The sequence below is a fragment of the Helianthus annuus genome, chromosome 2 (assembly GCF_002127325.2).
Source record: "Helianthus annuus cultivar XRQ/B chromosome 2, HanXRQr2.0-SUNRISE, whole genome shotgun sequence".
Lineage (NCBI taxonomy): Eukaryota > Viridiplantae > Streptophyta > Magnoliopsida > Asterales > Asteraceae > Helianthus > Helianthus annuus.
The window spans coordinates 80,134,255-80,206,343 of NC_035434.2; positions in this window are offsets into that span (position 1 = coordinate 80,134,255).

Genomic DNA, 72,089 nt, shown 5'->3' on the forward strand with positions numbered 1-72,089 from the left:
TAAAACCAAGTTCTCTATAACCAATGGCTCTGATACCAATCTGTCACACCCCCAAAATCCACACGCGGAGTATCACCGCTTGGGAGCGTGACTGACCAGGATCAAGCCACCAATCATACAGAACATTGTATAAAGTAAAAGTAAATGCAATATAAACCAAACCAATTCCATATGAAAGGTGTTTCCAAAACATAAGTAAGTTGTCATTGTTTAGCGGAAGCGTATTATTGTAAAACTCATAGCAAATAAATGTCAAATATCAAAAGTGTTCAATAAGATGATCAAGATCCAAGCCCCACAACGACCTGCTCCTTCCTTGTGCAAGCTCCAATATGTACCTAAGGTCCTGCAAGGCATGCAGCAGATAATCAACAAACTAGTTGAGCGAGTTCACAGTTTATAGTTTAGTTTGGGTAATAGTGCGTTCGTTCAGTTAAGTTTCATATCGTATCAGTTCCATCGCGGCCTCCCAGGCATGTGTGCGAAGATTAGGTTCGTTAGTTCGCGACCATAGTCTTTACCGACCAGGGTGTGTGCGAAGGCAATTTATCAGTTCGTTCGCGACCATAGTCTTTACCGACCAGGGTGGGTGCGAAGGCAGTTGAGTAGTTCGTAAGCATCAACAGTTTAATCGTTCGTTACAGTATCAAAGTATGCACAAGTAATCATCCAACCCATTCCCACCCTGGGAACCCATGCCTTGGCTGTGTGAACTCACCTTGGTTTGCTCGGTATGCTAGGTTATGCACTCACAAGTAATTCATTCACGTCCTATCGTATGCACGTATAACAAATCAGTTCATGTTCACAACGATACGCATGCAATTTAATGTTCACATAACAGTCAGTTTGCATATCGGCACAACACGTAGTATTACACGAATATGTTCATCACCAAGCATGGCATAACAATTAATTCAACATATGTTCTACTGTTCAAAGCATTATCAAAACCCTAATATCTTTCGATTCATAATTCATCTTTCGACCAACAGTTTTGTCATGTTTCGAAGCATGCTATCCTTCGATCAAATCTATCCTTCGGTCAAATTATGGTTCGGTCAAACTATCTTTCGGTCACTACTATGTTTCGAACATCTAGTATCTTTCGGTATCTTTCGGTTACTACCATGTTTCGAGTAACTGATATCTTTCGATGGATATCAGTTACGTTACAAGTTTCCAAGTTTTGCTGTGATTATCAATTAACACCAATATCACAAATCAGTTAACATCAACCAGATCAAACAAGCATAATTCCCATGTTTATCAAGAACCCTAATCTGAATAACAAGATTATTTAAACTATCCAACTTACACATAGGTGTCGATTACATGAACATGTCCGATTACCATATTTAGCCGATTATCAACCTGATTAACATACATATCCAATTCGTATACAAACAATCCGGCCGATTAATCAAACAAGTTTGACCGATTTGCTAACCGATCAACAACAACATCCTAGTAATCATGACTATTCAATCCAATTATATTTGCTAAACCTAGCTTATCCGATTCATGACAACATATAAACAACATATTGCAAGACCATTGATCAATCATGAAATCATACATCATAAACAACATCACACACTAACCGGAAATCGGGGTTGCGGAAATAAAATCCTTCGAACAGGGACTAAGTCTGCTTTGCCGTCGCACACACACAAAGGAACTAGGGTTTTTCTTAGAAAATAACCATCAGTTTACATGCATCCTTATATATACGTATCACAGTAATGGGCCAAGCCCATTGGAAAGACTGGGCCGAAACATATCGAAGGATATGTTTCGTGCTCGAAGGATATGTTTCGTGCTCGAAGGATATGTTTCGTGCTCGAAGGATATGTTTCGAGGTCTTCGAATCGAAGGTCATCCTTCGTGGTCCTTCGAATCCTTCGAACTGTATGACATGTTCCGATCTAGACTAAGTGTTTTAATAATAATCCTAACATTATTTTCTACCACAGCAAGTAATCACGTATAGGCCAAATGACAATCGTTTCATTAAAACACAACACGTACAACTTCCAATTCACAATACAAACAACTAAACAGTCAAAGTCAACACGCATCAAGTGCGAAAGTGAAAATCAGAAACTCGAGTTGTCACATTATCCCCAACTTAAAAGAAATTTCGTCCCGAAATTTGGTACGCACTCACTGAGGAAGCTGGGTAAGTTACGTTGTTCACTGGTTTTCCTGGGGTGTCACAGTTGGTTTAGGAGTGTAGGACCTAAAGATCCTAGTGTGAGTTATAACTACATGATATACCTCTTGCTTGTGCGGCTGCAAGTGCCGCAGCAACTTGTTCATTAATGAGAACCGTCAACTGGGCTTGAGTCATGTTAACGCGTCCAGGTTCCTCTGATTCCAGCTTGCACTCGGTCTCAGATTCCTTTGAGTCTGTGACGTCTTCAGCTTTACAGGCGGTCGGATTACAGCGTTATGCTACTGATTCGGACGATGACACGGCTATGTCTGCTGCACCATCTCCTCCACACGACCCCGAGCCTGGTCCTGAGCCAGATCTTGATCCTCTTGGTCAGCCTGATGTTGCACCTGCTGATCCTGAGCCGATACCTGACCCTGACCATGTTCCTTTTGGTTTACCAGACATTGCACCTCTTATTCCTCACCCAGCTCCTGCACTCGTTGATCCTCCAGTTGTTGAGCCATTTATTCCTCCACCCGCACCCGCTGATGTTGCTCCTCTCCCTCATGTAGTGTCTGATGTCCATCGCACCGACTTACTGATTGTTTTCTTACAAGACATCTCTGCACCCCGTCAAGGGGAGGGTACTTCAGGCCAGCATCTGCATGACGATCCTTTTGTTTCAGCAGCATTTCCTCCGACCTCACAGGCTGCACCATTTGCTCCCTTCACTTCTTCACCGCTTGATAAGCCATTTTGATGGTTCCCACCATACTCCATGTCGATCTCAGACCCCTATCATCCCTCCCATTTTGTCGGCTACACACGGGATGAGTTTCTTTTATCACTTCAGCTTCAGTTTGAGATTATGAGCCGTAGAGTTTTAGAGCTTGAGCTGACTTCGCATCCCCTACCGTGTCCATGTCAGCCTGCTTTTGTTCCCCCACATTCATCACCGTCTCTTTTTGCTCATCCACCTGCTCCTCTTACTCCTTTTCTAGAGTTTGATGCTCGATCCCTTACTGTTGAGCAGCAGATCAGTTACTTACTTTGTCGTATATACGAGCTCGAGGAGGAGCTTGCGCATGTTCGTAGCTTGCTTTTCTTCCCTCCTCCTCCACCTCCACCATCAGCATAGTTGGTTTTTGGTTTTATGCAGATTGCATTACTTTTGGTGAGAGCACCACTATTGAGCCGAGATTATGAAGACTTTTGAAGACCACTTTTTGACTTGTGATTTTTTTATATTGACAGACTTATTGACAAGGGTAGTGTGACCCTGTGTCCCTTTTGATGTGATACACCTTGTAAACAATGTAACTGTGGTCGATGATTAATGAAAGCTCAATCGTCATGTTCTCACTAAACACATTGTTGGATTACTTGCTTATGTTGTGATTGTGTTGTTGCATGATTACTTGATATGATGATTGTTATTATGTACATACATACGACCTCTAGACAACTATATATTTATTTAACAAATAAGACCTCACCTATCCGATCTTCTTCTTAGAAGAAAGATGTCGCCGCGAAGAAACGTCGGTAACAACAACCCTTTGCCGATGACCGAGGCAGAATTACATGAACACATCTCACAGGCAATCGCACAACATGAGGCCCTTCGCTCCGAACACAGCGGAGGCACCTCAGGGAATAACCCACCTAACGGTAATGTTTAAGTTACCTAAGACACATTACAATACGTTTGGACATTTCCAAGTGCGTTTTGCTAATGCTTTCTGTGAATGATGTTGCTTGTGTACAGGCTGTACTTACAAGCAGTTTTTGGACTGCAAGCCTCTGAACTTCGACAGCATTGGAGGTGCCGTAGCTTTTGTGAGATGTGTTGAGAAGACGGATTCTGTTCTACGAATCAGTAAATGTGCGCCAGAGCATCAAGTCACGTACATTTCTGGACTGTTTCTAGATGGGGCTCTGTCATGGTGGAACCTTCAGGTTCAAACTTTGGGTGAGGCTGCGGCGTATGCGTTGTCATGGGATGAATTGAAAGAGCTGATGCGAAAGAAGTGTTGTTCAAGGGCAGAAATTCAGAAGTTGGAAACTGAATTTTGGAATTTGAAAATGAATAGTCCTAAGATAGATGAGTATGTGCAGAGGTTTCACGACCTGTCAAGGGTGGTTCCTTACTTGGTGGAGCCAGAATTTAAGAGGATCGAACGTTTCAATTGGGGATTGGCGCCTCAAATACTGAGCATGGTAACTACTTCTAAGCCTCCGATAATTACTGAAGCCATCGACTTGAGCATGGCACTGACTGAAGAAGCGATTCGTCTGGGAAAGTTCTCAATTTCTGAGACCGAGAAGAAAGAGACTCATGTAGAGTCGTCTGGAGAAAACAAAAGGAAGTCTTCGAATTTCAAGAAGGGTACCCAAGGGAACAACAACAGTGCTAACAAACGGAGAGATGCTAACCCACCAGCCGAGGTCAGGACTGGTGCTGCAAATGCTGAAAACAAAGGGAAAGGATACATAGGCACTCTGTCCAAGTGTGACGTATGTCAGTTTCATCATTCCGGTCAGTGCAGGTTTAGAAAGTGTGTTAACTGTGGAAGGAATGGTCATTCTAAGGAAACGTGCTGGGTTGGAACTGGTCGTGGAAATGGTGGTCAAGGAGGAAATGGAAATGGAAATGGTAATGGCAATGGCAACCGTGGTGGAAACAGTTATGGGAATAGAAATCAGTTGAATTGGGAAGCTTCGACGTCGTGGTTGGGATGGATTGGTTGTCGAGTAATCGTGCAGAGATTGTATGCCATGAGAAGACTATTCACATCACGTTAGCGAATGAAGAGACGATCATGATTCATGGGGAGAAGCAGGATACGCCTCTACGGATTATTAGTTGTTTGAAGGCATGGAAGTTTTTACGTAAAGGATGTGTTGCCTTCTTAGCTCATGTCATGGACAAAGAGGCCGAAGAACCGAAGCTCGAAGATATCCCTGTGGTAAGGGAATATGTTAGTGCATGCATCTGTCGACTTCGTCTTGTATCGAGTCTTAGTTTACATTGTATAGATCAGGGCTCGTTTTACGAGAAAATAGGAAGAGTTAGTGAGTTAAGAAGCTGATTTCGCTCCTATGTGCATATGTATGTGATTTCGCCCGAAATCACAAGAGCTGATTTCGCTCCAAATGGTCTTGTACCATTTCAGGCGAAATCAGAACACTATATATAGGTTTCTTTGGAGCGAAATCAGTATCTATAGCCTTGTATTCCATGCCGAAGTGCTGCCGGTGTGAGGATTGATTGTAATCAACGTCAAATCAATACAATCAGTGAATTAAGTGAAGATCAAGCTGTTACTGTGACATCTGTGCCACCACGGCCATCAAAAAAATACCAAATCAATGAAATATTGTATTTCTTACTTGGGATTTGTATAAATATGTGTATCATTTGCACATATCAATTCTCGTTCGATTTCAAGCTCTAAATCGCTTTCTTGAAAGTTATACGCGAACTGATGCGCAAACGCAATCAGTTTAGCGCAACAAACACTCTGGAATAGTGACATAGGCTTAACATACCTTAAATAATCTTTACATAACTTAGAAATAAGTTTTGGATGGTTTGGTATGCCGAAATCAAGTCTATTCGCTTACAGGGACTAAATTCGACAAACTACGAAAGTATGTCAATTTGAACTGTAACGAACATTCCAGAACTTGATCATAAGTTAAACATACCCTAAATAACCTTTACATAGCTTAGAAATCGGCTTTGAAGGGTTCGGTATGCTAAAATAAACTTTATTGATCAATTGGGTCTAAAAGCGTCAAAAAGTGCACAAGTTTGCATTTTCGCGCATATCTTACGTTCTGAATACATCCAGACATCCAAAAATTTATGTAAGCATTAAAATATTATGTTTTAGTGTTTGGCATAATAAAAATCCATTCGTCGCGCAATTTGGATCGTTTTTGCGTTTGTTACGACTTCCGTCGTAATTAACCGAGCAACGCAACCGTACGACCAAACGAACCGACATCCGAGATATTTTTCAGCATGTTTTGAGTTCCCTATACTTTAACTTCATTTTAGAGCCTTGAAATGAGGTTAACGGGGCATAAACGTGTCAAAAATGAGCTGAAATGCAAGTTTTACAAGTTCAGGGGCTAAACTGTCATTTTATGAAAGTGCTGGTCTGCAGGTCCCTTACGGACCGTATGGGCATGTGCTTACGGTCCCTAAGCAGTCCCCAGATCAGTAGAAATGCAGAAACATTGAATCTGGTCCATTCCACCTGTTCCAATGGTTTTTACCCCTTGAATTGCACACTATGGGCTGGTATTTGATGTCCCCATGGTATTCAAAACCTTGTGCCCAAGTGTATGGTCTAGATCATTCCTTCTTTTCCAAGAAACGATCCTAACGGTTGTGGATTTCCTATAAATACCCAACCCCCACTTCATTCATTCCCACATTTGATCTGAGTTTTTCTCTAAGTGGTTGTGTTTGTGCACTTCCTACCTGAGATTACTTGGAATCAAACCTTGCGGGGACCTTCTGTAAGTATTCTTTCGCGTTTATCGTTCGTTTTAGCGTTAAAGTCAAACTGTGTTTGACTTTCTGCTTTGACCAGTTTATGGTCAACGCGAAGTTCGTTTGAACTTCATAACGTGAGCGTAATCACGATGGTTATAGTTTCTAGTAACTATACCTACTGATTACCGCGTTATCTAGGCTCAGTGACGAGTCGTAGCTTCGGCCAGAATGCGTTTTCTCGCGTATTTTGTAACCAAGCTACTTTTAGGTATCAAAACCATTTGTTTTGATACCAAACCTTTTTTCTAACTTAACTAAACATGTTTTGACATGTTTAGCTCGTCACTTTTTAGTTTAGTGCTTGTGTAGAGTCGTAAGTCAAGCGGACTAAACACCCGCTTAGACTTTCGAACACGACCCGTTTGGTCGATCATTAGGATCCGACCAAACATGTTTTGTGACCACAGTAGAGTAGGGAATAACCTTCCGAGGTTATACCTTATGGTCACTTAGGTTTAATAAGTCGCATGATAGGTAGTTATATGCCTTTAGTAAATTACCAAAATACCCTTTTCATACATAATTGGTAATTAAGCATATGTAACCTAAACTTTTGACACATAACTAATTATGTAACATAATTAAACATGTATAGGCATATAATACTTGTCACAGGACTAGTTAGACATCTCGAACGCGCTTTTGCGTGCACGACACGTTAAAGTAGCGTAAGCTACCTTAATGGGTCGCGATGGGTCGAAACAACTTAGGTTAGGTTTCAATTTAGTATGTAGGCATTGTTAAATCATGTCATATGAGTTCCAATAACTCATTTGGTTTACAAGACCTCATCCTATTCGATCCTCCGACTTAGGTCCGGTTTATTTATATAGTTATTAGGTTGCCGATTGACTCCGTGCTCCTTCTAGCTTTGCTTGGTTGTTGTTCAAAGACCACTAAGCATTCTCAGGCGAGTACATAGTTCCCCTATTTTACTGTTTTCGATTGTTTTGGGGTGATCCATATGTGTGAAATGATTTCAACGTTTAAACGATGTTTTTAAAAACGATTAAGATGGTTTATATTAAAACTAATAACAATTTTGATAATATGAACAAGCTTGTTGGTTGTAATTACATAACGAATAATATCCATTAATTTTGGCCAAACCGACCAGTATTAGGTTATGGTACCATAGGATCTGACAAATCCCACTATCAAACTGCACCCATGGTTATGTGTGGGTTAGGTGGGTAGCGACCGAATCTGTAATTGTTAACTTACCCTTTGGTGGTTAGTTAATGCGAGATGATTGTTAACTTACCCGTTGGTGGTTAGTTAATGCGAGATTGGCGATAGGCGAGTCACGAAGGTTTGGATATTATTAGCGAGGCGACCAAAAGTAGTTTTCACAAATTAAAACGAGGATGATTTAAACGATTTTAAACTAGTTAACGATTTTGAAACGATCTTAACGAGTTAAACGATTTGGGTAAACGATTGGTTTTTGGTTAGTGTTTAGATAACGAGACAGGTGTAATATGTTGAAAGCATGGTGGATACGCCGCTGGTACTTCCTATATATAAGTGTTTTCAACATATTACATACCGTGGCGTTATTTAGTTCACTTGGGTAGACGATTTTGAGACGATGTCACACAAACGAGGTTTTTGAAATGATATAAACCATACGAGTTTTGTTAATGAGTTTTTACGAGATTTTTTACAAATTGATTTAACTAAATGTTTTGGGTTCAGAATCATGGCTATGAGATTTTATAACAAACTATAACCAATTTGATTTGAGTTGGTTATTTATGTTGTAATACACTTTTCAAAACAAGGTATGTATTTTGACTCTTGGGGTCTAACGAGGTACTACAACATATAAACTAGCCATGAATCCGACACTATCATAAAACCTATATACTCGCCAGCATTTCTTTGCTGACTTTGTTTTCACATATGTTTCAGGTAATGTTGATTGATAGGATGCACTCACATAGGACTGGACAAGGCCTTAGTGACTTAATAACAATGATAGACTATGTTTAACTTATTTGTTAGATTTCAAGACGATGTAAATGTTTAATGTTTAATAAAACGAAACTTCAAATTTCCGTGTGTTTGAAACAATGATTATGTTACAACACTCCCCGATGTTTCCGCCACGTTTTGTTGTTTTAACGTGGTCGGGGTGTGACAGAAAAGTTGGTATCAGAGCTCATGGTTATAGGGAATTAGGTTATTAGTAATGCTTTGACCTAGTCTATAACCTTCCTAGGACCCTAACACAAGATTCTTGTGTTTAGATTTTAAAACAATACCGTCACCTATCCTTAGGTGACAACCACAATAAGAACATAACTTTCGAATCCGCTTCAAAAATTAATCATCTGTTCTAGGATGATCGATTGCTAGGTTTTGAACCCTCTGTTATATGGTTTTGAACCCTTCCGGTTTGATTCATCTTTGGCTTTATGCCTTTTAAGTTTTCAAAATCTCGTCAAAGTTCGGGTCTAAATAATGTGAACACATGCAAACTGGAAGAGTGAATGCCTGTACCCTGAGTTTTCTCTCTAAGGCTAGAGTGTTCGTACAAATCCGCAGTATCGGACCAGTCACTCTTACCTGGGAACTCTTGGGGCGAGTGTTCACTTATAGGCGAGCATGTCTTCAGTGATACATTAATATGAGCCATTTACTTTGATTAGTCATTGTCTCATTTGTTTGCCTTAGGTAACAAACAAATGATCACAATTTTTATGCATTGCCATTCTATTTTGATTACCCGGTAGCCTTTCATTCATTTTCCCCCTTTGTCTTTCCTTTCCTTCAGAATGTCACTTCATCGCAACGACGCTCAGATGTCCGAACATGCTACTAAAGTCGCCTAACGAATAGGCGAAGTAATTTTGAAGACTGCTGAATTAGCTATTGCCATGTCCCGTCTCCAGGATGAAACCACCCAAGAAGCATCAAAGGAAGCAAAATCCAAGCCTTCAAAAAGGTCAAAGAAGTGTAAGACCTTAAAGAATCCTCCAGCCATTGCACCAAATCAAGCAGGACCTGGTCAGGTGGTAACACCACCAGCCAAGAAGCGGTACTTGGGAACTGCTCCTTTCTGCAATCAATGCGATGGCCATCATCCAAATCAAGCACCTTGTTTCAAATGTACCCACTGCGGGCGATGGGGACATTTGGTTAACTTGTGCCGTTTTGTCATCCAAAACAAAGCTGTTGCAGGTCCTACTGTTACTCGAGCATCATACGAAGGAATAGCCCCTTTGTGCCATCAGTGTAACCTCCATCACCATGCTAGTGTCAAATGCCAAGTATGCTTCAAGTGTGGACTTGTTGGTCATTTGGCAAGAGACTGTCGTTCAGTTGCTACGTTAAACCAAACTATTCAGAACCCTATTCAACTTCAAGCAAATCCAGCACAAGCTCGTTTTCCTCCTGGAACTTGCTACTTCTATGACGAGACGAGTCATTTCAGGGACGAATACCCAAAGTTTGTCAATGCAAATCTGACTCACGGATGAGCATTGGGCTGATTAGAAGAAGCTGCTGCTTGAAATTATTGGAAACTTATGCTTTTGTTGAACTCTGAAACAACCTGTTTGGTTTATAAATAAATCGTTATTTACAATTATGATGTACAAGTGTAGTTACATGTGTGTATGGCATACCCCTATAATATCTACACCAAAGAACTATGTTCTTTACAAACTACTCTTGTAAGTTCTCCCATTCATGTGATCGCCCATGATTTCCTCAAAAAATTCTAAGTACTCGTTTCAAGAAACGAAATACCGAATATAAGTGACATTTTGAGTAATCACTTTAAATCCTTGGTTAGATAACTAAGAGTATTTTTTTCGATCTTATACCCAACCTCCAAATTCTGCTTCAAATGTCGCCTTGGCATATCTAGCACCTCAACTTCATGAGGATTCTACCTCGTGCGTTAACTTAAGCATGTCTAGTGCAAGGTTTCGAAGCGTCTCCTGCTATTCGAATTTCGAAATCCATGTGGGATCTTATTATCTTTGCAATTAGATCCTTGTGGATGATTATCGCTCAAATCACAACCCTTGATTGGATTCTTTGTACGCCTTAATACGTACATTACAATTCAATAAGGACAAGCCGAATTCCTATCAAGATCTCTCTATCTTCATAGTTAGATTTTTGAAGATGTTTAAAGTGCCAAATAAAATCCACGAATTGGATTCCTTGTATGCTTTAAAATACCCGTGTCCAAAGATAACAAATTAAAAGTCAAGACTATGTGATTATGTGTTTCTTTTATGTTTTTGTGTAATCCGAGTTATTTGTTATCCAAATCCTCGTAGAACCTTCCATATCTTCATATGAGGGATTCATAGTAGGATATCCAAAGGTACTACCTTAAATCCTTAATGGGCTTCTACATGGTAGTTAAGACCCTTGGATTTTATAGTACCATTCCTTAATTCGAAAAGAGACCCTTTGGGTGGTCTAGTAAAAAGATTGATTCAAATCTGGTTAGGAATGACATGTGATGATATAGTTGGAAAGACTCCTTGGGGGTCTGTTTTAAAAGATCATTAATTGATCTAGAGGACTCTATGGTGGTCTAGTCACACTCATCACAGGTTTGTTTATCGGGTTTTCCCCTACACATTATAGAATACACTGTGTGGACTATGCAAGGAATTACGTAATTATGGACGCGTACACAATTATGAATTCAGTGCACAAAAAAAAACCACAGTAAGATTTATCATGTGTAAGAACCGATAGTGACAACAATAACGGAATGTGAACAATGTAATGGAGGTACGGTGGACGCACCAATGACGCTTCATATACTTGTATATAAGTGTCCCTCTTACATTGCAAGCATAATGATATTAAAGTTACTAGAAGTTCATAACCCTAACCGGTGCTGTCTTATCTTTTCGACTTCATGTTTCGAAATGCCTAACTTGTCTCAAAGTCAAAGGCTGAACGTCAACGACCTTCTGGTTTGTTTGTACAACCAAAGATACCGGTTTGGAAGTGGGAGAACGTTGCTATGTATCTCATCACTAAATTACCGCGTACGTCTAAAGGTCACGATGCTATATGAGTTGTTATCGACCGATTAACGAAGACAGTTCATTTTGTTCCGACTCACAAAGATCTATCTGCTGATAATCTTGCAAAGATTTATGTTGATGAGATTGTATCTCGACATGGTGTTCCTTTGGACATCATATCTAATCGTGATGCTCAATCGTTCTCACAAATTTCCTCTAGTTAAAATTTCGGGACGAAATTTCCTGAAGTAGGGGAGACTGTGACATTTGTGCCTCCACGGCCATCAAACAAATACCAAATCAATGAAATATTGTATTTCTTACTTGGGATTTATATAAATATGTGTATCATTTGCACATATCAATTTTCGTTCGATTTCAAGCTCTAAATCGCTTTCTGGAAAGTTATACGCGAACTGATGCGCAAACGCAATCAGTTTAGCGCAACAAACACTCTGGAATAGTGACATAGGCTTAACATACCTTAAATAACCTTTACATAACTTAGAAATAAGTTTTGGATGGTTTGGTAAGCCGAAATCAAGTCTATTCGCTTACAGGGACTAAATTCGACAAACTACGAAAGTTTGTCAATTTGAACTGTAACGAACATTCCAGAACTTGATCATAAGTTAAACATACCCTAAATAACCTTTACATAGCTTAGAAATAGGCTTTGAAAGGTTCGGTATGCTAAAATAAACTTTATTGATCAATAGGGACTAAAAGCGTCAAAAAGTGCACAAGTTTGCATTTTCGCGCATATCTTACGTTCTGAATACATCCGGACATCCAAAAATTTATGTAAGCATTAAAATATTATGTTTTAGTGTTTGGCATAATAAAAATCCATTCGTCGCGCAATTTGGATCGTTTTTGCGTTCGTTACGACTTCCGTCGTAATTAACCGAACAACGCAACCGTACGACCAAACGAACCGACATCCGAGATATTTTTGAGCATGTTTTGAGTTCCCTATACTTTAAATTTATTTTAGATCCTTGAATTGAGGTTAACGGGGCTTAAACGTGTCAAAAATGAGCCGAAATGCAAGTTTTATAAGTTCAGGGGCTAAACTGTCATTTTATGAAAGTGCTGGTCTGCAGGTCCCTTACGGACCGTATGGGCATGTGCTTACGTTCCGTAAGCAGTCCCCAGATCAGCAGAAATGCAGAAACATTGAATCTGGTCCATTCCACCTGTTCCAATGGTTTTTACCCCTTGAATTGCACACTATGGGCTGGTATTTGATGTCCCCATGGTATTCAAAACCTTGTGCCCAAGTGTATGGTCTAGATCATTCCTTCTTTTCCAAGAAACGATCCTAACGGTTGTGGATTTCCTATAAATACCCAACCCCCACTTCATTCATTCCCACATTTGATCTGAGTTTTTCTCTAAGTGGTTGTGTTTGTGCACTTCCTACCTGAGATTACTTGGAATCAAACCTTGCGGGGACCTTCTGTAAGTATTCTTTCGCGTTTATCGTTCGTTTTAGCGTTAAAGTCAAACTGTGTTTGACTTTCTGGTTTGACCAGTTTATGGTCAACGCGAAGTTCGTTTGAACTTCATAACGTGAGCGTAATCACGATGGTTATAGTCTCTAGTAACTATACCTACTGATTACCTCGTTATCTAGGCTCAGTGACGAGTCGTAGCTTCGGCCAGAATGCGTTTTCTCGCGTATTTTGTAACCAAGCTACTTTTAGGTATCAAAACCGTTTGTTTTGATACCAAACCTGTTTTCTAACTTAACTAAACATGTTTTGACATGTTTAGCTCGTCATTTTTTAGTTTAGTGCTTGTGTAGAGTCATAAGTCAAGCGGACTAAACACCCGCTTAGACTTTCGAACACGACCCGTTTGGTCGATCATTAGGATCCGACCAAACATGTTTTGTGACCATAGTAGAGTAGGGAATAACCTTCCGAGGTTATACCTTATGGTCACTTAGGTTTAATAAGTCGCATGATAGGTAGTTATATGCCTTTAGTAAATTACCAAAATACCCTTTTCATACATAATTGGTAACTAAGCATATGTAACCTAAACTTTTGACACATAACTAATTATGTGACATAATTAAACATGTATGGGCATATAATACTTGTCACAGGACTAGTTAGACATCTCGAACGCGCTTTTGCGTGCACGACACGTTAAAGTAGCGTAAGCTACCTTAATGGGTCGCGATGGGTCGAAAGCACTTAGGTTAGGTTTCAATTTAGTATGTAGGCATTGTTAAATCATGTCATATGAGTTCCATTAACTCATTTGGTTTACAAGACCTCATCCTATCCGATCCTCCGACTTAGGTCCGGTTTATTTATATAGTTATTAGGTTGCCGATTGACTCCGTGCTCCTTCTAGCTTTGCTTGGTTGTTGTTCAAAGACCACTAAGCATTCTCAGGCGAGTACATAGTTCCCCTATTTTACTGTTTTCGATTGTTTTGGGGTGATCCATATGTGTTAAATGATTTCAACGTTTAAACGATGTTTTTAAAAACGATTAAGATGGTTTATATTAAAACTAATAACGATTTTGATAATATGAACAAGCTTGTTGGTTGTAATTACATAACGAATAATATCCATTAATTTTGGCCAAACCGACCAGTATTAGGTTATGGTACCATAGGATCTGACAAATCCCGCTATCAAACTGCACCCATGGTTATGTGTGGGTTAGGTGGGTAGCGACCGAATCTGTAATTGTTAACTTACCCTTTGGTGGTTAGTTAATGCGAGATGATTGTTAACTTACCCGTTGGTGGTTAGTTAATGCGAGATTGGCGATAGGCGAGTCACGAAGGTTTGGATATTATTAGCGAGGCGACCAAAAGTAGTTTTCACAAATTAAAACGAGGATGATTTAAACGATTTTAAACGAGTTAACGATTTTGAAATGATCTTAACGAGTTAAATGATTTGGGTAAACGATTGGTTTTTGATTAGTGTTTAGATAACGAGACAGGTGTAATATGTTGAAAGCATGGTGGATACGCCGCTGGTACTTCCTATATAAAAGTGTTTTCAACATATTACATACCGTGGCGTTATTTAGTTCACTTGGGTAGACGATTTTGAGACGATGTCACACAAACGAGGTTTTTGAAATGATATAAACCATACGAGTTTTGTTAACGAGTTTTTACGAGATTTTTTACAAATTGATTTAACTAAATGTTTTGGGTTAAGAATCATGGCTATGAGGTTTTATAACAAACTATAACCAATTTGATTTGAGTTGGTTATTTATGTTGTAATACACTTTTCAAAACAAGGTATGTATTTTGACTCTTGGGGTCTAAGGAGGTACTACAACATATAAACTAGCCATGAATCCGACACTCTCATAAAACCTATATACTCGCCAGTATTTCTTTGCTGACTTAGTTTTCACATATGTTTCAAGTAATGTTGATTGATAGGATGCACTCACATAGGACTGGACAAGGCCTTAGTGACTTAATAACAATGATAGACTATGTTTAACTTATTTGTTAGATTTCAAGACGATGTAAATGTTTAATGTTTAATAAAACGAAACTTCAAATTTCCGTGTGTTTGAAACAATGATTATGTTACAACACTCCCCGATGTTTCTGCCACGTTTTGTTGTTTTAACGTGGTCGGGGTGTGACAGTTACTAAGTCTATTTCTTGTTTTCCGCACCTGAAATAGATCAGAACCTCTCTGAACGACTCATTTGGGTCAGCCGAACGATCCTACAAGTGGTATCAGAGCCAGTTGGAGGAGTTCTGCAGTTTACAGCCATATTTGATTGATAATTCTTGCTTCTACACCTTCTTTCATCATTTCAGGAAGTTTTATCGGACAAAATCAGTTCAAAATTTCACAGATTATAGATAATTGGACATTAACAAATCCCTGAAAGTTTGACTCGAAAATACAGCCTAAAAATGGACCAAAATGGACTCCGAGCTGATTTCGCTCGAAAGGACAATCTTTGATTTCCTCGAAACTATCTGATTTCGCTCCTGCAATCATTGTTTTTCGCTCCAGTTGAACAATTCAGAGGTTTCACTCCAAAGTACAAGGGGTTTCACTCCAAATTGTTGTATTGATTTCGATCTAAAGCTACAAATTCTGATTTCGCTCCAGTGTATAGTGTGGTGATTTCGCTTCAAATTTAAGATAGTGATTTCACTCCAAGTGAATTTTGCTATTTCGCTCCAAAGCTATTGTTTTTGAAATACGTGCATTGAAAAATGGACAACGAGTTCTACAACGCGTTTGCAACTTCTTCTACTCCAGCTCTTATTGCTCAAGCCATGAATTTGGAAAATGAGACAGGAACTACACAAAAGCCCCCGAAACTGATGAGTATTGAGGAATACCATGGGTGGAAAGACAGATTCGAAAACTGGGTTCAGGCAAACCATCTAAGGTCTTGGGAATGTATTCTGAAGAAATATGTTTTGCCACGCACTGAGTTACAAGTTGTGAAAACAATTTCTGAGTTTAGTAATGAAGAACGAGATATGTATAGAGCCGAGAAAATGATGATCAGTCTATTACAGCAGGCAATTAAAGAAGACATCTTCATACTGCTTCAGCATGACAAAACATCAAAGTCAATCTGGGATGCTCTTCGGGTTAAGTTTGAGGGTAGTGAGAATATGATTAAGAGCAAGAAGGCGTTGCTCAAGAAAGAGTTTGATCTGTTCAGTAGTCTACCGGGAGAAGATACAAAAAAGCTGATCCATGTCAATGCTCAGTATTACAAAAGATCGGGAAGAGTGGGTAGACAAATTAGCCGATGCTTTACCACAGAAAGAGTGGGGAACGTACTTGATGATTTTGAAAAATACCGGGGTTTATGATGGATTAACGATTTCTCAGTTTATCGAGAAGATTGAAAGTCAGGATTTGGAACCGCAGAAGATCGCGAGGATGAACAGTCCAAGTGGTTAACAGGATGTAAAAATGTATTACAAAGGTAGTGTTCCAGTTCCGGAAACTAAGAGAAGTCCAAAAATCCAGACTGTATTTAGTGCTGAGGATTCAACAGAAAAGGTTGATGAGGGTTTAAACAAAAGCAGCAGTGGGTTTTCTTCATTTCCGAGTGTCAATCCGAAAGAGTCAACTACAAGTTTCCACTCTCAAAGCACAAAGACAGGAAATGGTTATGTGATTCAGTGTAACATCACATTGAATCTTCCAGAGGGTCAAAGTTTTTCGGAAGAAATCGCAAAAGACCACATGGCTCTACTTGGTTCTGTGCTTCTCTCATATGAAGGTCTTGTTGCTGGTCGGATCGGAAATCCTATGCTCACAAAGGAGGATTATGATCAGATAGACGCTGAAGAGATGGAATTAATGGATATCAAATGGTGTCTAGCCAGTGTTCTTAGACGTGCTGAAAAGTTCAAGCTGATTACCGGAAGAAATGACTTTCTTGATGCACATGTTTCTACTTTAGGTTTTGATAAATCTAAAGTTACTTGTTTTCGTTTCAGGGAGAAAGGTCATTTCAAGCGAGAATGCAAGAACAGAGAAGCTAGTGGAGCTCAGAATCCGTTTGGAAAAGACGACTACTACCGGAAAGCCATTTATCAGCAAGTTGGTCAACAACAGCAGCAAGAACCACAGGTGGCTCATGGTAGAAGAATCGAGGATTCAAAGAGAGCGTGTTTGGTTAATTTTAACTGGAACAATTACATATCTCCTGATAGCAAAGCCTGTTTAGTAGATCAAGATGATGAAAAGTTACCAGAAGGCTTCAGCTGGGATATGTTTGTTGATGAAAAAGGAGAATTCAAAGCGTTCATTGTTAAGATTGTTAGAGAACCAGATATGTTTGCCACATGGATGAAGTCTATTGGTGAGACTGTGAAGAATGTGGAGGAAGAATCTGTTGTTTCTGATGAAAGCTCAGAAAGTGTTGATGAAAACTCACAGAATCTAGATGAGAGTGTACAAAGTGATGCTAGTTCTGAAAAGGAAGCTGTTTTCGATAAAACACCTTCTGATTCTGGTTTATCGGATGACAATTCTGAAAAATCTGTACAGTTTGATCGGTCACCAATTGATGATAGCAGTAGTGATGATGAGGAAGAAAAACATATTAACATTGCTAAATCTCATCTGTCTCCTGAAAGTTTTCATTTCTATTTTGCAGATCGCCTGGAAAAATTGAAGGAGAAACGAGCTGAAAAAGAACAACAACAAATGAAATCTGAAGATGTTGTTTAAAATGAGAATATTGAGAGAGTTGCTAAGAAGATAGTTGAGACTAAGCAAGTAAAAGAAGAAGAAAAGGTGATTGAAGCAGAGAAAGTGATCGAAGTTGAAAAGATCATAGAAGTTGAAAAGATTGTAGAGGTTCTCAAGCCTTGTGAAAAGTGTCTTGAAGGATGCAAAGAATGCAAAGCTAAAGATGAAAAGCTGGCTGAGCATGAAAAGAAGAAAGAGCAGTTGTTGTTCAATCTCAATTATGTGAAAGAATCTTATGATGTCTTGAACAGAACAGTGACTGGTCTTCAAAAGATAAACTCTGAAAGAGAACAAAGCATTAACAATGATGAATGCTGTAATGATGACGAAACAAAAAGCTATCAATTTCTACATTGAAGAGAGTGCAAAATGGAAGCAAGAGTTGGAAACCGAAAGGATCAAGAATGAGAGAATCAGAAGATTATTGCAAAGCTATTCTAGTTCTGATTATCTTATTGATAGAATTTATCCGACTGTTGCAGGTATGGAAGCTTTCCAAGATGAGAAGCCGAAGAAGAAAGATACTGGTAAGAAACCGACTGTTAGCTATAACAAGTGTCCGCCTCCGATATGGGAAGGTTATTCTCCTAGAAAACCAAACGAGGAACAACTTGAAAAAGCTGTCAATATACAGTTAAAAACCAACACAACTGATGAATTACCAGAAAACATTGATGTCGCGTTCACCTCATTTGACACTGATCATGAGTCTGAGTTAATCAAAAAGGTGGTCGATCAGGTGTTGGATACTGATGAGGAGTCTGAGTCAAAGTCTGAATCTAGAGGGTCAAGTTCGTCAGTCAATGGTTCAAAGTCGTCGGTCAAAAAGGCTTATAGTAAAGAGTTTTTGATATCCAAATCGAATTTGAATGATGAAACATTCGAAGTAGTTTATACTTTGAATGATTCTGACAAAATATATTACAACAAAGAGTTTCCTATAATGAGTGTTAAAATGGAATTGATTAACAAGACTTTCAAATTAATAGAAATTAATATTCCAGAATTGAAAGTTTTGAAAAATCTTGAAAAACCTAAACCTTACACCTCAAGAGTGCAACAACGATTAAACAAGAAAAAAGGTTACATTTCTGGTCCTGGTTTTCGAAAGAAACCAAACTAGAATCGTAGCTACAAAAAGAAAAGTCATGGTTTTATTCCACCAGAAAATTATAAAAATGAGAAAAATTCTAAAACAAAAACAGAATTTGTTTCAGGTGGAAGTTCAGAAGATGAACAGAAGAAACCGTTCTGGAAACAATCGAACCAGGAGTTTCTTGCTGAGAAGAGAAAGAATGGAACTGGAGTGTTTCATCCAAGAGAGACTCGAACCTGTTATAAATGCAATGAAATTGGTCATATAGCATGGAACAGTCCAAAAATTGCCAAGACAAAATAGGGAGTTTCTGAGAAATTGAAAGAAAAAGTTATTGATGTTGAACCACCAACCGAAAAACTTAAAATTTTTGAAAATTCTATTCATGAAGTTGGTGAATGTTCTAAAGAGAATGCTTACAAAAAAAAGCTGAAAACAACCAAGTTTGGGTTGTTAAAAAGGTTGATAAGAAAGTCGGCGATGAATCTGGTTCCACAAAGCCAGAAAAGTCACAAGTTGAAGTGAAGATTCCAGTGACTGATGATGATTTTCCATCACTGAAGTTTGAAGAAGTTAAGAAAAAAGTTGGTAAGGTTGAGATTTCAGATCAGTTTTATACCGAGAAAAATGAGTTTGATGTCGAGAAAACATTCAATGGGAATGCTAAGAAAATTTTTGGGAAAATGCTTAATGGGAAAGCAAAGGGGGTTAAAGATTTTTATGCAACTAAAAAGGCAACTTACAACCCTACCGCGCAAGAATTGAAAACCATCAAGTCTAAGAAGACTTGGATGGAAGTTTGTTTTCCTTGAAGTCTTAGGACTTTGCCGGAGATCCCAAGTTTGTAATCGTGGATTAGGAATCGGCATCATTCTAGTTTTTGAATAGATTGTTTGAAAGATTTTAAATGAGTTTAGATTTTACAGGTTGAAGTACTACGCCGGAGCTTCCAGGTTGGTAAGTGCGAAGCAGGAATCGGCATCTTCAAGTTGGTAAAATGGTTTATGTAGATGAGATATTCCTACATGTGACTAAATGTTTTGGGTATATTTACAAGTAGTTCATAAGCCTCCTTTAATTGCAAACGATAAATCAGGGACATTAGTTGTACTTGATTTACTACATTTGATAAAACGATGAACAAGATGATGAACCATATCCCCGATCTTAACAAGTGGTAAACCTATAAGTGATAAAGACAAACTTATTTTCCGGAAAAATCATTTTGATTAAAACAAACTTAAGTGTTTTGAAATCTAAATGAGAAAATAGTTTGTTGAAAGGGGGAGTTCTGATTGTTTATGCCTAGTGAATGGCGAATTGATGCGATTAGATGTCGGTTGTCAAGTTTCTGTATAGTGTGTTTTGCGTTTTTGTGTTCTCAAGTGGGTCAAGAGTTTAATTGTTTTCAATTTTTCTTTAATGTGTTTGCATTTTAGGGGGAGTAGAAAATTTCAGAAAATTCAAAAACATTAGAAAATTTGAAAAAGTCAAAAACATGATAAAATTCAAAAACGAGTTTTGTTGTGAAAAGAGGAAATGATAGTACATCAGTAGACTGTCACAACATGCTAAAGAATTGGAAAGATTAAAATGTGATAAACAATCTCACTGTGGATGTGTCAGTAGGTTTTTGCACATTTAGTAGATTGTGATGAGATATAAACCTAAGCAAGTTTGAATAAAGATTATTCTGTGGGTAACAACTTCTTGGATATATAGGTAACCCCTGAAATCTTGTTTGAAAGGTCCCTTATTCTGAGATACTAGGTCTTTATGCTCAGTAATATCTGGGGTATTATCCTGGGACTTCTGTTGTATGGAAATACTGATCTAGTCCCCGGATAATACTTTCAGCAAAAGCTTTGAAATATAAGCTCGCCCTCAGCAAGTCGATGAAACAATAAAATTGATAGTCACTGCTGTTGTAATCAAAAGATCCTCTAAAGGGGACACACCAAAAAGTCGAAGCCGTCATCTCTCTGCGTATACGGAAGTATCGACCTGAGCTCTCACGGCCCTCGCATCCAACCCCTGAACAAATATCATCTGTAGTATACTCACCTGTAAGACTGAATATTGGGATCTGGATACCGGAGTATATTCAAGTAGTGGGACACACGAATAAGTTTAAGTCGTTAAGACATTAATATCGTATCTTGAAACAATTGAACTTTGTGTGAAAATTTAAGTGGACAAATATACTGACAATCTAGGTGAATTGTTTAGAACTTAATATGAAATGTAGCTTAACGGTGTTTGTGACATGTTCAAAACTGATATGATCCTCTTACACAAACTCACAAAATATTGTCTGTAAATATTTCTTTACTGCTTTTACTTTCATTTAGAAAATCCAAAAAGATTTTGTGTGTGTTTTAGCATAAATTTTGAAAAAGTCAAAAAGATTTTCGACAACTGATATTGAAAAACTGATTTTCAAAATTCCGTGTGCTAAACATGATGACTATGTGATGAAAGGAAGCTTGTGTTTGAATCTAAGTCGTTTAAATATTATTTTTACAAGTGGTTCATCATGTAGGTATTGATTTGAGAGAGTCTGTATTGGTGCATGCCTCGATAATTGAAATGTTTGAAACTTATTGTGAGGTAGAGTTTATGCAGGTTAATTTTGAGCCGGTTTAATGATTCTGAACTGAAAGAGTGCCAGATGACGATCTTTGGTTCAATCTCTTGAAGAGCAAGGTTATTCGATCCTGAGAAGCCTGTTTTCCAGGAGAGCCAGGTTCCGATTCTTGTGGATCTTAAAGACAAAGTATTGAGCCAGGCTATCTATCGTGGACGAAGTGTGAAAGTCAAACAATGATCCTGAAGCTGATGATGCTGATGAACTTAAGAAATGTCAACATATCGTAAAGGGAGTCTGTTGATGTTGTTAGAAAGATTAAAGCCCAGAGACTGTTCAAGACTGAAGATGTGAGGACATGTCAAAGACTCGACACGTGCGACTCGTTAACATATGAGGGGGAGTCTGTTAGTGCAAGCATCTATCGACTTCGTCTTGTATCGAGTCTTAGTTTACATTGTATAGATCAGGGCTCGTTTTACGAGAAAATAGGAAGAGTTAGTGAGTTAAGAAGTTGATTTCGCTCCTATGTGCATATGTATGTGATTTCGCCTGAAATCACAAGAGCTGATTTCGCTCCAAATCGTCTTGTACCATTTCAGGCGAAATCAGAACACTATATATAGGTTTCTTTGGAGCGAAATCAGTATCCATAGCCTTGTATTCCATGCCGAAGTGCTACCGGTGTGAGGATTGATTGTAATCAACGTTAAATCAATACAATCAGTGAATTAAGTGAAGATCAAGCTGTTACTAAGTCTATTTCTTGTTTTCCGCACCTAAAATAGATCAAAACCTCTCTGAATGACTCATTTAGGTCAGCCGAACGATCCTACAGAATATCCTGAAGTCTTTCCTGAATACTTGCCAGGATTACCTCCTCAACGACAAGTCGAGTTCCACATTGACTTGGTTCCAGGCGCTGCGCCTGTAGCCAAGGCACCTTATCGACTTGCGCCTTCAGAGATCCAAGAGTTGTCAACGCAGCTTCAGGAGTTGCTAGACAAGGGATTTATAAGACCAAGCTTCTCGCCTTGGGGAGCTCCAGTACTGTTCGTTAAAAAGAAGGACGGTAGTTTTCGTATGCGCATTAACTACCGGGAGCTAAACAAGTTGACCATCAAGAATCGGTATCCTTTGCCGAGGATTGATGATCTGTTCGACCAACTTTAGGGATCAAGTTACTATTCCAAGATCGATCTTCAATCGGGTTATCACCAGCTGCGGATTCAAGAAGAAAGTATACCGAAGACTGCCTTCAGAACTCGTTATGGACATTACGAGTTTCTAGTGATGCCGTTTGGGTTGACAAATGCGCCGGCAGTATTTATGGATTTGATGAACCGGGTTTGCAAGCCATATCTCGATAAATTCGTGATCGTATTTATCGATGATATTTTGATCTATTCGCGGACAAAGGAAGACCATGAGCAACACCTCAGATCCATCTTAGAGCTACTAAAGAAGGAGAAGCTCTTTGCTAAGTTCTCGAAGTGCGAGTTTTGGATACGTGTAGTACAGTTCCTCGGTCACGTGGTAAACGAGGACGGAATTCATGTGGATCCCACCAAGATCGAGGTAATCAAGAATTGGGAAACTCCGAAGACGCAAACCGAGATCCGACAGTTTCTGGGTTTAGCAGGCTATTATTGCAGGTTCATTGAGGATTTCTCCAAGATCGCTCAACCGCTGACCTCCCTTACTCAAAAGGATAAAAAGTATGAATGGGGAGATAAACAAGAAGAAGCTTTTCAGCTACTTAAGAATAAGCTTTGCGATGCACCTATATTATCCCTACCCGAAGGCACCGACGACTTCATGGTCTACTGTGACGCCTCGCGTCAGGGATTGGGTTGCGTGCTCATGCAACGCCAGAAGGTTATCGCTTATGCTTCGCGCCAATTGAAGGTCCATGAGAAGAACTAAACCACGCATGATTTGGAATTAGGCGCAATGGTGTTTGCTTTGAAGATTTGGCGACATTATCTGTATGGTACTCGATGTACTATCTTTACAGAAAACAAGAGCCTTCAGCACATATTTGATCAGAAAGAGCTTAACATGAGACAGCGACCCTGGGTTGAGTTATTAAATGATTATGAATGCGAGATTAAGTATCATCCAGGAAAGGTGAATGTGGTGGCAGACGCCTTAAGTCGAAAGGAAAAGGATCAAGCCCATAAGGGTTAGGGCTTTAGAGATGATTATTCAGACAGATCTTTCGTTGCGTATTCGTGCTGCACAGAAAGAAGCTCTTAAGAAAGAGAACATTAAGGATGAATACCTCAGAGGAATGGAGAAAAAGTTGGTACCCAACGAGGAAGGAACCTTGTATTTTATGGGACGTATTTAGGTTCCGCTTTTTGGTGGTCTTAGAGAGGTTATTTTTTATGAGGCTCATAAGTTGAGGTACTCGATCCATCCAGGATCGGACAAGATGTACCAAGATTTGAAGGATTATTATTGGTAGCCAAGACTTAAAGGCGACGTTGCTATTTATGTTGGGAAGTGCTTAACTTGTGCCAAGGTGAAGGCCGAGTATCAGAAGCCTTCAGGTCTCCAGCTACAACTAGAAATATCCATGTGGAAATGGGAGCAGATCTCTATGGACTTCATAACCAAGTTACCCAGAACTCCCAGAGGTCAGGATACGATTTGGGTAATCGTCGATCGATTGACAAAGTCTGCGCACTTCTTGCCGATTAGAGAAAATGATAACACTGGTAAGCTAGTTGAGCTTTACCTAAGGGAGATAGTTGCACGTCATGGAGTGTCTATCTCGATAATATCTGATAGAGATGGATGGTTTGTCTGAGGGATTTGGCAATCCTTTCAGGAAGCTTTTGGTTCTCAGTTGAATCTGAGTACAACATTCCAGCCGCAGACGGACGGACAGAGCGACAGAACTATTCAGACGCTTGAAGATATGCTACGTGCTTGTGTAATGGATTCATGTGGCAGTTGGGATACTCATCTGCCTTTGGTTGAGTTCTCCTATAACAACAGCTACCATACAAGCATCCAAGCTGCACCATTCGAGGCACTCTACGGACGTAAGTGCCAATCGCCATTATGCTGGGCAGATGCAGGTGATAGACAGATGGTTGGTCCCAAACTGGTCCAAGAAACGACTGATAAGATCATACAGATCCGAGAGCGCATCAAGGCGGTTCGTGATCGACAGAAGAGTTATGCGGACCACAGACGAAAACCCTTGGAATTTGAAGTGGGTGATATGGTTTTGTTGAAGGTTGCACCGTGGAAAGGTGTAGCATGCTTTGGGAAGCGTGGTAAGTTAAACCCACGTTATATCGGGCCATTCAGAATTCTAGAAAGGGTTGGTACTGTAGCATATAAGTTGGAGCTACCGGCAGAACTAAATGGTATTCATGATACATTTCATGTATCTTACCTGAAGAAAAGTCCAACACAAGAGACAGTGGTCATTCCTGCGGATGAAGTTCACGTTGACGACACACTCCACTTTACCGAAGAACCCGTTGTGGTTACCGATTGGAAAGTTAACAAGACTCGGAGGAGTAGTGTTAAGCTTGTCAAGGTTAGATGGAATGCACGTCATGGCCTAGAGTTTACTTGGGAGCGTGAAGACCGTATGAAAGCAAAATACCCACATTTGTTCCCCAACTCCCCTGCAGCTAATAGCAAAGCTTAAAATTTTGGGACGATAGTTTCTTAACAGGGGGAGAATGTGACAATTGTCAAAATTCCATGTATCCGTACAATTATTAAACAATAATTATGACTTAATGACTGTGTTGATTTACCGTTAATGACTTGAATTGCTTTCTGATTATTGTTATCATACATACATGTGCATCATATATTGCATAATGTCATATCATTATTTCATTCAACACTTATTGATTCAAATGATGCACGAAACAGAGATAGCACAGTTATCAGACATATCAGACAAATGTTGACGGAGTTCAGTACATAGACAGACATGGTATTGAGACACAGAATGAGCCAGAAACCAAGAGTTACACTAGTATAGTGTGTAGGAAAGTAAGGATCATAAAACTACCTTCTTAGTAATAGTTTAAGTGTCGGAAAGTGCCTAAAACTCACACAAACTGCAGAATTCAGCAAAATTCGACATTTAAACAACTTAATATCATGCAGAAATATGGTTAAATGGTCCAGAATGCTTTCCTAAGTGTTGGGAATCAAAACTGTCACAAAAGGTAACATAAAGCACACTAAACTGCATAGTTTAGCTCCTTAACGAACCGGTAACCAACCGAACAACCGGACACTACCCGAAACACCAAATTTTCACTAGAAGCATTGTTTTACCATTTCTGAGCTTAGGGGTGTAAACGAGCCGAGCCGAGCCTGAGCTCGACCAGGCTTGAGCTCAGCTCGTTAGGTTTATATAATGCTCGAGCTCGAGCTCGGCTCGGTTCAAGCATACTTCTTTGAGCTCGAGCTCGAGCTCGGCTCGCGAGTAAAACCCAAAGCTCGAGATCGGCTCGACTTGGCTCGAACTATTTTGAGAAGAACCTTAAATGAGCTAAAAGCTCAGCTCGAGCTCACTTCAACTTCACTTAAATGACCCAAAGCTCCGCTCTAGCTCGGCTCATCAATGTTATCATCATTATTAATATATTATATATAAAAAAATTTATATGGGCTCGTTTAGGCTCGCGAGCCTAAACAAGCTTTGTATTTCAGGCTCGAGCTCGGGCTCGAAACAAAACGAGCTCTATTTTAGGCTCGAGCTTGGGCTCGGGCTCGTTAAGGCTCGGCTCGTTCTAGCTATTAACCGAGCCGATCACGAGTAGCTCTCGAGCCTCTGGGCTTGTTTACACCCCTATCTGAGCTAGTTATGGTCCCCGAACATCATAACACACTATATAACATCCTAATAACTAAACACCTAACTAATTTACTTAGATTTCAACCATAAACCTAACTATCATTTACAAACTAACCAAGACCCCCCTCCCTCATGAACACGGTTACAAGGTGGCCCCACACCTTGATTTTATTTTGTTATTTTAATGGATCTTGTCTCCTACTTATTTAACATATTAACCTTTAGAGAATGTTGTGTTGGTGGATTATAAGTAAACCTCAAAGTTCATAACCTCTCATTCTTTCACACACTTCACACTTCACTCTTCTTCCTCCTCTCCCTAACTTCGGCCGAGAACCACACCACACACCACCACCTTCATCATTCAATTTTCATCCAATCTCTAAGCATACAAAGGTGTAAGAAGCAAATCAAGGAAGCTAGGAACTCTTGGAAGTTGAAGGACCTCTCATACAAGCTTTTAACCACCTCATTCATCATCTTCATCTTCTTGTGTTCATCCCTAGCCTTGAGCTAGTAGTAAGATCATTCTACACTCCATTTTACATCTTATTAAGTTTGTTAAAAGATGGTATAAGTTGACAATCATGAAGAACACTAGTGATCAAGAACTTAAATCATGAACGTAAGACTAAAATCACAAGAATACATGTTGTTTAAGTGTTGTTATGCTACTTGATTTATGATTGCTTATGTTAATGATGTTATGTCACACCCCCAAAATCCACACACAGAGCATCACCGCATAGAGGCGTGACTGACCAGGATCCAGCCACCAATCATATTGAACATAGTATGTAAATTAAAATAAAACCCAACGCAATATTATTGGAGTCCAAACAAAACATAGTTTAAGTTGTAAGCGGAAGCATAATGTTTAAAACCAAAGTTCAAGTTTAAATATTTCAAATGTTTAACATGGCATAAGAGTATCCATGTCCCACAACGTCCACGTCTCCTCGTGCAAGCTCCTGAAGTACCTAACGACCTGCAAGGCATGTAACAACGGGTCAACAACAAAGTTGAGCGAGTTCACAGTTCGTGTTCATTGTTAAGTTGTTTCAAAAACCAGGAGTTCGTTTATAAGTCGTAAGTTAACCAGTTTACCCTGTTTCCCAAACATATCCATAATTAGTGGGGGCTTCCCCATGTTAACCACTAGACCCGTTTACCATATTGACCACTGACTAAAATAAGTTGGTGCCCTAACGTCAATGTCTATCATCATTGACTAGTGCCCAGATCCATTAGTTCACGCCCGTCCTCTGCGGCACGGTGTGAGGCTTGTCAAGCCTAGATAGCGCTATCTAACTAATGACCCGCTCGCCATTGGCCCGGCGATTAAGTCAATATAAAAGGAGGGACTTCATGATAGAAAGGTTTGGTCTAGTATCCGTGTTGTCACCCTTCAATAAAGAGGGTGTGTACGTAATCCCCAAACCAGGAGATTACGCAGGTTCTGATTGTATTCTTATCGCATGTTGTCACCCTTCACTAAAGAGGGTGTGTATGTGTTCCAAACCAGGAGATCACACAGTTTTGTTTTCAATCCCTTACCCATTCCCCACCCTTGGGAATCCCATGCCTTGTAGAAAGTGTGAACTCACATCGGTTTGCTCGGTATGCTAAACTACGCGCTCACAATTAATCAGTCAAGGTGTATAGTATTCACGTATTCACAATCAGTTTTCGTCCGTAATAACTCGCATGCAATCTAATGTCACATAGTGTGCTTGGCAGTTAACATCATGTATCACGTAAGCAGTTAATCAAATTGATACAATTCATGTTTCACATAAATGTCTTTCTCAGTTTATTCTAACATGATTATCCATTTACATACTTAACAGAGTTAGCAGGCTTAACAGAATTAACATACTTAACTGGATTAATAAACTAACGGAGTTAATAAACTAACAGAGTTAATAAACTTAACAGAGTTACATACTTAACAGAGTTACATACTTAACAGAATTAACTAAGTTAATGTTTCCAGTTTGACAGAACACTCAGTGAAAACACATATGACGAAAACACTTGGTGGCGAATGTGACACCCCGTTGAAACACTCTCACTCATACTAGCTTGACAGTGGCTGCCTTAACTTTCGGGATGAAAGTTCTTAAAACTTGGGGATAATGTGACACTCTAGGTTTTCCCGAATAACCCTCTTGTATTAACGGTGTGTACGTATGAAATATTAAGTGGAAGATGTGAAATATTTTGATGTGCTATGTGTTGATAACGTGTATGTAATAAATATAGATATGTGTGTGTATAAGTAGTAGCGAACCGAGACCACGACTCGAGACCACCCGGTCTCGAGTGATCAGTAAAACAGTGGGCCGGTTGGGCCATGGACCTCCTTTGGTCCACTCAGAACCCATTAGGGAGCACCACTTGATATATAAACCCATGCCATCATCCACATTTCCCTTACACTCACTCACTCTCTCTCTCTCTCACTAAAACCCTAGAACACCACCACAAACCTCCCCTCCTCTCTCTCTCGGATTCAACCGGTAGCACCAAAACTGTCGGATCAAGCTCGGGATTACCACTCCGCAGTTGGTTCATTGACTCGTCAAATCTGAACACCATCCGGTTAGTGTTTTATGTTTCTAGATATTACAATGCTTGGTTGGTAAATGACATACATGATAAAGGTGTTGATTTGTGATGATATAGGTTAGTGTTGTAGTATAGTTTAAAAGCTATAGATTTATACTCGAAAATGTGCACTTTGTACAATGATGAGATGAAATGATGATGCTATCATGATATTTTACTAGTCTCTACACATGAAGATTTTTATGAGACATCACATGATTTTGGCTTATGAATTAATACTTGGATTGCTTATGAAATGTACATCATGTGTGTGTTGTGGTGTTGTAGGCTTATTGTTATGTCTTAAAAATCATACTTGATGAATCGAATGAATATGGAGACGAATGGGAAAACCCTAAAATGATGAACTGTTTGAAAATGTGTTGAACATTTAAAAATTGTATGTTTGATCTATTTTGAATCAATATTAGACAAGGAAACATGTTTGAGCATTGTGGTTGGATAGTACATAAACATCCTGAAATCGAAATTCTATTGGATGAGTACACTGTTGCAGTTGTCTAGGATCAGCAGGTGATGGGAGTCGAGACTCCTAGTTTCGACTCGAGACCGTCAAGGAGACAACTCGAGATCAGCGGTTGCGACTCGAGAACAACTGTTTCATCAGTGGCTTCGACGGAGGTCTCGACTCAGCTAGTGGCCCATCAGTGTTGTGACTCGAGATCGCTAGTGGTTGCGAGTCGAGACACGGCCTGGTTGCAACACATAAGCACGACTCGAGACCAGCGGCTGCAACTCGAGACCACAGTCAGCAGTGGAAGGCACTTGAAACCCCTGTCCATGTCTACATCATGGTTGCGACTCGAGACCACTTCTCGGTGGTTTCGAGTGGGCTGTGCTGCTATTGGGCCATACTTGGTTTAGTGGGCTGCTTCTCGTGTTAACTAAGTACTAATAGTTCCCCACATGAATTGCTAGCGCGAGAGGGCAGGCCAATAACCTTGAATGAATTATGTATCGTGTGTTAATTGCATGCTATGTGTTAACTGCTACTGCTTAATCCAGAACCAACCCAACACTAGGAAATGCTAGCACAATATGCATGATATGTGTTAGAAATGTGTGAGATATACGTGACTTGTTTGTACCCAAACCTGACCTATACTGGTAACCATTCTAGGACGTGGTGACCAGCGTGCTTGACCAAGTAACCTAATCTACCGAGCAACCCAAGGTGAGTTCACACACTAAAAGCATGCGTCCCAGGGAGGGACACGGATAAACTGCCAACTTTGGGAAAAATACTGTTGAACTATTATTTCCGGGGGAAATACGAATGGGTACTTTTAAATTACTATCTCCGGGGGGAGATACGTTTGGATATTATTTATAAATCACAACTAGCCAAGCTAAACTAAACTCTATCACATTAAGTCCCTGCTTACAGTACTGATTAATCGCCGGGGGCGAACAGGTTATTAGTTGATAGCGCTATTAGGTTTGACAACCTCACACCGTGACCGGGGGGATCGGGCGTGAACTAGTAGACCTTGCATCTTGGTCAATGACGATAGACATTGACTCGGGGCACAACCACTTTCCGTCAACAGTTTCGGTATCTACAGTTTAGTGAGCTTACAGATAGAGTAGCTCCCCATAACGCGATTATAAATGCTTTTTCTAAACAACTTACATTTTCGAAAACTAAATCTTGACACCTCGTGAACTCGCCAACATTATGTTGATACCCTGCTGCATGCTTTGCAGGTACCCAGTGACTCAGGAGCTTGCAGCTCGTGGATGTGTAGTGGTCGTCTAACCCGTGTGTTGGGTTCTAAACAGACTTGACCTAAGAACCTTGTTTTAAACTATTTTGTCTATGCTTCCGCTACTTACCTAAACTACTACTTGAACTTAAAACTTCTGAACTTTGACTATGATATTTGCTAACCTTGTGGTTGGTGAGTATTACTTATGTTATTAATTAAATTGCTCAGTATAATTGGTGGCTGGATCCTGGTCAGTCACGCCTCCAAGCGGTGGTACTCCGCATGTGGATTTTGGGGGTGTGACAGCGAAAACACTTAGTGGCGAAAACCCTTCAGGCGACGAAATCCCAAGGGTTTTCGTCGAGCTCAAGACATGGCGAAAACACCTAGTGTTCTCGTCTGGTTCCCTGTGTTTTCGTTGGTCCCTGTGTTTTTGTTGGTCCCTGTGTTTTTGTCGATTACATCATCATCATCAATATCAGTATATTAGTTACGTATAATAGTAACCCTAATCATCACTACGATTTCATCATACAATCATTCAATCGGACTAAATCGTACAATCATCAGGTCAATCATGGACATGCATAGCACAATCGATCACAACATCAGATTAAAAGGATCCCTAACATACAAATCAATTCAATCCACAAACAACATCACATAGCAGTCGATCTACTTACATGTGCACTTCATCCAATATACATAACAGTTTGCAGACAATATATATATAACAATCATCCAGTACATAACCATAATCTAATCACAGAGATGATATACTAACCAGTTACGATACGAAACTAGCAAAGGTTTCGAGAGGACTAGGGATTGTCGTCACACAGAGGAGAGGAAGAGAGAGACCTTAGAGTTTTTTTAAATAAGAGTTTACGTAAACTAAATTCGTTTATACGGAAGTTATAAAAGGTTGGGCCCTTACTGGGCTTTTGGCGGAAACTGGGCCGGCGAAATCACTGATTTCGTCGGAGGGTTATGGCGAAATCCCCTTTGGATTTCATCTAGTAGCTAGTGGCGAAAACCCTTTTGGTTTTCGTCGAGCATGCTTGTGGCGAACACCCTTTTTGTTTTCATCATCCACAGTAAAATGTATTAATATATAATATTGATAGCACATTACATAATTCACACAACCCATAACTAACATTCAACCAATTAACACTGCTTAATGATTTACAAGACGGATAACTGGTGCACATAAAAGAACACAACGAATTAAGAAAATGTAGTTGTGAGGAAAGACCTTGAAAACTCGGGTTGTCACATTATCCGCAACTTGAAAGAAATTTCGTCCCGAAATTTAGCACGTGGTTACTGAGGAAGCTGGTTGTGTTGCGTTGTTTCCTAGTTTTCCTGGGGTGTCAGATTCTCCCCCCGTTGGTTTGGAATTTCGTCCCGAAATTCCGCAGTAGCTTCAGCCTCAGTAGTGGTTGCACTGTTCCCGAACAACTGGGGATACTTTAGTTTCATTTGGTCTTCTCGTTCCCAGGTGAACTCTGGGCCACGACGGGAGTTCCAACGAACTCGAACAAGAGGTATTCTGGTGTGCTTGAAAACCTTAACGTCTCGGTCTGTGATTTCAACTGGTTCCTCGACGAATTGCAACTGATCGTCGATTGTGAGCTCCTTCAAAGGAACTATGAGGGTCTCATCTGACAGACACTTCTTCAGATTTGACACGTGGAATACGTTGTGAACTCCACTGAGTTCTACGGGTAGGTTTAGTTTGTAGGCCACTTTGCCTATTTTCTCTATGATTTCGGACGGTCCGTCATAACGCGGATTGAGTTTGCCTCGTTTGCCAAAACGAACTACACCTTTCCAAGGTGAGACTTTGAGTAGTACTCGATCCCCAACGTGGAACTCGAGTGGTTTCCTGCGCTTATCAGCGTAGCTTTTCTGACGATCACGAGCTGCCGCCATTCGTTGTCGTATCTGTGCAATCCTTTCCGTTGTGTCTACTACAAGTTCTGGTCCCGTGATTTGGCTGTCACCAACTTCTGCCTAGCAAGGAGGTGATCGGCATTTACGTCCGTACAATGCCTCAAACGGAGCGGCTTGGATGCTGGTGTGGTAACTGTTGTTATATGAAAACTCCACCAACGGGAGATGTTTTTCCTAGCCGTTTCCAAAATCAATCACACATGCCCTAAGCATGTCTTTAAGGGTTTGGATGGTGCGTTCAGACTGCCCATCTGTTTGCGGATGATATGCTGTGCTCATGTCTAGACGTGAGCCAAAGGACTTGTGCATTGCCTGCCACAGTTCAGAAGTAAAACGCGCATCACGATCGGAAATAATGGAGGTTGGCACCCCGTGCCTCGAAACCACTTCCTTTAAGTAAACGTCTGCTAAAGTAGAGAACTTGTCTGTTTCTTTGATAGCCAAAAAGTGTGCAGACTTAGTTAATCGATCCACTATCACCCAAATAGTGTCATTTCCACGTTGAGATCTAGGCAGGCCAGTAACGTAATCCATGGAAATTTGCTCCCATTTCCATTGTGGTATCTCTGGTTGTTGGAGTAGGCCCGATGGTTTCTGTTATTCAGACTTGACCCTTGCACAAGTCAAACATTCGCTGACGAAAGTTGCTATGTGAGCTTTCATGCTAGGCCACCAGTATGTAGTCTTTAAGTCGTGTTACATCTTATCCGAACCAGGATGTACTGAGTAACGAGACTTATGTGCTTCATCCATCACCAGTTCGCGTAAATTTCCATAAAGTGGGACCCAGATGTGCCCTGTAACGTAGTAAGCGCCGTCTTCCTTTTGTTCTAACCGTTTCCTTGATCCACGTAGGGACTCCGCCCTGACGTTTTCAGCTTTCAATGCTTCAACCTGATCATCTCGTATCTGAGTAAGAAGACTAGATTGGATGGTAAGTTGTAATGCACGCATGCGTTTAGGTGTAGTGTCCTTTCGACTGAGGGCGTCGGCCACAACATTGGCTTTGCCCGGATGGTACTTGATCGCGCATTCATAATCATTCAAGAGCTCTACCCATCGACGTTGTCGCATGTTTAATTCCTTTTGCTTGAAGATATGCTCGAGACTCCTGTGATCGGTGTAAATGGTGCACTTGGTACCGTACAGGTAATGTCTCCATATCTTAAGTGTGAAAATAACAGCTCCCAGCTCCAGATCATGGGTAGTGTAATTCCTTTCATGAACTTTAAGTTGGTGCGATGCATAAGCAATGACTTTATCTCGTTGCATCAACACGCAACCAAGACCCTGAATTGACGCGTCACAATAAACCACAAAATCGTCTGTGCCTTCTGGCAATGAGAGAATTGGTGCGCTACAAAGTCTATCTTTTAAGTGCTGGAATGCAGATTCCTGTGCATCACCCCAACGATAGGTGACACCCTTCTGAGTTAGTAAGGTGAGAGGTTGCGCAATCTTGGAGAAATTCTTGATGAACCTTCTATAGTAGCCCGCCAAACCCAAGAATTGGCGAATTTCCGTTGGTGTACGAGGTGCAGGCCAGTCTTTGATCGAATCAACCTTGGATGGATCAACATGAATCCCATCTTTGTTTACCATGTGGCCTAGAAAGTGGACTTCGCGAAGCCAAAAGTCGCATTTCGAAAACTTCGCATATAGCTGCTCTAATCGAAGGAGTTCCAAAATAAGCTTCAAGTGTTGCTCGTGTTCCTCCTGACTCTTAGAATGGATCAGGATGCCATCGATGAAAAGAATAACAAACTTATCCAGGTAGGGCTTGCATACTCTGTTCATAAGATCTATGAAGACCGCAGGCGCGTTTGTCAATCCAAAAGGCATAACCAGAAACTCGTAATGTCCATAACGAGTCCTGAATGCTGTCTTAGAGATATCATCGTCTCGGACTCTCAGTTGATGGTAACCTGACCTCAGGTCAATCTTCGAGTAGTAGCTCGACCCTTGCAGCTGATCGAACAAGTCATCAATGCGTGGAAGTGGATAGCGATTCTTTACAGTCACCTTGTTGAGTTCGCGGTAGTCAATACACATTCTAAAGGTACCGTCCCTTTTCTTCACAAATAACACTGGAGCTCCCAAAGGCGAAGAGCTAGGACGAATAAATCCCTTGTCCAAGAGCTCTTGTAGTTGCGTGGACAGTTCTTCAAGTTCTGATGGAGCTAAACGATAAGGTGCTTGAGCTATGGGCGCTGCTCCAGGAGCTAACTCGATTTGAAATTCAACATGACGATGGGGCGGAAGACCAGGTAATTCCTCAGGGAATACCTCAGGAAAATGACGCAAAATCGGAATATCTTCAATCTTCTTCTCTTTCGTTGAGCTGTCAGTAACGAGGGCTAGAATAGCAGTGTGGCCCTTTCGTAAACACTTCTGGGCCTTAAGAAAAGAAATGATGCCCACCACAGCACCACTTTTGTCGCCATGAATCACTAAAGGTTCTCCATTTGAACGTGGAATGCGGACGATCTTCTCCTTGCAAAGGATCTTTGCTCGATGTTGAGATAACCAATCCATACCAATAATGATGTCGAAGCTACCAAGAATGATGGGAATAAGATCGATAGAGAAGGTCTGACCAGCTAAGATGAGATTACAACCCTTAACTATGTGTGTGGCGTCAAGGCTTTTACCGTTTGCTAGTTCTACCATGTGGTTGGTGTTCAAAAGTGTTGGGGCACGCTTAAGCATTTGACTAACTTTTAGAGACACATAATGTAACACCTCGAAAATTCATGTCCAGTAATATATCGACACGTGTCATGAGCTTTAAACGTGTAAAAGATCACTTTAGAGGGACTAAAGTTGACAAACAAGGAAAGTATGTGAATAAAAGGGTTCAAAGTGTCAACAATGGATAAATATATCTTTCAACAACCCTACACGATGTTTATACCCTTAAACGAATGAATCATGGATCATACGAAGCTAATTGTGAAAGAAAGTGAGAGATTACAAACTACAAGGGTTAAATGTGTCAACATGTTTAAAGTACACCTCTGATTAACCTTTTAGCAAACCCGAAGCTTTGTAATGATAAATTATACTCACTAGAATAAGTGATAAAAATTTCACAAGGTTTCGATGAAGTATGGGAAAGTTATGATAATATTCGTATACGAGGGGTTAAAAGCGTCAACGTTGAAATTCAAGGCTTTTCGGGTGATCACAAAGTTAACCAAGGACTTAACCAAGTTTGTTTATAACTTAGGGTCATTAGAAATCAAGTTGGAGGGTTAAAAGTTCAAAATAATAAGTTAAAACCACTATTTAAGGTCCAGGGGTTAAATCTGCCAAGTTTTGAAGCTTGTTTGGCTGGTTACCCACATGCTGGCGTAGCGCCACCAGCAACCCCCTCTGCCGTCGCGCTATGCGACGGCCATAGCTGGTCAGAATTCATGCACAGGTGCGAGTTCAGCAAGTTAAACCGACTTAGAAACCTTGTATTCGATTCTAGGGGCTTGTTTGATGGTTTTCCCATGCCTAGGGACACTTGGAAGTGATCAAGGAACATCTATAGGCTATTGTGGCATGATCTTGATGAATCAAACTCACTATATAAGAACCCACTTGTTGCACCATTTGATCATTCACTTGCAAACCTTCACAACTCTTCTTCTAGAGATTTTTGGAGCTCAAGCACCCTTCCTAGAGATCATTAGTCGTGCATAAGACCTTGGTAAGTGTCAATAACCTTCCTTAATTCAGTTTTGCTTAGTTAATTAGCTTAAAGTCAAACCGTCGTAATTAAGATTTGACTTCGTCATTAATCTTAATTTGTCTAACCAAATTTCAAATTGAAAGTACCTAAGAGTGGATAATTATGTGGGCAATAAACCCTTGAAAGGGCACCCTCTGATTCACACTCTAACTAGGTCAATTGTCGGGTCAAAGTTAATCTCAAAAGTCAACAGAAAGCTTATTTTCAAATAAATGCATAATTAACAATGTAGAAGCTATGCAACCTGTTTTGTCATTAATATAACTTGGTAATTAATGTAAGAACATGTCTAAACATGTTTAACTCGACAATTTTCAGTTTAAGCTCCGTTCGGAACCGAAAGTCGCAAAAGTAGACTTTTGCTTTGACTTTCAGTTCTGACCCATTAGAGCATAGTTTAGAAATGTCTTAGAGCTTTATTAGGACCAGGTTTCATATAAGTATAACCCTCTGTGATTTACAACTTGGTTCGCTAGTTATTCGGTTCATATGCATGTTTCCGTTAAATGCTTAAATGTTGACTATTATGCCCATATGACCTTAAAACATGAATATTGAAAATATAAAAGAATAGAAACCTTAGTTACTGATTTATAAACTTGTACCTAAAATTTGACATCAGTTTGAGGTCTAGATTAAGAGTTATGCTCATTAGCGTAATTAGAAAGCTTTTTAGTAATTAAACGGTGTAATTAGCGTATATCCTATCTAAACCGGATTTTTGATACCAAATTTCTTACCCACTGATATAAAATAATATTTTGGGATTTTTGAAGATTTTTATTTATTTTTAGGCTGAGCATAACATAGGGTTCTAAGCTTGATTTGGTTATTACCGGTTTTGCCCTTTTGGGCTATAAAATGAGTTTTACAAATCCTTTTGACCCCAAACCTTTTTCTACTGATCAAATATGATAAATAGAATATTTTAAGCCTTCTGGAATAATAAAAATATCAGCTTTTCTTATAAAACCCGAAAATCGCTTAAAATCGTCTTTTTACGCGTTTTAAGCGCATAGTATGTATTAAAACCATTTTAGATATATAAGACTTGATACCTACTGATGTTTTAAGTAAATTTTTATACTTTAGCAGTAAGCAAAAGTTTTAAACTCAGATTTCCAGATTTGACCTTTAAACCTTAGGTGAAATTACCAAAATGCCCCTTCGGTGCATAGTATGGTTAGAAATGATAAATTTCACATATAGTTTATACCCTACTGATATAACTTAGTAAATTAAGTATTTTTACTGATTACGTCAGACCCGAAACTCAGATTTATATTTAAACCCTTTTATAACCTTTTAAATGACCAAAATGCCTATACGGGGCATAATTTGAGTTTAAATTCATATGGGGCATAATAGAAGATATCTTACTGATGTCACAACATATTTAAGGCATATTAACTTAGGAAACCTGTGTATGACTCTTTTGGTTATCCGTTACGCACTTTTCGTGTTCAGATCGGCTTTTATGACTAGTTTGCATAAATTAGCCGAAACGGGTCAAACCTTATCATTTTGTCTCAAAATCCAGAATGTGTTTAGTTTGCCCATATTAAACAAGTATCCAAGCTTGTCGGGTCAAAACCACAATCTAAACCGGTCTTCGCTGTATCATGCGTTTGAACCGTGTTTTCCTTTTGAAAAACTAACCGGTCTAAGTCTAAGCTTAATTAAAGACCCGTTAGGATTCTAATAGGTTATTAAAAACATTCGTTCCAGATTAGGAGCCCAGTAAAAGCTACGTGCACTTGCTGTATTTGATTTATACTTGGCTCAGGTAAATACTCTTAACTTATTTTCCCTATACGGGCTTGGGATACGGTACTATAAAAGTACCGCTTGGTCGGGTGTGTAGTCATTTAAATTGGATTGTGATTGATGTATTTACATAACTCGTTTTAATCTGTATTATTTGGTGTATGGCCTTTGGGGGTTAAATGACCCTGTCCCGGATATCCTTGGCATCATTCAAAGAAATGCCCACAACCTAAGCACGGGGTGTAGGCGTACACCTGAAAGTTGCATTATGTAAAAACTGGTAATCCACTTAAAGGAATCAACCTTGTGGGCATTATACCTGTGGCGTGTCAGTTAATCTTGTCCGGCCCTACAAACCGGCCCTAATGGACGACAAATAAGTAAAACTGTATACAAGATTATTTTTAAATAATTGTCCCAAGTTATAAAAGATATTTTTGCCTAAGCGCATTCAAATCAATTTTCAAACTCTTTTCAAAATGAGTCAGTTAAGTTGTATTTACCAGTGTAAACTGACGTATTTTCCAAAAAGGCTAAGTGCAGTTACTATACGTAATAGGCTGGCTACTCCAGGCATCAATAATCAAGTCTCGTAAGCTCTAGATGTTAAAGTCTGTTGAACAATTTTCTTTTTCTTTCGATCCGCCTGTGGATCTGTTTCAACTATTTTGTGATACTTAATATTACAATTTATTCAGTTGAAATAAATCTATCTTTTGCTTCCGCTGTGCATTTAAATTTGTGTTGTTTGATTATGATGATATCAACTACGTCACGATACTCCCCACCGGGCCCACCGATAATACGTGGAAATATCGGGGTGTGACAGGTTGGTATCAGAGCCAACACTAAGTGAATTAAACACTAGCCTTTTGTGTTTAATCTTAGTTAAACCGTTGCACATTCTCAAGTCTAGACAAAGAAAATAGGACTAATCCTAATTCGTTTTATTTTGTCCTTATTTGTTTCCTTTGTTATTTTCTGATTAGCCCCTGCATGGGCAAGTCATTTCAGTTAGAAGTCCTGTTTAGGGCAACCATGTACTTGTTTAAATTTTAATGGAACAGTTAGACTTAAAATAACATTTCTATTATAAGATCTACCATTATAATAAAATGGCAAAATCTAAAAAGGACAAGACCTAGCCATGTGTCACCTTAAGACAGGGCCAAGATGGTAGTTCCTCAATTAGATTCAGATCCTTGTTAACATCTCAATTTAGGATTGTGTTGCGTTAAATATTAAAAAGAATAGCCTAAATGTCATTGCAGACATGGCCAAAATGGTAAAACCTATTCAAAAGATCCAAATCCTTGTTAACATCTGAAAGACATGTTAACATTAGTGACAAAATGTGATTCGATAAAATCGCATAAGTCATTCTTAAATTGGATTACTCCAACTTTCCTTATTAAAATAATCATCCCTTAAAGATGAAGTGCCTACGGGCTATAATTAACGTCCTTTGAGACTAAAGACAGTGGTAGCCTACAACTCCCTGTCAAGAAAAGGTAATGAACTTTGATTCAAACCTTAATGCCTCGATTCCATAAAATCTGGGCTTATAAACTAAACTAGTCTACGTGACTAGGCCTTTTTGTGCTATTATTAACTTATAATTTAGGGTTATGATAAAGATCCTGAATAATTATATATTTAACAAATTAACTAAAATGGCTATTAAAAACCATGGTTAATAAATCGGCGAGAACGATAAAACTGTATAAGCTTCTATATATAAACCTTGTCTTTATTTGATTTTATGTAGCAATTAAGCTACATGAGTAGGTCGGAAGAAGTAAACAGTCATCCCGTGGAAAACCACGATAATGATAGGATCAATATAACAAGAGAGAACTTCATACGCTGATTGACACTGCTGTATCTAAGGCAGTAGACCGATAGTTTAGGAATCTAGTGGGACTCATAGTAGAACCTCATCAGTACCCCACTCTAAATCTGTCCCTAAGACTCATTCAGAAGCTCACAGCAAGCCACCCTCTAAGAAAGATGAACCCAAGAAAGAGGATGTTCAACATTCCTCAAACCAACACAGTGTTCCATCCAAGAGGATAGTGTTCGATGATGAACCGCGTACCAAGTCTTGTACCTATAAGTACTTTGTTTCCTGCAAACCCCAGGATTCCACTGGGGAGAAAGGGGCAATTGATTATATGACCTGGTTAGATGAGATGGACACAGTAGTTGATGTCACACCCCCAATATCCACACGCGGAGTACCACCGCTTGGAGGCGTGACATGACCAGGATCAAGCCACCAATCATATTGAACATTGCAAGTGTTAAATAAAATTCAACCCGTCAATATAAAAGGTGGTCAAAACCAAACATAGTTAAAGTATAGTGGAAGCATAATTGTGAAAACCCAAACATGAGTATAAGTTCATAAAGTGTAAATGTTTAACATGGAACTCAACAGTCCATGTTCCCACAACGTTCGCGCCTCCCGTGCAAGCTCCATGAGTACCTATTGTCCTGCAAGGCATGTAACAGAGAGTCAACAACTAGTTGAGCGAGTTCACAGTGATCAAGTTCGTAAGAGTATGTTCGTTGCATCATCATGCGTTATTGACTAAGTCATTTGTAAGTTCATTTAGTGGGGGCTTCCCATATGTATATGTACTAGACTAGGGGCAACCATAAGTGTTCTTCTTAACCCAAGAACAATAGTACGTACGAGGTTTATGTAGGTTTTACGCAAGTTTCCTTCTTAACTCGAGGACAGTGGTATGCGGGGGTTTACGTAGGTTTTACGTAAGTGCTCTTCACAACCCGAGGCAGTAGTGAGTATTAGTTTACGTATGTTTTACGTAAGTGTCCTTCGCAACCTGAGGACAGTGATAAGTACAAGTATACGTAGGTTTTACGTATGGGTCCTTCGCATCCGAGGACGATGGTAGATAGTCTAGTAACAGTGTAAGTACAAGTAATTGTTCAATCCCATTCCCTACCCACCGGGAATCCCATGCCTTGGTATGAGTGTGAACTCACCTTGGTTTGCTCGGCAGATACACAGAAAGGTCAATCAAGCTATAATGTGGTCAACCACGTCCTAACATAGGTGTACCATACAAGTCAGGTTCGTATTTAGGTAGTGCACGTATATGTTCTTCACGTATTCTAACAAGTTGTGTGCAAGTTGTGTACAAGTATTGATCACGCCATACACATGTAACTATGGCAGTTAACATCAGTTCATACGAATTCAACAGTAGCATCACGTAACAAGACAGGGCCCAAACATGCAGCCCAATTATACATGCAGCCCAATTACATAAGTCTAAAGCAGTGAAAGTCCGAACCGAAAGTGTGATTATGTGGTCTCGAGTCGAGACTAAGGATCTTGAGTCGAGACAGTGCGGTCTCGAGTTGCTGGCCTAAAGATCTCGAGTCGCAACCAAAGGGTCTCGGATCATGCATGTACTAGTCGAGTCTAGATGGTCTCGAATCGCAACAAGACCCGCAACCATGGTCTCGAGTTATGCTGTTTTTGTGCGAGTGAGGTGCGGTCTCGAGTCGAGACCGTGGGTTCTCGACTCGCAACCCGTGTCGAGACTAAGAATGTAACAAACTTCCTTATTTCTAGCTCCATCATTCCGCAACATCAGTAACAACTTTGGAAGTTTCACAAATCAGATCAAATCACAATTATTCAACAATCATGCACCCTAAATATTTCTCTAATCATGAACAACCGTTACACATTCAATTGAATCATCTGATTAACAAATTCAAGGACTAGCATGTAACCCTACATGATGGCCAATCAATTAATCCTGAAATCATTGAGCTAGATCAAACAATCATCAGTTGGTCACAAAACCAATCATCACACTACATACAATCATCGATTATGGCATTAAACCTAGCCACACGAACATCATGCAATACCCGAACCAAAGCTGCTTGTATATCATCTATTCATCTAAACACATGTTCCGATTTCACAATATAATCTCACTAATAAACATCACTAGCATGAAACCCTAGTTGTCATATAGAAATCGAGATCATGTTAACTAACAAAGATGTAACACTAACCGAATCGTGTGATGTGACAAGCTTGATTGAGAGGAAGGGCTTCGGGTGAGAGGTGATGCCGTCGAACAAAGAGAGAGAGAGAGAAAAAGCTTAGGGTTTGGTGTTTTCTTGAGTTGCAAATATGAGGATAATACACAACCCCTTGTGTATTATACGTGTGAGAGGAGTGGGCGGGCCGAACCCATCTTGGGTTGTATCTTTGGTCTCGAGTCAAGCATAGTGGAGTTGGGCCAAGAGGTGTATGGTGCGGTTGTGTGTAAAGTGTGCGATCCAACCCTTTTGTGTAATCCATTTTTACTATACATAATACAATTATATAACACATAACCATATAAGTTCATTCCATAGAAATCAAATACACCAACTAGTCTCAAAAAGTTCAAATAAGTTACATTCAAAACACAAAGAAAGGTTCTGGAATACGGGTTGTCACATTATCCCCAAGTTGAAAGAAATTTCGTTCCGAAATTTGGTACGTACTCACTGAGGAAGCTAGTTAAGTTGCATGGTTTTCCTGGGGTGTCACATCCTCCCCCCGTTGGTTTGGAATTTCGTCCCGAAATTCCGCAGTAGCTTCGGCCTCAGTAGTGGTTGTACTGCTTCCGAACAGTTGGGGATACTTTTGTTTCATTTGGTCTTCGCGTTCCCAGGTGAACTCTGGGCCACGACGGGAGTTCCAACGAACTCGTACAAGAGGTATTCTAGTGTGCTTGAGGACCTTAACATCCCGGTCCTTGATTTCGACTGGTTCCTTGACGAATCGCAACTGTTCATCGATAGTGAGCTCCTTCAAAGGAACTATGAGGGTCTCATCTGACAGACACTTCTTCAGATTCGACACGTGGAAAACGTTGTGAACTGCACCGAGTTCTGCTGGTAGATTAAGTCTATAGGCCACTTTGCCTATTCTTTCAGTGATCTCGAACGGTCCGACATACCGCGGATTGAGTTTGCCTCGTTTGCCAAAACGAACCACACCCTTCCAGGGTGAGACTTTGAGTAGCACTCGATCCCCAACTTGGAGCTCGAGTGTTTTCCTGCGCTTATCAGCGTAACTTTTCTGACGGTCACGAGCCGCCGCCATGCGTTGCCGTATCTGTGCAATCCGTTCAGTAGCATCAACTACCATTTCTGGACCTGTGATTTGACTATCCCCCACCTCTGCCCAACAGAGAGGTGACCGGCATTTACGTCCGTACAATGCCTTGAATGGAGCGGCTTGAATGCTGGTGTGGTAACTGTTATTATACGAAAACTCCACCAAAGGGAGATGTTTTTCCCAGCTGCTGCCGAAATCGATAACACATGCCCGAAGCATGTCTTCTAGGGTTTGAATCGTGCGCTCAGACTGCCCATCCGTCTGAGGGTGATAAGCTGTGCTCATGTCTAATCGTGAGCCAAAAGCTTTGTGCATTGCTTGCCATAGTTCTGAAGTAAATCGTGCATCACGATCCGAAATAATAGAGGTTAGCACTCCATGCCTCGAAACAACTTCTTTCAAGTAAATGTCTGCTAATGTAGAGAACTTGTCTGTTTCTTTGATAGCCAAGAAGTGTGCAGACTTTGTGAGTCGATCCACGATCACCCAAATAGTATTATTCCCACGTTGAGATCTAGGCAGGCCAGTAACAAAATCCATGGAAATTTCCTCCCATTTCCATTGTGGTATTTTGGGTTGTTGAAGTAGGCCTGATGGTTTCTGATATTCTGACTTGACCCTCGCACAAGTCAAACACTTGCCGACGTAAGTCGCTATGTGGGCCTTCATGCTAGGCCACTAATACGTAGTTCTGAGATCGTGGTACATTTTATCTGAACCTGGATGTACCGAGTAGCGGGACTTATGTGCTTCGTCCATTACCAGTTCGCGTAAGTTGCCATAATGTGGGACCCAAATACGTCCTGTTACATAGTAGGCACCGTCTTCCCTTTGTTCTAACCGTTGCCTTGAGCCACGTAAGGCTTCAGCCCTGACGTTTTCTGGTTTCAATGCTTCTACCTGCGCATCTCGTATTTGAGCAGGAAGACCAGACTGAATAGTAAGTTGTAGTGCTCGTACGCGCCTTGGCGTAGTATCCTTACGACTGAGGGCGTCAGCCACAACATTGGCTTTGCCCGGATGGTACTTGATGGCACATTCGTAATCATTAAGTAGCTCAAACCATCGACGTTGACGCATGTTCAATTCCTTCTGCTTGAAGATATGCTCAAGACTCTTGTGATCGGTGTAGATAGTGCACTTGGTACCGTACAGGTAGTGTCGCCATATCTTAAGTGCAAAAACAACAGCTCCCAGCTCTAAATCGTGCGTAGTGCAGTTCCGTTCATGGACCTTAAGTTGGCGCGAAGCGTAAGCAATGACCTTGTCGCTCTGCATTAACACACATCCAAGACCCTGAATGGATGCATCACAATAAACCACAAAATCGTCCGTGCCCTCTGGCAATGAAAGAATAGGTGCGCTGCATAGTCTATCCTTTAAGTGCTGAAAAGCTGTTTCCTGAGTATTGCCCCAGTGATAAGTGACACCTTTCTGTGTCAGTAGTGTAAGCGGCTGTGCAATCTTTGAGAAGTCCTTGGTGAACCGTCTGTAATAACCCGCCAAACCCAAGAATTGGCGTATTTCCGTTGGTGTACGTGGTGCAGGCCAGTTCCTGATCGACTCTACCTTGGATGGATCCACATGAATCCCGTCCTTGTTTACCACGTGGCCTAGAAAGTGGACTTCACAAAGCCAGAAGTCGCATTTTGAAAACTTGGCGTACAACTGTTCTGTTCGTAGGAGCTTCAAATTAAGTCGCAAATGCTGCTCGTGTTCCTTTGACTCTTGGAGTAGATCAGGATGTCGTCAATGAAAACAATGACGAACTTGTATAAATAAGGCTTGCACACTCTGTTCATAAGATCCATGAAGACTGCCGGTGCGTTCGTTAACCCGAATGGCATGACAAGAAACTCGTAGTGGCCGTAACGAGTTCTGAAAGCTGTTTTGGAGACGTCCTCATCCCGGACTCTCAGCTGATGGTAACCAGACCTCAGGTCAATCTTTGAGTAGTAGCTCGACCCTTGCAGCTGGTCGAACAAGTCATCAATATGTGGAAGAGGATAGCGGTTCTTCACTGTCACCTTGTTGAGCTCGCGATAATCTATACACATCCTGAAAGTTCCATCTTTCTTCTTTACAAACAATACTGGAGCTCCCCAAGGCGAAGAGCTAGAACGAATAAAACCCTTATCCAAAAGCTCTTGTAGTTTCCTAGACAGTTCTTCCAGTTTAGTTGGAGCTAAGCGATACGGTGCGCGAGCTATGGGTGCTGCTCCAGGATCTAGTTCAATCTGGAATTCGACCTGGCGATGAGGCTGTAGTCCAGGTAAATCTTCAGGAAACACCTGAGGAAAGTCACGTACTACTGGAATGTCCTCCAATCTCTTCTCTTTCGTTGATGCGTCTGTAACAAGTGCCAAAATGGCTGTGTGACCCTTTCGTAAACATTTTTGGGCCTTCAGGAAGGAGATGATGCCAACCACGGCACCACTCTTGTCGCCTTGAACTTCGAGAGGTTCCTTACCAGAACAGGGAATGCGAACAATCTTCTCCTTGCATAAGATCTCTGCTTGCTGTTAGGACAACCAATCCATACCAATGACGATGTCGAAACTACCCAGAGCTATAGGAATGAGATCGATAGAGAAAGTCTGACCAGCGAGGATAAGATTACAACCCTGAACTATGCGTGTGGCCTCTAGACTTTTACCATTCGCTAACTCTACGACATGTTTAGTATTCAAAAGTGTGGATGTACGTTTGAGCATTTGACTAACTTTCAGAGACATATAACTGGTATCCGCACCCGAATCAAACAAAACAGTAACATAAAAGTCGTCGAGAAGAAACTTACCCATAACCATGTTAGGATCGTTCCTGGCATCACCCTGTCCCAGCACAAATGCACGACCCCTTGCGCCGTTGTTCCCATCATTGTTATTTCCCCCGTTGTTGTTCCTATTGCCTTGATTGTTGTTGTTGTTGTTATTGTTGTTGTTCTGGTTTCAGTTCAACTGGGGGCAGTGTCTATTGAAGTGACCTTCAGCACCACAATGAAAACATCCCTTGTTACCCTGTTGTTGATTCTGCTGTGCTTGCTGCTGCTGCTGATTCTGAGTTACAGGCCGTGGGCTCCTACAATCCTTGGCCTCATGACCCATCTTGAGACACCTCTGACAACGACCCTTGTTGCACTGTGGTGTCTGTTACAATTGTTGCACCTTGGGTGATTTCCTCCATACACACCCCATCCCTGACTGCCCGAAGATTGCTGACCAGGGCTCTGATAGTTGTCAGTCTTTCACTGCTGAACCTGGGACTGAACTGTGGCTGAACCCTTGCTGGAATCCCCATCCCATTTCCGCTTGTTGTCACTAGAAGTAGCAGGAGTAGCAGAAGTGGTAGCGGTAGTAGTTGCACTGATACGTTTTGGCAGCCTGTTCTGATCCACTGCCTGATCTGTGAGGCGGTGAGCAAGACGCTGAATGTCCTGGATATTATCGAGGTTAGACGATGTCACATGGCTCTAGATTTCTGGCGCTAGACCCTTGAGATACAACTCAATGCGCTTGATTGGAGGGTCCACCATAGTTGGACACAAGATGGCCAGCTCATTCGACCGTTTAGTATAAGCCTCAATTTCCGACCCCGTCATTTTCAAATGAAAGAACTCCACTTATAACTTGTGGATGTCATCACGTGTGCAGTATTCCCGCTTGATAAGTTCCTTGAAATCATTCCAAGGAGTGGCGTTAGCGGCTGCTAGCCCTAAAATCTGAACTTGCGCATTCCACCAAGTCAGCGCAATGCCTTCTAGAGTACCAGTGGCGTACTTCACCCTGTGAGCCTCAGGGCATTCACACATTTCAAACACAGACTCGAGCTTTTCGAACCAATGGAGGAGTCCAACTGCTCCTTTAGTGCCACTGAACGTGCTTGGACGATAGTCCATGAAATTCTTGAAAGTGCAAACAGGTTGCTGAACGTGTTGACCTCCAGCTTGTACGGCTACAAGTGCTGCAGCAACTTGTTCGTTAATCAGAGCCGTCAACTGGGCTTGACTCATGTTAACGCGTCCACTCATGATCTTCATATCAAGGGAACATAAGTGAGAGAGGTTCGCGAAAAGTGCGATGACAGAAGAGAGTAAGCACACAAGTGTTCTCAGGCAATAGTGGTTATGTGTATCTAAGCATACCATGAGCAAAGTTCTATGTAATCTAGCAAGTAGGCAATAAAACATATACCATATCACCTAGAATGTTGAGTCTAGCACGTGGAGCGAAGCGTCGTTGTGGATCGTTGAGCATTGTACTGGTTATAGTCTGGTTTTAATAAAAAAAACGTTTTACCCATATTAAAACCAAGTTCTCTATAAACAATGGCTCTAATACCAATCTGTCACACCCCCAAAATCCACACGCGGAGTACCACCGCTTGGAGGCGTGACATGACCAGGATCAAGCCACCAATCATATTGAACATTACAAGTGTTAAATAAAATTCAACCCGTCAATATAAAAGGTGGTCAAAACCAAACATAGTTAAAGTATAGCGGAAGCATAATTGTGAAAACCCAAACATGAGTATAAGTTCATAAAGTTTAAATGTTTAACATGGAACTCAACAGTCCATGTTCCCACAACGTTCGCGCCTCCCGTGCAAGCTCCATGAGTACCTATTGTCCTGCAAGGCATGTAAAAGAGAGTCAATAACTAGTTGAGCAAGTTCACAGTGATCAAGTTCGTAACAGTATGTTCGTTGCATCATCATGCGTTATTGACTAAGTCGTTTGTATGTTCATTTAGTGGGGGCTTCCCATATGTATATTTACAAGACTAGGGGCAACCATAAGTGTTCTTCTTAACCCAAGAACAGTAGTACGTACGAGGTTTGCGTAGGTTTTACGCAAGTGTCCTTCTTAACTCGAGGACAGTGGTACGCGGGGGTTTACGTAGGTTTTACGTAAGTGCTCTTCACAACCCGAGGCAGTAGTGAGTATTAGTTTACGTAGGTTTTACGTAAGTGTCCTTCGCAACCTGAGGACAGTGATAAGTACAAGTATACGTAGGTTTTACGTATGGGTCCTTCGCATCTGAGGACGATGGTAGATAGTCTAGTAACAGTGTAAGTACAAGTAATTGTTCAATCCCATTCCTTCAATCCCATTCCCTACCCACCGGGAATCCCATGCCTTGGTATGAGTGTGAACTCACCTTGGTTTGCTCGGCAGATACACAGAAAGGTCAATCAAGCTATAATGTGGTCAACCACGTCCTAACATAGGTGTACCATACAAGTCAGGTTCTTATTTAGGTAGTGCATGTATATGTTCTTCACGTATTCTAACAAGTTGTGTGCAAGTTGTGTACAAGTATTGATCATGGCATACACATGTGACTCTGGCAGTTAACATCAGTTCATACGAATTCAATAGTAGCATCACGTAACAAGACAGGGCCCAAACATGCAGCCCAATTATACATGCAGCCCAATTACACAAGTCTAAAGCAGTAAAAGTCCTAACCGAAAGTGTGATTATGTGGTCTCGAGTCGAGACTAAGGATCTCGAGTCGAGACAGTGCGGTCTCGAGTTGCTGGCCTAAAGATCTCGAGTCGCAATCAAAGGGTCTCGGATCATGCATCTACTAGTCGAGACTAGATGGTCTCGAGTCGCAACAAGACCCGCAACCATGGTCTCGAGTTATACTGATTTTGTGCAAGTGAGGTGCGGTCTCGAGTCGAGACCATGGGTTCTCGACTCACAACCCGTGTCGAGACTAAGAATGTAACAAACTTCCTTATTTCCAGCTCCATCATTCCGCAACATCAGTAACAACTTTGGCAGTTTCACAAATCAGATCAAATCACAATTATTCAACAATCATGCACCCTAAATATTTCTCTAATCATGAACAACCGTTACACATTCAATTGAATCATCTGATTAACAAATTCAAGGACTAGCATGTAACCCTACATCATGGCCTATCAATTAATCCTGAAATCATTGAGCTAGATCAAACAATCATCAGTTGGTCACAAAACCAATCGTCACACAACATACAATCATCGATTATGGCATTAAACCTTGCCACACAAACGTCATGCAATACCCGAACCAAAGCTGCTTGTATATCATCTATTCATCTAAACACATGTTCTGATTTCACAATGTAATCTCATTAATAAACATCACTAGCATGAAACCCTAGTTGTCATATAGAAATCAAAATCATGTCAACTAACAAAGATGTAACACTAACCGAATCGTGTGATGTGACAAGCTTGATTGAGAGGAAGGGCTTCGGGTGAGAGGTGATGCCGTCGAACAAAGAGAGAGAGAGAGAAAAAGCTTAGGGTTTGGTGTTTTCTTGAGTTGCAAATATGAGGATAATACACAACCCCTTGTGTATTATGCGTATGAGAGGTGTGGGCGGGCCGAACCTATCTTGGGTTGTATCTTTGGTCTCGAGTCAAGCATAGTGTAGTTGGGCCGAGAGGTGTATGGTGCGGTTGTGTGTAAAGTGTGCGGTCCAACCCTTTTGTGTAATCCATTTTTGCTATACATAATACAATTATATAACACATAACCATATAAGTTCATTCCATAGAAATCAAATACACCAACTAGTCACGAAAAGTTCAAATAAGTTACATTCAAAACACAAAGAAAGGTTCTGGAATACGGGTTGTCACAGTTGACATCAGCGGTTGTGCTTAAAGGGATATAGTGAAGTATGTATCCCAATCATTCAAGGGAGAGGCATTAGCTTGGTGGAAGTCTCTCATTCAAGCTGCTGGGAAGATCCCAATCTACAATCTGACATGGGATCAGTTTGTTGCTCTCATTAAAGAGAATTACTGCCCTCAGCATTAGGTTGAAAGGATTGAGTCAGATTTCTTATCATTGGTGATGAAGAATTTAGATTGTCAAGCTTACCTCACGAGCTTCAATACCATGTCCAGACCCGGAACCCAAGAGAATTGCTCGCTTCATTGGGGGTTTAGCCCCAGAAATCAAAGCCAGTGTTAAGGCTTCAAGACCTGCTACGTTTAGGTCAGCAGCTGATCTATCTCTGTCTCTTACTTTAGATGCGGTCAGGCTAAGATCGCTAAAGAATTCTGAAGAAGGTAAGAGAAAGCGTGAGGATGATAACTCACGAGGGTCGGAGAAGAAGCATAAGGGTAATACTGACTTCAAGAAGAAGTCCGGGTCCAACAAGGGTAACCAACAGGTGGAGGAAAAGCCAAAGTGCACGACTTGCCAAAAACGCCACTTCGGAAAATGTAGGCTTGAGACCAAGTCTCAGTCAGGACCACCTGCATGTGGGTTATGCAAGTCCAAGGAGCACAAGACAGTAGACTACAAGAAGATTAAGGATGCTACGTGCTATAACTAAAATGAAAAAGGGCACATTAAGACCGACTGCCCTAAATACGCTAAAAAGCTTGAGGAAGCCAAGAAGACCAATGCAAGGGTCTTCCGGATGGATGCAAAGGAAGCTGTTCAGGACGATAACGTGATCACATGTACCTTCCTCATAAATGATGTTTATGCAAGAGTACTTTTTGATTCAGGAGCTAATAAATCATTCGTAGATAATAAGTTCTGTAAATTGCTGAATTTACCGGTTAAAACCTTAAGTGTGAAATATGAGGTGGAATTAGCTGATGGTACCTTAGAAACAGCCTCAACAGTGTTAGATGGATGTGTTATACCCATTAGGAACCACTCTTTTACATTGTCCCTACTTCCTTTGAAGTTAGCCGGGTTTGATATAGTTATAGGAATGGACTAGTTATCGCATAACCAAGCCTAGATCGTCTGCAACAAGAAGTAAGTGGTGATCAAGACTCCGTCTGGTGAGCCACATACCATTCAGGGAGATACCCAGTATGGATTGCCTGAGCAGGTGGCTATGCTCAAGGCATCCAGATGTCTGAAGAAGGGTTGTGTCATTTATATGACACAAGTAACTATCGATGAGCAGAAGCCTAAGGATGAAGATATTCCCGTCATTTCTGAGTACCCTGAAGTTTTCCCGGAAGAACTACCTGGTTTACCACCAGATAGGCAAGTAGAATTCAGAATTGACATCATCCCCGGAGCAGCACCTGTTGCGAGAGCGCCTTATAGGTTGGCACCAACAGAGATGAAGGAGTTAAGGACACAAATAGATGATTTGTTAGCTAAAGGTTTTATTAGACCTAGTTAATCTCCTTGTGGAGCGCCTATCCTGTTTGTAAAGAAGAAGGATGGGTCGATGTGTTTATGCATCGATTATCGAGAGATTAATAAGGTCACTATCAAGAATAGGTATCCTTTGCCCAGGATCGACGATCTGTTCGATCAATTACAAGGGGAAGGCTACTTTTCTAAGATCGATTTGAGGTCAGGTTATCATCAATTGAAGGTTAAAGATGAAGATGTACACAAGACTGCGTTTAGGACTCGCTATGGTCAATACGAGTTCCTAGTGATGCCTTTTGGGCTCATTAATGCACCTACCGCATTCATGGACCTCATGAATCGCGTCTGCAAGCCTTACTTGGATAAATTTGTCGTCGTCTTCATCGATGACATCCTCATTTACTCAAAGAGCCAAGCTGACCATGAAAAGCATCTCCGTTGCATTCTGGAACTGCTTCAACAAGAAAAGCTCTATGCCAAATTATCGAAGTGTGAATTTTGGCTTCGTGAAGTCCAATTTCTTGGACACGTTGTGTGTCACACCCCCAAAATCCACACGCGGAGTACCACCGCTTGGAGGCGTGACTGACCAGTATCAAGCCATCAATCATATCAAACATAGCATTTAATAATCAAAGTAAGTAACGTAATTCATCATGACATGATTGATGTTTCAAAACCAAACATTGTTTAAGTAGCGGAAGCATTGTTGTAAACCCAAGTTAAAATACTGAAATGTCATAAGTGTCTAACAAAGTAATACGATCCTTGTCCACAACGACCGGCTCCTCTTTGTGCAAGCTCCAAGTACCTAACGATCTGCAAGGCATGTAACAGAATGATCAACAAACTAGTTGAGCGAGTTCACAGTAAGTAAGTGCGTAACAGTAAGTAAAGGGTGGCTCTACTGGGCCGATAGTAAGTTATATAGGTGGGGGCTTCCCATGTTATGTGACCACTAGACTATTCGTATCAACTACTCGTATCATCCCTGTTCTTCTTTCGAGAACAGTAGCGCGTATGGGGTGTACGTAGGTTTTACGCACGTATCCTTCACAACCGAGGATAGGAGACGCGGGGGTGTACGTGGGTTTCACGTACGTATCCTTTGTACCGAGGATAGAAGTAAGTAATGCGTACACGTAGGTTTTACGTGCGTGCCTGACATCCGAGGCAGTAATTAGCATATGACCACGTAGGTGTTATCCTAACCTACGGAACCGTCCTGACATCCGAGGATCATGGTAGGTGATAGTCTAGGAAAAGCATATGTACGTTCTTAGTAATTGGTAACCTTTATCCCATTCCCACGACCCGGGAATCCCATGCCTTAGTAGGAGTGTGAACTCACCTGGGTTTGCTCGGCAGACAGTATAATGCTCAAGTATACAAGTAAGGGATCAACCACGTCCTATCATGGTTACTTATGTAAGTTAGGTTCGTATGTAGCACGTTTGTATCACGTATGGTATCAAGTATGATCATGGCAATTCACATAAACGTATCAGCAGTTCATATCAAGTAACAAGTCCAAGTAGTTGGCCCAATTAACAAAAGCAGTCCAATAACATAACAGTCATAAGATTGGGCCCGTGACAGTGTAAGCCCAAAACAGTGTACGTGGAAAGGAGGTCTCGAGTCGCAACCAGCGATCTCGAGTCGCAACCGGTGGTCTCGGTTCATCATGGCCCGGTTACGAGTCACAGCCGGAAATTACGAGTCGCAACAGGAGGTTGCGAGTCGCAATGGTGATCTCGGCTCGTCATGGTCTGGTTACGAGTCGCAACGGGACTCGCAACCATGGTCTCGGCTTGTGCTGTTTGTGGTCTCGAGTGGGGTACCAACTCGCAATGAGTGATACCGAGTCGCAACCGGATGTGTAACAGCTTTCCTGATTTCATGCAATTTAGTTACAACATTTAAGCAAATCAATTATCGTTGTCAGTTTCCAAAAAAAAATCAAATAACAACTAACAGTTTACCAATTCCAGAAATCATCGATCAAACAGAACTTTTATCATGAATTTCGTATGAACATTAATAATCCAAAATCAAGAACATTTATCTAAACACATAAACACCTCCGGTTCTAACATTCACAAAGCCAATCGATGAGCATCAACTAATCCGATTTAGTTAGCATATTAACCAGTTACAATCTGATTAAATCACGTATACATATGGCCAATTACAATCATACAATCACCTATATCCGATTCATGAGCAAGCCAATTATATGAACACTAACTATCATTGATCCAATCTAAAATTATCATACACAACCTGTTAACAAGACTCATTCGGTATCAAGCAATCATATTCGAAAACATCAACATACACACAAACAATTACAAACATGACAAGTACTAACCGAATTAGAGAAGAAGAGAGGGTGATCCGAATTGTGGAGGCTCTTGCCGTCGGTTTCCAAGCAAACGAGAGAAAGAGAGAGAAAAGACTAGGGTTTTGAGAACTTGTGTGTGTGATATGATTGTAACAAGAATGAGAAACAAAACCCCTTACAACTTGCTTGTTCACGTGAAAGGGGAGTGGGCCGAAACCCCTCATGGGCCGCCCTATTGGTCCGTGTACAAGAATGAGGCCCAAACGGCCTTGTGCGAGTGATGTGTATATTGTGCGGTTTGGTTACATAGTGTTGTGCGATTCGAGTTATTAACATACGTACATACACAAAGCACACAATGACAAAGCGTTTATTAAATCCAAACATATAATCTAGTTCACAGATGCATGTAGGGTTACACAAAGCGAGTCTAAAGTTCGAGTTGTCACATTATCCCCAACTAATTGGAAATTTCGTCCCGAAATTTGGTATGCACTCACTGAGGAAGCTAGGTAAGTCATAGCGTTCACTGGTTTTCCTGGGGTGTCACATCCTCCCCCCGTTGATCTGGAATTTCGTCCCGAAATTCCGAAGTAGTAGCTTCAACCTCAGTAGTGGTAGCATTGGCTTCGAATAACTGGGGGTACTTTTCTGTCATCCTGTCTTTGCATTCCCAGGTGTACTCTGAGCCACGTTTGGAGTTCCAACGAACTCGAACAAGAGGGATTCTCTTGTTTTTGAGGACCTTCACATCCCGGTCCGTGATTTCTACTGGCTCCTCGACGAACTGCAACCGCTCGTCAATAGTGAGTTCCTTAAAAGGAATGATGAGGTTTTCATCTGATAGGCACTTCTTTAGGTTCGACACATGAAAGACATTGTGAACTGCTCCGAGTTCAGCTGGTAGGTTCAACTTGTAGGCTACCTTGCCAATCTTTTCTAAGATTTCGAATGGTCCGACGTACCGCGGATTCAGTTTGCCCCTTTTGCCAAAACGTACCACACCCTTCCAGGGTGAAACTTTTAGTAAAACCCGGTCTCCGACCTGAAATTCCAAAGGCTTTCTACGCTTGTCCGCGTAGGCTTTCTGACGGTCGCGTGCTGCCGCCATGCGTTGTCGTATGTGTGCTATCTTTTCTGTGGCGTCCACTACAATCTCTGGACCCGTAATCTGACTATCCCCCACCTCTGCCCAACAGAGAGGTGACCGGCATTTACGTCCGTACAATGCCTCGAATGGAGCGGCTTGAATGCTGGTATGGTAACGGTTATTGTACGAAAACTCCACCAAAGGGAGATGCTTTTCCCAGCCGTTGCCGAAATCGATGACGCATGCCCGAAGCATGTCTTCAAGTGTTTGAATCGTTCGCTCAGACTGCCCATCCGTCGGAGGATGATATGCTGTGCTTATGTCTAATCGTGAGCCGAAAGATTTATGCATTGTTTGCCAAAGCTCTGACGTGAATCGTGCATCGCGATCCGAAATAATAGAGGTGGGCACTCCGTGCCTCGAAACAACTTCTTTAAGATAGACGTCTGCGAGAGTGGAGAACTTGTCCGTTTCCTTAATCGGTAGGAAGTGTGCAGACTTGGTGAGTCGATCAACGATGACCCATATTGTATCGTTCCCTCGCTGAGATCTAGGTAAGCCTGTAACAAAATCCATGGAAATTTCTTCCCATTTCCATTGAGGTATCTTAGGCTGCTGAAGTAGACCAGCTGGTTTATGGTATTCGACCTTGACTCTCGCACAGGTCAAACACTTTCCAACGTACGTAGCGATGTGGGCCTTCATGCTAGGCCACCAATAAGTAGTGCTGATGTCGTGGTACATTTTATCTGACCCTGGATGTACCGAGTAGCGAGACTTGTGAGCTTCATCCATTACAAGTTCGCGTAAACCGCCATAGAGAGGGACCCAAATCCGGCCCGTTACATAGTAGGCGCCGTCTTCCTTTTGTTCCATTTGTTGTCGTGAGCCGCGTAAGGCTTCAGCTTTGACGTTTTCTGGTTTCAATGCTTCTACCTGAGCATTTCGTATCTGTGTAGGGAGGCTAGACTGTATCGTAAGCTGTAGCGCTCGCACGCGCCGTGGTAAAGTGTCTTTCCGACTGAGGGCGTCAGCCACAACATTGGCTTTGCCCGGATGATACTTGATGGCGCATTCGTAATCGTTCAGTAGCTCGACCCATCGTCGTTGACGCATGTTCAAATCCTTCTGCTTAAGGATATGCTCGAGACTCCTGTGATCGGTGTAAATCGTGCACCTGGTACCGTACAGGTAGTGTCGCCATATCTTAAGCGCGAAAACAACAGCTCCCAGCTCTAGATCGTGCGTCGTGTAGTTTCGTTCGTGAACCTTGAGTTGCCGAGAAGCGTAGGCAATGACTTTATCCCGCTGCATCAACACACATCCAAGACCCTGGATGGATGCATCACAATATACTACGAAGTCTTCTGTGCCTTCTGGCAATGAGAGAATAGGTGCGCTGCAAAGTCTATCCTTTAGGTACTGAAAAGCAGTTTCCTGCGTTTTGCCCCAACGGTAGGTGACACCCTTCTGTGTCAGTAGTGTAAGTGGTTGTGCGATCTTTGAAAAGTCTTTGATAAACCGTCTGTAGTAGCCTGCCAAACCCAAGAATTGGCGTATTTCTATTGGTGTACGCGGTGCAGGCCAATTTCTGATCGAATCTACCTTGGATGGATCGACGTGAATCCCATCCTTGTTAACCACGTGGCCTAAGAAGTGGACTTCACGTAGCCAGAAGTCGCATTTAGAAAGCTTGGCGTACAACTGTTCCTTTCGAAGGAGTTCCAAAATAAGACGAAGATGCTGCTCGTGCTCCTCCTGACTCTTGGAGTAAATCAGGATATCGTCGATGAAAACAATGACGAACTTGTCGAGATAGGGTTTGCACACCCTGTTCATAAGATCCATGAATACTGCAGGTGCGTTCGTAAGTCCGAACGGCATAACCAAGAACTCGTAGTGACCATAGCGAGTTCTGAATGCTGTCTTAGAGACGTCCTCCTCGCGGACTCTCAGTTGATGATATCCTGACCCTAGGTCGATCTTGGAATAGTAACACGACCCTTGCAACTGGTCGAACAAGTCGTCTATGCGTGGAAGAGGATAACGGTTCTTCACCGTCACCTTGTTCAACTCCCTGTAGTCTATACACATCCTGAACGTACCGTCTTTCTTTTTCATGAAAAGCACTGGAGCTCCCCAAGGCGAAGAGCTTGGACGAATGAAGCCCTTTTCCAAGAGCTCTTGTAGCTGCTTTGACAATTCTTCCAATTCTGATGGAGCTAGACGATATGGTGCGCGAGCTATAGGTGCTGCTCCTGGAGCAAGCTCGATCTGAAATTCAACCTGACGATGAGGCGGTAAACCAGGTAAATCTTCAGGAAACACCTGAGGGAAGTCACGTACGACTGGTATATCCTCCAATTTCTTTTCCTTTACTGATGCGTCTGAAACAAGAGCCAAAATGGCTGTGTGACCTTTACGTAAGCACTTCTGAGCTTTCAAGAATGAGATGATACCAACCACAGCACCACTCTTGTCGCCTTGAACTTCGAGAGGTTCTTGACCAGAACGTGGAATACGAATGATCTTCTCACTGCATAAGATTTCTGCCTGGTGTTGGGATAACCAATCCATCCCAATCACGACGTCGAAACTTCCCAAAACTATGGGAATGAGATCAATAGAGAAGGCTTGACCAGCTAGGATAAGACTACAACCCTGAACTACGTGCGTGGCTTCTAGACCTTTACCGTTAGCTAACTCTACTACATGTTTGGTGGGTAAAAGTGTTGGTGCACGTTTTAGCAGTTGACACATTTTCACAGACATATAGCTTGTATCCGCACCCGAATCAAACAAAACAGTAACGTAAATATTGTCGAGGAGAAACTTACCCATAACAACGTTGGGATCGTTCACTGCGTCGCCACGACCTAGTACGAATGCACGGCCCCTTGCCTCGTTGCCGTTGTTGTTTCCCCCATTGTTGTTGTTGCCATTGCCCTGATTGTTGTTGTTGTTGTTCTGGTTCCTGTTGAGCTGTGGGCAGTGTCTCTTGATGTGGCCTTCAGCACCACAATTGTAGCATCCCTTGTTGCCCTGTTGTTGGTTAGACTGAGCGTGAGGCTGCTGCTGATTTTGGTTCGCAGGACGAAGGCTTCTACAATCTTTGGCTTCGTGACCCATCTTGAGGCATCTTTGACAACGACCCTTGGTACACTGGCCGTTGTGGTGCCTGTTGCAGTTGTTGCACTTTGGAAGATTTCCGCGATATCCACCCTGCCTGTGGCTACCTGACGACTGCTGGTTAGGGCTTTGATAGTTGTCAGTCTTTCGCTGCTGATTCTGGGATTGAACCGAAACTGATGCTTTGCTTGAATCCCCCTCCCATTTCCTCTTGTTGTCACTGAGGGTAACGGGAGTAGCTGAAGGAGTGACTGTAGTAGTAGCGCTGACACGCTTAGGCAGTTTATTCTGATCCACTGCCTGATCGGTGATGCGATGAGCGAGACGCTGGATTTCCTGGATGTTGTCGAGGTTAGCCGAGGTAACGTGGCTCTGGATTTCTGGTGCCAACCCCTTGAGATACATCTCGATACGCTTGTATGGAGGGTCTACCATAGTTGGACACAGCACAGCCAGCTCATTCGACCGTTTAGTATACGCTTCGATCTCCGACCCAACCATTTTCAGATTGTACAGCTCGTCTTCTAGCTTGTGAATATCTTCACGCGTACAATACTCTCTCTTGATAAGCTCCTTAAAATCGTTCCAGGGTGTGGCGTTAGCAGCTGCCAACCCCAGAATTTGCACCTGCGCGTTCCACCAGGTTAACGCGATTCCTTCTACAGTGCCGGTGGCAAACTTGACCTTGCGAGCCTCAGGGCACTCGCACATCTCGAATACTGATTCTAGCTTCTCGAACCAGTGGAGGAGTCCAACCGCTCCTTCGGTGCCGCTGAAAGAGTTTGGACGACAGTCCATGAAGTTCTTGAAAGTGCAGACAGGCTGCTGCGCGTGTTGACCTATTGTGTACGAATAGGGCAAAGTTAAATACAAGAGTGAATGTAGGATCTAGGAATCCTAGCGTGTGCCTATGCTGCAGGATATACTACCTGCTTGAGCTGCTGCAACTGCCGCAGCAACTTGGGCTTGAACGAGAGCCTCTAGCTGGGCTTGTGTCATGTTGATTCGTCCAGACATGATCTTCATAGTAAAAGTAACGTAAATGAGAGTGTTTCGCGAGTAGGGCGATGACAGAAAAGTGTAAGCACGTAGGGTTTCTCATGCTATAGTATCATGTGTATCTAAGCGTAATGCGAGCAAAGTTCTAAACAGTTCTAGCAAACAGGCAATAAACATAAACCTTATTACCTAGGATGTCGAGTCTTGCACGTGGAGCGAAGCGTCGTTGTGGATCGTTGAGAGCACTGTTCTGGTTATAGTCCGGTTTTAATGAAAACTTTTTCCCATATTAAAACCAAGTTCTCTATAACCAATGGCTCTGATACCAATCTGTCACACCCCCAAAATCCACACGCGGAGTACCACCGCTTGGAGGCGTGACTGACCAGGATCAAGCCATCAATCATATCAAACATAGCATTTAATAATCAAAGTAAGTAACGTAATTCATCATGACATGATTGATGTTTCAAAACCAAACATTGTTTAAGTAGCGGAAGCATTGTTGTAAACCCAAGTTAAAATACTGAAATGTCATAAGTGTCTAACAAAGTAATACGATCCTTGTCCACAACGACCGGCTCCTCTTTGTGCAAGCTCCAAGTACCTAACGATCTGCAAGGCATGTAACAGAATGATCAACAAACTAGTTGAGCGAGTTCACAGTAAGTAAAGGGTGGCTCTACTGGGCCGATAGTAAGTTATATAGGTGGGGGCTTCCCATGTTATGTGACCACTAGACTATTCGTATCAACTACTCGTATCATCCCTGTTCTTCTTCCGAGAACAGTAGCGCGTATGGGGTGTACGTAGGTTTTACGCACGTATCCTTCACAACCGAGGATAGGAGACGCGGGGGTGTACGTGGGTTTCACGTACGTATCCTTTGTACCGAGGATAGAAGTAAGTAATGCGTACACGTAGGTTTTACGTGCGTGCCTGACATCCGAGGCAGTAATTGGCATATGACCACGTAGGTGTTATCCTAACCTACGGAACCGTCCTGACATCCGAGGATCATGGTAGGTGATAGTCTAGGAAAAGCATATGTACGTTCTTAGTAATTGGTAACCTTTATCCCATTCCCACGACCCGGGAATCCCATGCCTTAGTAGGAGTGTGAACTCACCTGGGTTTGCTCGGCAGACAGTATAATGCTCAAGTATACAAGTAAGGGATCAACCACGTCCTATCATGGTTACTTATGTAAGTTAGGTTCGTATGTAGCACGTTTGTATCACGTATGGTATCAAGTATGATCATGGCAATTCACATAAACGTATCAGCAGTTCATATCAATAACAAGTCCAAGTAGTTGGCCCAATTAACAAAAGCAGTCCAATAACATAACAGTCATAAGATTGGGCCCGTGACAGTGTAAGCCCAAAACAGTGTACGTGGAAAGGAGGTCTCGAGTCGCAACCAGCGATCTCGAGTCGCAACCGGTGGTCTCGGTTCATCATGGCCCGGTTACGAGTCACAGCCGGAAATTACGAGTCGCAACAGGAGGTTGCGAGTCGCAATGGTGATCTTGGCTCGTCATGGTCTGGTTACGAGTCGCAACGGGACTCGCAACCATGGTCTCGGCTTGTGCTGTTTGTGGTCTCGAGTGGGGTACCAACTCGCAATGAGTGATACCGAGTCGCAACCGGATGTGTAACAGCTTTCCTGATTTCATGCAATTTAGTTACAACATTTAAGCAAATCAATTATCGTTGTCAGTTTCCAAAAAAAATCAAATAACAACTAACAGTTTACCAATTCCAGAAATCATCGATCAAACAGAACTTTTATCATGAATTTCGTATGAACATTAATAATCCAAAATCAAGAACATTTATCTAAACACATAAATACCTCCGGTTCTAACATTCACAAAGCCAATCGATGAGCATCAACTAATCCGATTTAGTTAGCATATTAACCAGTTACAATCTGATTAAATCACGTATACATATGGCCAATTACAATCATACAATCACCTATATCCGATTCATGAGCAAGCCAATTATATGAACACTAACTATCATTGATCCAATCTAAAATTATCATACACAACCTGTTAACAAGACTCATTCGGTATCAAGCAATCATATTCGAAAACATCAACATACACACAAACAATTACAAACATGACAAGTACTAACCGAATTAGAGAAGAAGAGAGGGTGATCCGAATTGTGGAGGCTCTTGCCGTCGGTCTCCAAGCAAACGAGAGAAAGAGAGAGAAAAGACTAGGGTTTTGAGAACTTGTGTGTGTGATATGATTGTAACAAGAATGAGAAACAAAACCCCTTACAACTTGCTTGTTCACGTGAAAGGGGAGTGGGCCGAAACCCCTCATGGGCCGCCCTATTGGTCCGTGTACAAGAATGAGGCCCAAACGGCCTTGTGCGAGTGATGTGTATATTGTGCGGTTTGGTTACATAGTGTTGTGCGATTCGAGTTATTAACATACGTACATACACAAAGCACACAATGACAAAGCGTTTATTAAATCCAAACATATAATCTAGTTCACAGATGCATGTAGGGTTACACAAAGCGAGTCTAAAGTTCGAGTTGTCACATTGTGAATGAGCATGGTATCCAAGTAGATCCCGCTAAGGTTGAAGCTGTTATGAATTGGCAAGAGCCAAAGACGCCTACAGAGATTCGTAGCTATCTAGGTTTAGCAGGATACTATAGGCGATTTATTGAAAACTTCTCAAGAATTGCAGCACCCCTGACTCTACTCACCCGCAAGAATAGCAAGTTTGACTGGGGGCCTAAGCAGCAAGAGTCTTTCGATATTCTGAAGCAGAAATTAAGCAACGCTCCTGTGTTGACATTGCCTGAAGGAATTGATGAGTTTGTGGTATATTTTGATGCATCACACACCGGAATGGGATGTGTACTTATGCAATAAGGCAAGGTCATTGCCTATGCTTCACGTCAGTTAAAGGTGCATGAGAAGAACTACACCACCCATGACTTGGAGCTGGGTGCCGTTGTATTTGCACTAAAACTATGGAGGCATTATTTGTGTGGAACTAAGTGTGTGATCTATTCTGTTCACACGAGCCTTCAACATTTTTTTAATCAGAAGGACTTAAACATGAGGAAGCGACGATGGATGGAAACTTTAAATGATTATGACTGTGAGATAAGATACCATCCAGGCAAGGCAAATGTAGTCGTCGATGCCTTAAGCAGGAAGGAAAGAGTGAAGCCTATAAGAATCAATGCCAAGAGCATTGAGATAAAGAATAGTTTGAATGAAAGGTTTTGACGTGATGTCATGGTCACACGTAAATTTAATCCAAATACAACTATTAGATAGCGGTAAGTAGGTATCGAACACAGGGAGTTTGTGGAATATGTGTTATCTAGATGTATGTCTAAATTAACTGCAAGAAAAGTAACTTTCAATGATTTGGATTGTTTTTTTCTGAAACCTAAAATTAACTAATTAAATTGCAAAAGAAAAGTTTGGTTTGTAAACAGTAGAGGAACAAATGACCATCCTAAGTCTCCGGTTTACTTTGACATTCATGTTAAAATTAACTAGAAAGAACCACATAGACATGGTTCGTGTGTTGTTACTTGTTGTGATGAAAGGGAACTAAGTACTCGGATTAGAAGTATGCGAGGTTGTTACCCAATGACCAATTAATCAATACCCAATCCTAATTCTGCCCATGATATCTCGATTGCCAACGGCACCAAGAACGTATGGTTTAGATTAAGATTAACATACAAATTAACAATTTACGAACAAGCAAACAACACACCATAATAAACAAACAAAAGTTGCAAGTCTATTATTCTAGAAATAAGAATCAAAACACAAATGTCTGAGACAATCCTTCAACCTAGGATGATCACCATAAGCTTAGCCACTCATGACTTGGACAATCATCATCACATACATATCAATGTTCATAGGCATTAAAAACACTAACAAGATGTTTAGAAATTGTTTCAAGCTCTCAAGAACACCAAAAATTCGCCCCTAGACTGCTGGTAACCGAATGGGATTGATTGGATTTGAAGAGACATCATAAAACATCATAAAATAGGGCAGTTACACATTTCTCGCTGGCCTCCACCGTAAGCTACGGTGGCCACCGTAGCTTACGGTGGCTTGGAATGGCTTACAATGGGTCTCTACTACCTTACGGTGGAATAAAAATGCTGGGGGCTATCGTAATTAACGGTAGCTACCGTAAGCTACGGTAGCCTTCAGCATGAAATTTTGTTTTCAACATAACTTTTTCGTTTCAACTCCGTTTTCGCCTATGTTCTCGTAATTTCGTCCTCTATCATGTTATCTTCTTAATTCTTCCATACCAATAATTGATTTTTTTCATTTACTCTTCGTCTTTCAATATCCAATCCAGTCGTGCCTATTCGAAGCTTCATTTCCATACTTTTAAGCTCCAAATGTATCTGAAACACAAGAAACCGTAGTTATCTAATTCAAGACAATTACATGATCAAATGAGGGATTAACTCGTCTTTTAACACACTTAAGGGTTGTCCCATGGACCGCCCGTCACATCCCCACACTTAACCGTTGCTTGCCCCATGCAACCCATTACAAATCATTTCCAAGTGCACAAGCGATCAACATAAATCAAGCATAAACATGTCATCCTTCTACTAGCCTTTTCCTAACACCCAAACAACACACCCCTCACTATATCTCTCCTCTCGGTGACAAGTAAACACTAGCAAAGATATGCTAGACACACAAAAGGCAAACGGGTGATTGGACAACTATATGCTTGTACCTAAATCGGTCCTCCGCCTAACAAGTGCCAAAACATGAATGCAAATCAAAGGGACTTTAAGGTTGTAACGTGGCTAAGCATACGAGTAGGAAATGGAAATATATATGTAGTAGCGAAGGACTTAACCCGGTCTTTTTATTACACAAAGAAACAAACAAAACAAAACAAAGACTTTTATGTACAAAACAACTCATACATCATTTTTTCATATTTTTTTTCACATTTTTTTTTCTTTTCTTCTTTTCTTCTTCTTCTTTTTTTTTCTCAACATAGAGGAACATCCAACATAACATAACTAAACAGAACTATAACAACTACTAACACTACAAGACCGGGTCAAATCGGGTAATTTTTTTTTTTGGGAAACTAGGTAAGGGTTTACAAATGATTGGCTTTCGGCACAAAATGAGCAACTAAATGTCCAAACCCCCGCCCCTCTCACTAACAAGCTCATATATATAATTTATGAGATCCAACCCCCCAAATCCCACACTTGCACACACTAAGACGAGGCTACCTAAATGCCCTTATCCTTTCTACATTCATGTTTAACTAAGGCCTCAAAACGAATTCAAGCACAAGTCTAATGCACCCTCATCCTTTGCCACTCTCATCAAAGACAAGTATTATTTATTTACATGTGTGGCTTCAACTCTCACCAAGAAAAAGGGTAATTAAGGGTTGCCGGTGTGTCACTCGGGGTAGTACAAGGTGTTCAAATTCTAACAATGTTTCACTTGATTTAAAATTTTTTTAAAACCATCAAAATTTCCCCCCATCCTCATACTTGGGATACATTGACCCCAATGTATGGTTTTGGGAAGAAGTGATCGCTAAAACCATTCAACATCAACCAAAAGCTTAAAATCTCAAACCCCAAATTTCTTTTTTTTTTTAACATAAAGCAAACGAACTAACTACCAATATTTCAAAGCTAAAGAACATAACAAGACTAAGGAAAGAGTACATTGACCTGGTGAAGTTTGCCACAACAGATGTTGTAGATAATCCGACTTCCTATCACCACCTTCTCACAAATATCTGCACATCTTCCCCACACTTGAATGTCGCCATGGCCTTGAAACATAGAAAGATAAAAACAACAAGATCAATATAAAACCCCGGGTTGCCTCCCGAGCAGCGCTAAGTTTCGAGTCTTCAGCCAGACCGTGCCACCCCCATTTATGGTGGCTCAAAGAATCAGTTCCTATCACCTCCCCCACTGTAGCTTGTCATTGGTTGAAATGCATCCAGCAAATGTCCATTCGGTGGATAGTCAACTACATACCTGCCCGAACCCTCATACTTCTTTTCACACCCCGGTGGTTTGTTTGTTTTTATTCTTTGATGCACACTTTTCATATGGTCACTAGACTCTCTACCCTTCTCTTCAATTGATTCATAACTAATCTCCCTAGTATGAACATCAAAGTACAACTTACGGTTCTTTTTGGTCATAGTAATAATCCCGTCTCTACAGTTGATTTGAGCATTTGTTGTATAAAGAAACGGTCGACCTAAAATTACCCTTTGTTGTGATGCCAGTTTGGTAGAAGCATAATCTAAGACCAGAAAATCCACCGGATAGTTGAATTCTCCCAACCGAATCATGACATTCCTAACCATTCCTCGTGGACGCCTCCAACTCTCATCCGCCAAACTCACCATGGTGTCTATATCTTCGAGCGGACCAAAATCATACATGTCATATAGATCACCTGGTAATACACTCATGCTTGCCTCGTAGTCCAACAATGCGTGAGGGATTTTTAATTTTCCCACACGGATAGGCACGATTGGTGCTCCATGTTCTTTATCATTCTCACCATCGGCGTCCTTCCCTATACCTGTATTTATTTGACATGAAGAGGTTAGAAATTTTTCATTAAATTCGGTACTAGGAACGGTGCTTACCACATTGATATTAACGCTTTTTATGTTCTTGGGATTTGTCACCGTGTCACTCGGTAGCTGGCCTTTTGCTTTCTTCTATGTCGCCACTTCACTCGCAAGTTGACCCATTTGAGTGGTCAACGATTGAATAGCTTTGTCACGGATTTCATCTTTTTGCATACGAACCTCATCAAGCTGATTTCTTCGTTGCATCTCCATTTGCATCTCTTTCAACATCTCCATGACCTCATTTCCACCCGAAGAACCTTGACCCGAAAACCCACTTTGTTCATTACCCGGTTGTTGGAATTGCCTTTGGAAACCTTGATTATTAAATTGTTGGCTAGGAGCATAATTTCCTTGGTTTCCTTGAAAGTTCGGGTTAAGTTGATTTGACGGGTTCCCATATCTAAAATTCGGGTGGTTTCATAACCCGAGGTCGTAAGTATTTGAATTCATGTTGTAATTTCTACCACCCCCACCTTGACCTTGCAGTGCGTGAACCTCCTGATATTGCCCTTCCACTCCTTGGCAATTTTCAGCCGCATGCCCCAATTCGTTGTAGAGTACACAAACATCGTAGATTTGATTAGTGGTTTATACATTTGCATCTTCAGCCGCATGCACTTGAGTTCAGGTAATGGTCGGTCGTGCTCTCCTTGATGATTGAGCCTTCCTTTTCGATGTGACCGTCATTTGTTCCAAAAATTGCCAATCATCTTGCTCATAATTGGTACCGAATGTACCATTCGTGATAGACATCAAATCACGAGCATCCTCGGAACATAAACCCTCATCAAAAGCATTTAGTAATTCCCAAAGCTCAATGCCATGATGAGGACAATTTTTAATCATCATATTAAACCTCTCGAACGCCTCGTGAAACATTTCACCCGACTGTTGTTGGAAGCTTCTTAAACTGCGTCGTGCATCATTAGTCTTTTGAGCCGTGAAGAACTCTTCCAAAAACCTTTGTTGCATTTCAGCCCATGTATAAATCGAAGCCGATGGCAAAGTGTAAAACCATCTCTTCGCCTTATCTTCCAAAGAAAATTGAAATAACACCAATTTAACATCGTCGGATGAAAACCCTTGACCACCAATAGTGTTACAAATAGAATCATATGCCTCCAAATGAAAGTAGGGTTCTTCTGTTGCTAACCCCTAGTACTTAGGTAAACTTTGAAGCGCATTGTTCCTAACCTCAAACGTTCTTCCATCCGGGTGATGCGGAATCACTACCGGAGAAGGGTTATTAGTGATAACGAGTCGGAAATGAGCCTCAATTCCCCGTACAACTTCACGGTGATGTCTTCTTGGTACACCCAAAGGCACTCTTGCACGTGGTGGACCCATTGGTCTTTACACTTGTGGTCTTGGAGGCGCGAATTGTTGAAGAGGTGGTTGAAACCTTGGCCCCACATATTGTTGTTGTTGAACTTGCCTTTGAATCGGTGGACCTTGTGGTGGCAATTGTTGAGGTATAACTTGTTGAATCACTTGTTGTTGAGGAATTCTACCAACACCTTGCATCCCTTGATTTTGGCCTTGAGCATAAGTGTACTCTCCTTGCTCTCCGTCTCCTCCATACATATACCCTTCATCTTCATATCCCCTAAATTCTTCGTCATACTCATCATCAAACCCATCTTGTCTTGCACCCGAAGTTTGTAAAAATTGTGGTTGTTGATATTGTGCTCCCGGTTGCAGAGGTGGTTGAAATGGAGTGGAATGGATGATAGACGGACCGGGTTGAAATAAGCTGGGTGGTGGAATTTGTTGTGATGATAAAGATTGGCCGGAAATTGGGAAAAATGATGAAAAGGATGGAACAGCGTATGATGTAGTGGTGTAGCTAAAAGAGTATTCAGGTTGGGTGTTTTCGGGTAATGTGGTGTTGGTTGGTTTAATTTCGGGTGTGGATGTAGGAATGGTAGTATTTGGTGAAGGCGTGGAGGGTGTAGGTTGACCCGTAGTGGGTGGTAATTGAGATTGATCCATTTCTTCGGTTGGTGTAACTGGTGTTGTTGGTGTCGTTGGTGAACCACTGATTTTGTTTTCTCTCAATAGAACTCGATTTCTTCTCAAAGTTTGTTCAATCTCTGGATCAAATGGCAATGGTGATAGCTTGTGAGAGCCTCTAGTATGCATGCACCTGTAAATACCTGCACACTAACACTCCCAGCGTAAACCAGAAAAATAACAAACTTAAAAGATCAAAGATAACACACGTTGCGCACTACTCCCCGGCAACGGCGCCAAAATTTGACGTGATGTCGTGGTCACACACAAATTTAATCCAAATACAACTATTAGATAGCAGTAAGTAGGTATCGAACACAAGGAGTTTGTGGAATATGTGTTATCTAGATGTATGTCTAAATTAACTGCAAGAAAAGTAACTTTCTATGATTTGGATTGTTAGTTTCTGAAACCTATAATTAACTAATTAAATTGCAAAAGAAAAGTTTGGTTTGTAAAAGTAGAGGAACAAATGACCATCCTAAGTCTCCGGTTTACTTTGACATTCATGTTAAAATTCACTAGAAAGAACCACATATACATGGTTCGTGTGTTGTTACTTGTTGTGATGAAAGGGAACTAAGTACTCGGATTAGAAGTATGCGAGGTTGTTACCCGATAACCAATTAATCAATAACCAATCCTAATTCTGCCCATGATATCTCGATTGCCAACAGCACCAAGAACTTATGGTTTAGACTAAGATTAACATACAAATTAACAATTTACGAACAAGCAAACAACACACCATAATAAACAAACAAAAGTTGCAAGTCTATTATTCTAGAAATTAGAATCAAAACACAAATGTCTTAGACAAACCTTCAACCAAGGATGATCACCATAAGCTTAGCCACTCATGACTTGGACAATCATCATCACATACATATCAATGTTCATATGAATTAAAAACACTAACAAGATGTTTAGAAATTGTTTCAAGCTCTCAAGAACACCAAAAATTCGCCCCTAGACTGTTGGTAACCGAATGGGATTGATTGGATTTGAAGAGACATCATAAAACATCATAAAATAGGGCAGTTACACATTTCTCGCTGGCCTCCACCGTAAGCTATGGTGGCCACTGTAGCTTACGGTGGCTTGGAATGGCTTACGGTGGGTCTCTACTGCCTTACGGTGGAAGAAAAATGCTGGGGGCTACCGTAATTTACGGTAGCTACCGTATGCTACGGTAGCCTTCAGCATGAAATTTTGTTTTCTTCATAACTTTTTCGTTTCAACTCTGTTTTCTTCACCGTTTTCGCCTACGTTCTCGTAATTTCGTCCTCTATCATGTTATCTTCTTAATTATTCCATACCAATAATTGATTTTTTTCATTTACTCTTCGTCTTTCAATATCCAATCCAATCATGCCTATTCGAAGCTTCATTTCCATACTTTTAAGCTCCAAATGTACCTGAAACACAAGCAACCGTAGTTATCTAATTCAAGACAATTACACGATCAAATGAGGGATTAACTCGTCTTTTAACACACTTAAGGGTTGTCCCATGGACCGCCCATCAGATCGTTAGCTGCGCAGAAGGAAGTTGTATTAGAAGCTAACTATCCTGATGAAAAGCGAGGAGTAACTGAAGAGCAGTTATTCTATGGCAAGGACCGAATCCTAAGGTTAAATGGACGAATATGGGTTCTAGTTTTTGGAGGACTTCGGGATGTTATCCTCCAGGAAGCCCACAGTTCTAAATATTCCGTTCATCCTGGAGCTGATAAGATGTACCAGGATCTGAAGGCAAATTATTGGTGGATAGGCTTGAAGAAGTCTATAGCTACCTATGTAGCCAAATGTTTGACGTGCGCACAAGTTAAAGCTGAATATCAAAAGCCGTCAGGTTTGATACAACAGCCTGAACTTCCCACATGGAAGTGGGAGATGGTGACAATGGATTTCATCACCAAGTTGCCAAATACAAAGAAAGGAAATGATACTATATGGGTGATAGTAGATAGACTGACTAAATCAGCACATTTCCTACCCATTAAGGAGACTTATAGCTCCAACATGTTAGCCCAATTGTACGTAGATAAGATTGTATCTCTACATGGCGTACCAGTGTCAATTATCTCTAACAGAGATACAAGATACACATCACATTTTTGGAAAAGTTTCCAACAATCTTTGGGCACGCGCTTAAATTTTAGTACGGCTTACGATCCTCAGACGGACGGGCAGAATGAGCGTAGAATCCAAACTTTGGAAGACATGCTTCGTGCATGTGTAATTGACTTTGGTGGTAGTTGGGATAACCACCTGCCATTGATCGAGTTCTCCTATAACAAGAGCTACCATACAAGCATTCAGGCTGCGCCTTTTGAGGTATTATATGGTAGGAAATGCAGAACGCCTAACTGTTGGGCAGAAGTAGGAGAAGCTCAGTTATAAGGACCTGACATAGTCTTTGAAACGACGGACAAGATTATCCAGATTCGTGACCGCCTGAAAGTTGCCAGGGATAGGCAGAAAAGTATGCTGATAAAAGGCGAAAACCTCTAAAGTTTGAGGTTGGTGATAAAGTCTTGCTTAAAGTATCACCCTGGAAGGGTGTAATGCGATTTGGTAAGAAAGGTAAGCTAAGCCCGAGGTATATAGGACCATTCGAGATCATCGAATACGTAGGAACAGTGGCTTATAAGTTAAACTTACCTGAAGAGCTCAGTGGTATTCACAATGTATTCCACATCTGCAATCTGAAGAAATGTCTAGCTGATGAATCGCTAGTCATACCACATACAGATGTGCATATAGATGAGAGCTTGAAATTTGTGGAAAAACCTTTGTCAATCGAGGATTGACAGGTTAAGAAGCTTCGAAGGAAGCATGTGCCAATTGTCAAGGTTAAATGGGATGCCCGCAGAGGTCCCGAGTACACGTGGGAGGTAGAGTCCACAATGAAAGAAAGGTACCCTCATTTATTTCAGTAAATCTCGAGGTCGAGATTTCTTTTAAGGGGGTGAGGATGTAACACCTCGAAAATTCATGTCCAGTAATATATCGACACGTGTCATGAGCTTTAAACGTGTAAAAGATCACTTTAGAGGGACTAAAGTTGACAAACAAGGAAAATATGTGAATAAAAGGGTTCAAAGTGTCAACAATGGATAAATATATCTTTCAACAACCCTACACGATGTTTATACCCTTAAACGAATGAATCATGGATCATACGAAGCTAATTGTGAAAGAAAGTGAGAGATTACAAACTACAGGGGTTAAATGTGTCAACATGTTTAAAGTACACCTCTGAGTTACCTTTTAGTGAACCCGAAGCTTTGTAACGATAAATCATACTCACTAGAATAAGTGATAAAAATTTCACAAGGTTTCGATAAAGTATGGGAAAGTTATGATAATATTCGTATACGAGGGGTTAAAAGCATCAACGTTGAAATTCAAGGCTTTTCGGGTGATCACAAAGTTAACCAAGGACTTAACCAAGTTTGTTTATAACTTAGGGTCCTTAGAAATCAAGTTGGAGGGTTAAAAGTGCAAAATAATAAGTTAAAACCACTATTTAAGGTCCAGGGGTCAAATCTGCCAAGTTTTGAAACTTGTTTGGCTGGTTACCCACATGCTGGCGTAGCGCCACCAGCAACCCCCTCTGCCTTCGCGCTACGCGACGGCCTTAGCTGGTCAGAATTCATGCACAGGTGGGTAATTAGCTTAAAGTCAAACCGTCGTAATTAAGATTTGACTTCGTCATTAATCTTAATTTGTTCAATCAAATTTCAAATTGAAATTACCTATGAGTGGGTAATTATGTGGGCAATAAACCCTTAAAAGGACACCCTCTGATTCCCAATCTAACTAGGTCAATTGTCGGGTCAAAGTTAATCTCAAAAAGTTAACAAAAAGCTTATTTTCAAATAAATGCATAATTAACAATGTAGAAGCTATGCAACCTGTTTTGTCATTAATATAACTTGGTAATTAATGTAAGAACATGTCTAAACATGTTCAACTCGACAATTTTCAGTTTAAGCTCGGTTCGAAACCGAAAGTCGCAAAAGTAGACTTTTGCTTTGACTTTCAGTTCTGACCCATTAGAGCATAGTTTAGAAATGTCTTAGAGCTTTATTAGGACTAGGTTTCATATAAGTATAACCCTCTGTGATTATACAACTTGATCGCTAGTTATCCGGTTCATATGCATGTTTCCGTTAAGTGCTTAATTGTTGACTATTATGCCCATATGACCTTAAAACAT